The sequence below is a fragment of the Triticum aestivum genome, chromosome 6D (genome assembly GCF_018294505.1).
Source record: "Triticum aestivum cultivar Chinese Spring chromosome 6D, IWGSC CS RefSeq v2.1, whole genome shotgun sequence".
In the NCBI taxonomy this organism is placed as follows: domain Eukaryota; kingdom Viridiplantae; phylum Streptophyta; class Magnoliopsida; order Poales; family Poaceae; genus Triticum; species Triticum aestivum.
Genome location: NC_057811.1, coordinates 4271897 through 4343985, shown reverse-complemented (window position 1 = coordinate 4343985; position 72089 = coordinate 4271897). Strand labels below are relative to the sequence as shown.

The 72089-nt window shown below is 42.3% G+C and overlaps 2 protein-coding genes and 1 long non-coding RNA gene across 3 annotated transcripts; 2 read left to right on the top strand and 1 right to left on the bottom strand.

The window, feature by feature from the left end:
* Nucleotides 1-23140: 23140 nt before the first annotated feature.
* On the bottom strand, nucleotides 23141-23731 carry LOC123142253 (uncharacterized). Its single transcript, XR_006470564.1, has 2 exons — nucleotides 23624-23731; nucleotides 23141-23420 (listed from the first exon to the last, which is right to left on the bottom strand). It is a non-coding gene; the product is annotated as an uncharacterized lncRNA (long non-coding RNA).
* Nucleotides 23732-36343: 12612 nt separating this feature from the next.
* On the top strand, nucleotides 36344-39202 carry LOC123140855 (uncharacterized). The gene is made up of 6 exons (XM_044560126.1): nucleotides 36344-36487; nucleotides 36564-36650; nucleotides 36902-37054; nucleotides 37861-38073; nucleotides 38183-38329; nucleotides 38820-39202. The coding sequence occupies exons 1-6, from the start codon at nucleotides 36344-36346 to the stop codon at nucleotides 39195-39197; spliced, it is 1122 nt and encodes a 373-aa protein (XP_044416061.1). The 3' UTR covers nucleotides 39198-39202.
* A 23007-nt stretch (nucleotides 39203-62209) lies between these two features.
* Nucleotides 62210-68449, top strand: LOC123142144 (disease resistance protein Pik-2-like). Its single transcript, XM_044561156.1, has 6 exons — nucleotides 62210-63027; nucleotides 63981-64690; nucleotides 64895-65904; nucleotides 66133-66207; nucleotides 67853-67936; nucleotides 68024-68449. Exons 1-6 carry the CDS (start codon nucleotides 62210-62212, stop codon nucleotides 68447-68449), a joined length of 3123 nt encoding a protein of 1040 aa, XP_044417091.1.
* The last annotated feature ends 3640 nt before the right edge of the window (nucleotides 68450-72089 follow it).

The window sequence follows — 72089 nt, the reverse complement described above, 5'->3', positions numbered from 1 at the left end:
ACAAGCACTATCTCAAGGTACTGGCCTCTTGCAATAGTATATATCATGTATCATGTATGCAGTAACACATTGTAAACACCTCACTATTAGATCACTGGATTCATCCTAACATAACTTTAGCAACCGTTCTACTCACGCTTCTGCACACGATAGCAGGAAAAGTTAATGAATGACAAGTTAAAAACAATTATAACCTACAATGCATACAAAAACTTACTTCTTATTTAGTTTGCATTTCTTGCTGCGTTTAGTGTGCCCTAGCAATTTGCATGCGCCGCACCTGATTCTGATCTCGTCGTACGAAAGTGGCCTACCATTTTTCGACATAGGGCGGTTCTCATCTACCTTAGTTGCACCTTTCATTGATACTTTAATAGGATCATGAACTTCAACTATGTTGCCTTCACCATCGTCTACATATTCAATTGCACAAGTACTAAGATCAGCCGTTTTCTTACTCAAATTTTCCTTTAGCTGATCATACTCATGGCTCTTAGCTATCACGGTCTTCAAACTCTCCTGTAACTGATCCCACAAAGCTGGGTGTTTGCATGCTGCATGCATAGCTTCTGAAGCCAACACACTGACCTGGCTATATTTCATTCTTTCAGCTGCTCCAGTCCATCCAAATCCCAACAGATCGCTTGTGCGCCTGGCGGGCAGTCCCAACCTTGCGTCTTTCGTGAACCGCACAAGAACTAAACACTTTGGTATTTCAGATATATTCAAGTACTTCAGTACATGGAATATGTGCTTGCAAGGTAGACCCTTTCGAATCATTCTTCTGCAGCTGCACCTTATAGTTTATGCGGAATTTACTGGAGTGTACTCCACCCAAGAACGGCTCTTCTGGTTATTCTTCCAGGCCACGATGTACTGCTGTGATCCGTCTCCGAGCTTTATTTCTACAATCTCCATGCCACCAATTTTCCTAAGATCAGCTTGCAACATATAGAAGTTTGCTGGAGTGAAGACGTGAGAAGCAGCTATCTCAAGTTCCCTCGAGCTAGTAACTGGCACCGGTAAACTCTGTGAGGCCATGCAATCATCTCGTTCCTCATTCTCACGAATACGTACAACGGCGTTCTCATAGTGCAAAATCATATCCACCAGGGTCATTTCACCGTCTAGGTGGAGGTGAAGGCATGAGTTTAGACTTTCACTCCTCTGGTTGCTTTTCATGCCAAGCCAAAAACCCTCTGTCAGATAAGCCGCGGCCCACAGTCTCCTCTTCTTATACATCCGTCTCAACCATGTTACTGTTTTTTCTGACTGCCATCTTTTGGAAAACGCGTGCCATCTCTCCTCAAACGTGGCCGGGGACGTGTTGTAGTACAGAAGAGTTCGGAACTCCTTCAAGGACTTGTGACTGAGGTGAATCTTCATATTTTTTTCTATATGCCACGTACATATACGGTGCCACACGTCTGGCAAGACTTGGAGAATTGCCTTGATCATCGCAGCGTCGGCGTCCGTGATAACACTCTTCGGCATCTTTTGACACATGGACCTCAAAAAAGTCTCCAGCAGCCACACATATGTCTCTTCGGTCTCGTCAGAAACTATGGCACAAGCAAAAACAGTGGTCTTCCGGTGATTGCTAAGACCAACAAAGGGTATGAATGGCATACCATACCGGTTCATCTTGTACGTGCTATCAAATACAAGCACGTCGCCGAAGTCCTCATAGTCATGACGAGACTGGGAGTCACACCAGAACATCCTATTCATATGTCCTTCCTTGTCTAGCTTGTACTCGAAAAAGAAGCTAGGATCCCTCTGTTTCCTACTGACCATGATGCCTATGACTGTGGCAGCATCACCTTTTGAAAGCAGCTTCCTCTTCTCCCTGGCGCAAAGGTTGTATATTTCACGCCTGGTAAAACCAACACCGCCATACCATACATGTTTGCTGATGAAGGAATCCATCATGTCGTCAATTCTAATCCCTGCAGCTCCCATGGACAGTATCTCAGCTCTCTGGTACTCTTTGATTTTTCTGTGGGACCAAAGAAAAGGTACCTCGTCCGGTCCTGCCAAGATATGGCTATGCTTGTCCTCAAAACTATCAACATACCAAACCCACACTTTTGGTCAAGCTTCACGGTCAGGTGCGCTTCGCAGTGGCAGCGTGTCTCGGGTCTGAGCCTACGGCTGTGTCCTTCCTCGGTTAGCAACCTGCTGTCACGTTGTCCTTGTCTGGAACAAACAAACCGCCTATAACGCATATGACGTGACTCGGTTTTGCTATACCTGACCCTATTCTTTCTAATGCTGAAACCATTATCTCTAGCATAGCTGTTGTTGAAATCATACGCAGCCTCGTGAGACGTAAAAGTCATTTGTATTATCTGCATGAACATATCCCTCTTATCATCTGCACTAGCAGTATCTTGGACATTCTTTTTCCCCTCAACTTCTGTCACCTACACAATCATAACATAGCCATGAAAACAGTTTTCTATGGTATAACATTACTTCCATACAACATTGATTACATACATACCTCACTCATGATGACCGACGATTGCGACTCCCCAGAATCAGGTGCAGCTAATGATTCGACATCAAGGCCTATCTCCGCGTCGGATTCACCGTAATAGTCGTACGCATTATGACATTCGGAAATGAGCTAAAAAAATATAACACAAATACATAAGTACTTATCATATAATATTCCAGGATTAATTCAATTTGCATGCATGCCAACAAAAATTCCACTTCCATACCTGACTAATGTAATCTTCATTCGAGATCTCCGAGTTGTTTTCCTCACCATCATCATGCTCATTGTTTTCCTTACCATCATCATGTTCATCCATCTATAAATTTTCAAAATATAATATTGTCGGATGCCACCAAAATATTACAACATGATAATGCCACTCAAATTAAGATCTTCCAATACGTTCCCATTCTCTGACCTATCTCCACGATCTGGATTTTCATCATCTGACCAATCTTCTATCCAGTCTTTCATCAGTTCTCCAAACTCCATGTCATACATCATATCAGTTAACTCATCGTCCGCCATTTCCTACAACAATTAATATGTATCATCACATGTGCAAACATTATCAATGCTGACATATACAACACCTAGCGCACGATCACGGATGTTAAATAAACTACACCAACCGGAGAGCGCCCCAACCGAGGGCGTTCAGATCGTGCACACAACCGACGCCAACGACATCTGATCGCCCATGGATAATCCCCCCTCTCCACACCGAGCGACGTTAAGGTACGTCCCACGAATCCAGTACGTGATCACTTTGGATCGCGAGAAGCAGCGCTACCCGTGATAACATGCGCCACCGGATTCCTAGCCCACGGCACTAGTCGTGATTACTTTGGATCGCCGGATACCTAGGTAAGCCGCCGCATCAAATAACGGAGCCGTCGTGCACACAACCGACGGCAACCGACGCTAGGTTAACCCTAGAAAGAAGAAACCCACTTTAGCCCGCGTGATCACTGTGTATATCACGACGAGCAGCACTACCAGAACAAGATCTGTGATGGCCTGGACCACCCGAAAGCTAGGTTGCCCGCCCCGCTAGGTTAACCACTACGACGAAAACAGCGGCAGTTTGTTTGATGCTGCCGCGAGCGAGACAAACATGGGGAAACGGGATGCGGTACCTGCGAGCGCTGGAGGTTGACGACGGTGCCGCGCGCGCTCTCAGACGAGATCGCCGGCGATAAGATCGCTGCCGCCGATATTCCTACAGAACCTCACCAGAATGATGGAGGAGCTGCGTGAATGATGGAGCTGCGTGATTGATTGAGCTGCGTGATTGATGGATCGGCCGTCGGCAGGTCCTACCTGGTCGTGGGGTCATGTCATCCTTTTTTTTCGGGATGTCACCGTATACATACGTATGGGTCATACGGGTTATACGGGGCTTGGATATGGGCTACGGGGCTAGGATATGGGCAGCGGCGGGCCGGAGAAAAAATAGATGGCGGGGGTCAAGAATACCCCTAGGAAATTGAGTTAGGGGGTGCACCGGAGCAAGCCTCCAGTAGGAACATCTACAACAACTTCCCTAGCCACCCTACAAGTGTCAGCAGAGCATCTACAACCACAATGGACAAGGCTGGCCGTTTATATCTTGGCGGACACGTCCAGATACTGTTTGGCGTGTCCACTTTAAAGCCCCACTTTTTCTGGCACACAACCACAACACCTACTTTGAACCCCTACTTTTCCTCCATTTTTGATAAAGGGCATTTTTATTGACTCAAAATGTTGCATCAAGCAGATACAAAGAATGATGAGCAACATCCGGCCTCTGCATAACTAAGATGCACACTGCCAAACGTTGACAAACTGAAAGAGGATAAAAAAGAAGCCGACATATCGGCCACTGTAGATTCATATAGGACCGACACTATGCCTATGTCAAAGAAGGTGGTGGATCAATCCGGAGATTATGCTGCTACCCATGTCGGGTAAACACCTCCCTGGCCACCCGCTTCAACCGCATGCACACTGCCTTCAACAACGGTTGGTACTCCGTTCGGTGTAGCGTAGACCACGTACGAAGCGAGTGCGTACAGGGGAAAATATCCTCAAAGGGAGAGGTGTTTTTGCTCTCAAAAATCATATCATATTTCAACGTAGCCAAAGCGCCCATAATAAGGCATCCCCCCACCCGTATTAGCATTTCAAACCTACTTTTCCTCCATGCATGCGACATTTCATCCAACAGATTGTGTGCACCATCCAGCGACCGCGGCAACCTCCAGGGGCGCTTGTAGGCAGGCGTTACCGCGCTGTACCAGCTCCTCTGGTTGTTGCTGTTCATGGGGAAGCACCTCCCCGAGGCCTGCTAGGAGGAGTACCAGACCGGGGCGTGCGGGGAGCGACCCCTCAGGGAATCACATATATCAAGCATTTCTAGATAACATAAACAAAAAAACATTGTGAAATGTTAGAGAAGTTAGCAGAGAGTCATTTATAATTTTATATATCTATGTGAACCATGTCCATAACATGGGGGTGTATTTTGGTACCTACACAAAAATAATAATAATGGAATGCACGCGTCGAAGCATCGTTTTCCCTCATCAAAACAATAACATATGAAATCACAACACAAATAGCTCCCCCCCCCCCCCCCCAGCCCCACCCCCACAAAAAAGACACAAATAGCAGAGGGCATGACAAATTTCAGGAGGAACAAAACGTATGAAGGATTACAAAAGGGTCTGGGATGAATTTCTTCAAGCCTTCTTAATCACAATGGCAGCCTTGTGTAGGTTCTTACGAACAACGAGCAAAAGTTCAAACAGTTTCTTAACATCTTCATTCTTCTCTTTTTGTTGCAAAACCGTTGAGGCATCAATGTCCTATCATGACTTCTGTTTTGAGAATGTCCTTTTGTGGCTCCTGACTCAGACATATGACCTCGTGTTTTTTGTCGATGAGAAGGGGCTTACCAGTCCATGGCTAGTTCTTTGGTGATACTCGAGATCACAAGGATTGGAGTATCACCAAACAACTAGCCATGGACTGGGGTGCGTGGAAGCTTGCTATCCATGTGTTAGAACCATGAGTTGGTCGCAAGATCTTATGGGTTTCACCTCTAGCCTACCCGAACCTGTTGAGGACTAAAGACTTTGTTTGTTGTTGTTGTTGTTGTTGTTGTTGTTGTTGTTGATAAAAAAGGGGATTACCTTACTCCTTTTCATTTAAATGAAACCAGATACAAACCATTGGACAGGTACTAAAAATAAAACTAACAAGCCCTCCTCTCACCCTCTCATCTAAGCATCTCAGCTCAACTACAACTATAAACAAAAATTAAGCTCGTTTTCGACCACAAAAAAACCAAAGTCCTGGTGACAAACAAACATCAGGGCAACACCAGCCCTTAGATACTGATATCATGGATGCTATCGTCCTCCTGATCTGGATGCTTCATCAGGAACTCTATTGTTGCCACCGTTGGTAGAAGCACCAGCATCTCTCCAAGACAAGATGCCCTCACTTGGCGCTGAGTATATGCCTTTCTGTATGTCTAGCGGATGGAGATTGAGTCCCACAATACAAAACATCAGCAATGATTGGTAGTTGTTATCTGATGTGAGGGAATCAAATGAAACGATTCCGCAAAAAAAATAAAAAAAATCAAATGAGAAGGAGAGGCAGCAGCCATACATAAGACTTTATTGCTGCTTGTTTGAACTTTGACAAGTAGCAGGGCTCTTCTCACCTGTCAGATATTGACAAGTTGTTGGATACGTTCAATCTGACGTGACATGTTGTGCTCAAACTATTAGCTAGTAGGCAATAGTTAATGCTGCTGTAGCAGCGAGCGACCTGCCTAGTTGCAACTCTGAGCCTTAGAAAAACTGCTTTTTCCACGTGAGGTAGGTTGTCTGACGTGACGGAGGTCTTGTCCTGGAAGCAACCAATGTACCGACTAGAGTGAGGTCATGGAGGTGAGGTCAACTCATCGACTCGAAGTTTATGCCGACTGTTAATTACCCGAGCAATCTGGCCCCGGCTGAACAGACTACATAACTAAAACAAAATTATAATTTCACGACGGCATGAAAATGCGACCAAAAAACTAAAACTAAAAAATTGTAAGTGCACAAAGTGCATAATCATGTCCATCCATGATTTTTTTGCCGGTTTTTCATGAGAGTGGTATTTTGCCACAACGAGCTTGTGGGCGTGTATATAACAAGGGAGGGTGTGCTGATGCAGCCCATAGAGCACCATGAGCACCACCGCCAGCTCCCAGTTTCATTCCCAGCTGCAGCAACTGCTGCTGCTGCCAGTAATCCTACTAGTCATCCTCATAGTGCCCTTACTATTCTGTGATACACCTCCTCTTCCTAGCTCCCGTTCACTTTTGTAAGAGTTTTGGAAGCCTTCCTACTCCCTGATGGGAGCCGCGTGATCTGTATTTATGTGCGACAGGAAGAACCCCTGTCGTGGCGTACAAGTACAGACTGATCGCTAGGATGCAGCGTACATGAGAGAAGAGAATGAGATATCTACGAGAGGGAATAGAGATAAGAGATGGTTGAGATTACAACAGGTTTAAACTATATCATCTAACACCCTCCCTTAATCTCAACTATCCTACATTCAAATTTCTTTTGAATTCGTCAGATGGCTCACTGGCAAAGCTTTAGTAAAACCGTCTGCCACTTGATCCTTGGAAGGAATAAACCGTATGTCCAAACTTCTTTTCTGCAACTCTTTCTCGCATAAAGTGAAAATCAATTTCAATGTGTTTGGTTCTGCCATGAAACACTGGATTAGCAGAAAGATAGGTTGCTCCCAAGATGTCACACCACAGACAAGATGTACGATATTGCTTGATTCCTAACTGATGAAACAATGATTCCAACCAAACAATTTCAGCGGTAGCATTTGCTCGAGATTTGTACTGAACCTCTGTACTTGATCTTGACACTGTAGCATGTTTCTGGCACTCGAGGAAATGAGATTAATTAGAGCCAAAGAATACTGCAAATCCTTCGGTTGATTTTATATCATCACTACATCCTATCCAATCAGCACCAGAAAAAGCACTCACTAGAGTAGAGTTAGAGCGTCTAAATTGGAGATCCAGACTTGCAGTATGCTTTATGTATCTTACAATCCTTTTAACAGCTATCCAATGTGCAGTACTGGGAGCATGCAAATACTGACAAACCTTGTTAACAACAAAGGATATACCTGGCCTTGTCAATGTTAACTACTGCAAAGCTCCTGCAGGACTCCTGTATCTTGTGCTTTCTTCTTCCTTAAGTGGTTCACCTTCAAATGCTGAAAGTTTATCTGAAGAAGATAATGGTGTACGCGAAGTCCATCATCCTCATACGAGTTATAAGTTCAGTAGCATATTTTTCCTGATTCAGTACTATGCCATCTTGATTCTTCTTAACTTCAATGCCCAGGAAGAAGTGTAGATCACATAGACCTTTGAGAGCAAATTCTGAACTTAGATCATGCAGAAGAGCATTTGTGGCATTTTATGAAGAACTTGCAACTATAATATCATCAACATATATCAACACAAATATAATTGTGGTTGCCTTGTTATAGATGAAAAGTGATGTATCAGCCTTGGATGCAACAAAACCAAGGTGCCTCAACTGAGAGCTCGACCTTGAGTACCATGCTCTTGGTGCTTGTTTCAGACCATAAAAGAGCTTTGTCAAGGTTGCACACATAGTGAGGTGTTTTCTTATTTTCATACCCAGGTGGTTGTCTCATGTAAGCCTCCTCTTCTAGAATACCATGCAAAAACACATTCTGAACATCTAGCTGCCTCAAGCTCCATCCTCTGGACATAGCAATAGTTAGCACAGGTCTAATAGTTGCGGCTTTAACAACAGGACTAAAAGTATCCTCATAATCTAGACCATAACGTTGTTTGAAACCTTTTGCAACTATACGTGCTTTGTATCTATCAATAGAACCATCTACTCTTTTTTTGATTCCGTAGACCCACTTACAGTCAATGATATTTTTACCTCTCTGGTTTGGTACAAGATGCCATGTTTTGTTTCTCATAAGTGCAACATACTCTTCATTCATTGCCTTTTTGCATCTTGAATCTCCAAGTGCATCTTCTAGTTTGGTTGGTTCTCCTATAATACACAACAGACCACACTGTATAGTACCATTGGTACGGACTTTTGGATTCCTTATACCTTTTTACATTCGAGTCGTGACACGTGAGGTCACCACTGGTTGAGATCTGGTAGGCTGTAAAGGCTTTCGTACAGGAGATACTACAGGGAATGATGCCACGGACGATCCTGGAGAAAGATATGATCTGCTTTGCACAGCAGATCCTGATCCGGATGGAGTAGCCTACTGTGTGGCCGAAGTAGTACTCGCTTCTGATCCTTGGAGCGTAGAAGATCCCAAGCCAGACGTTGTCTCCTGCGCGCGCGTGGGCGTTGGGTATAACGAGCCGGTCGCTGCCTCTGGCCCGAGCGTGGGATGCGGGGTCCTTGTCCTGTGCGCTGACGTGTCGCGCTTCGGCTGGCTCGGCTGATTCCGCCAGCGCGCATGATCCGAAGTGGTTCTCTGGCGCGTCTGATCCGAGATCTGGTGAACAGGAGTTCCAGGCAGCTGCAGATCCTCGTCGTGTTCAGCGCCCAGCTCGTCTTCTTCTGCCACATCAAATATAGCACCATTTTCAGCAAGAATTTGATCATTTTCTTCACCGTTTTCCGCATAGTTTTCTTCTGTGTCTTCTTCATGAGCCTACACAGGTGTATACACAGTATGAGTACTAGTAGAATCATCATTTTGGTCAGTACAATTGTCGCCTCCATGATCAAAATCGCGAAGATTAAACGGAAGAAGAAGGATTCCCTTTTTAAGGAGAGCTCCAGCGTTTGGATGAAGACATGTAAAAGGAAAGATAGACTAGTTGAACACGACATCACGAGATATGTAGACCCTACCAGTAGAGATATCTAGACATTTGACTCCTTTCTGAATTGGACTATAACCAAGAAAGGCACATTGCTTTGAACGAAAAGCAAGTTTGCGTGCATTGTATGGTTTAAGGTTGGGCCAGCATGTACAACCAAATACACGAAGTGATTTGTAATCAGGAGTAATGCCATAGAGTCATGTAATAGGAGTTTCAAACTTGATGACTTGATCGCTCAAGCCACACACATGACGCCTGCTACCTATGCCACACACGCACATACACACGGTTTATCCTAACAGTAGTAAGCTACTCATACAAAGTATGGGGTGCACGTAGGATGGAGGAAATGACGCCGTCCACCAACATCGCTGTGATCTTTTTCGCGTGTGATTTGGGGGCGGAGTTTAGAATGGAAACGATCTGGGCAGCACGTACTATTGTAGATTTTTAACCTAGGTCGAGATCGAGAGGGCTCAGAGGGGTGGAGTGGTTGGGGCTCAGAGGTGGATATTAAGCGGAATCGCGATCGTTAATCTGGGATCGAATTGTAAGTTTGTAACCCATATAAATAAGGAAGACGCCTCCAAATTAGTGATGTACGAAAAAAGGCCGCAGCCATGGTGGTTAGGGGGTTGGTCGCGATTCAACAGTTGTAGTTGGCCTTGCTGACCTCGAGCACGTTGTGCGCCCCTGACTGGTGCTTTACATGAACTCGTCGCCCATGTGGAACTTCTTTGAGGATACCCAGCGGTGGTAATCGGTGCTGAGGTGCCACGCGCCGCCCAACTAGCAGACATGGTAGGTCGCCACTGACATGTTGCCCAAGATGGCGGCCGAGATTACGTGTTTGGAAAAAATGTCTTATATCGTCATTGACTTTTATTCCGACACTACCTTTCTGTATAAATGAATCCACCTAAGATCTCCAAGATTCATTGAACCCCTTCATACGTAAGGCTTGCTCCAGAAAGGGCCATTTGACCTTAACATACGCTTTTTCAAAATCCACTTTGAAGATAACACCATCTATTCTTTGTATGGATTTCATGCAGTGTTTCATGTAAGACCACAACCCCTTCAAGGATGTGTCGTCCTGGCATGAAAGCAGTTTGTGTTGGTTGCACAACAGAATGGGCTATCGATCTGTGTCAACCTGTTCGTGCCAACCTTTGTAAAAAATCTTAAAGCTTACATTGAGAAGACAGATCGGTTTGAATTGCTCAATGCGAATAGCCTCAACCCTCTTTGGCAACAACGTTATTGTTCCAAAATTGACGTGAAAGAGGTTTAAGTGGCCGTCGAACAAATCACGGAACATAGGCATCAGATCTTCCTTTATGATATGCCAGCATTTCTGGTAGAATTCCACCGGGAACCCATCCGGCCCAGGAGCTTTATTATGTTTCATTTGCATTATTGCATCAAACACCTCTTTCTCCATGAACCGAGAAGACAACAGATCATTCGCTTCTAAGTTAAGCTGAGGTATGTCCTTGGTCGCACTCTCATCTAGAGATACAAAGCTTTCTTCTGGTGCTCCGAAAAGTTTCTTATAATATTCAGAGATGTACAATTTTAGGTTCTCGTGTCCTACAATTGTACCCTCGTCTTGTTCGAGTTGTATTATCTTGTTCTTTCTATGTTTCCCATTAGCTATCATATGAAAAAACTGTGTATTATCATCTCCTTGGACTATCTTAGAAATCTTTGCTCTAAGCGCCCATTTCATCTCCTCCTCTCTCATAAGGGCTTGTAACTTTTTCTCGGCCTCATTCTTAATATCTCTCTCCGACATATTAAGAAGGGTGGATTCCACTTTCACATCAAGTTCATTAATAATTTGTTTTAGCCTCTCATTTTCAACTTTATAAATACCACTTTGGTTTTTGGCCCATACCCTCAAGAATTGGCGTAAATGTCTAATTTTATTTTGCCATATTTCCACATGAGAAGTCCCACCAGACTCCCTGGCCCATTCTGTCGCAATAAGATTTAGGAAGCCTCCCTCTCGAACCATCCTAGTTCGAAAGAGAACGTTTTTCTGTTGCCCACATGGGTCGATTCCCCAGAATCAACCAGGAATGGGGCATGGTCTGAAATGGCCCTCTGTAGAGCACGAACCATTACCAGTGGAAATTTTTGTTCCCACTCAACACGAGGACCCTATCCAATTTCTCATAAGTAGGAACTGGTAAGGAATTAGCCCACATGAATTGTCTACCAGAGAGGTCAATCTCCCTCAAGTCGGGACTTTCAATGATCATACTAAACATGAATGACCACCTTTCATCGAAGTTGTCATTTTTTTTTCATCTTGTCTTCTCATGATATTGAAATCTCCTCCAACCATGATAGGCAACCTTTCACCCCCACAAATTCTCACTAAATCTGCAAGGAAATCAGGCTTAAGTTCTGGCTGCGCCACACCATATACGGCCACCAAAGCCCACCTGAAGCCATCGATTTTCAATCTCACTCGAAATTTGACAGCAAATTCACCGTGAACCACATTTAGCACTTCTAAAGTTTCACACTTCACCCCAAGTAGGATCCCTCCAGATCACCCCCTTGGAGGTAGACAGTGCCAATCAAAATCAACCCCCCCCCCCCCTTGAAATGATGTTGAGAAACTGGGGAGTAAATTTATCTCTACCCGTCTCTAATTAAGCCATGAAATCCAATTTTTACTCTATCGGTGTATCACTAAGGAATCTTCTTTTAGCCAAGACCGCTAAACCTCTGCTATTCCAGAATATTCCTTTCTTATTTCATCATGGAATTTTTTCTTTTGTTTAACTCTCGCGCTACTACGCACCGCCGATGTGGGATAAACCTTCCTCTTCCAGGTTCTTTTGGGTTTATCTTTCATCGTCTCTATGTGAAGAGGGTCGGTGTCAGTAGAAACAAAGGCATCTGGTTGCAAAGGAGCCATACACCCCTCGGCAATCACATCCTCATCCTGGCGTTCTAAGCCCTCCGTGGGGACTAAATCCTCACAAAGACACTGAAGCGTTGTTACTCCTAGATCATTCATATCAGTGTCATTCATGGGTTTTACCGCCGCTAAATTTAGAATTAAATCCAGAGCTCTATCCGTTTCTAAATCTAGCAGATCATTGATGGATTTGGCGGTTTCTTTGCCATTACTACCAAGATATATCCCTAAGTTGCTGGCTTTATCAAGAATTTCATGTTCAGAAAAGTGCAGAATGGAACAACTTGTGTTAACCAACATACCTGTATGAGCTTCGATGTCTCGAAGCTTGGCGGCCCTCATAGCACGCCCCATCTGTATGTCATCCGCGTCCGGCTAGCCCTGGATCCGGTGACTCACTACTACAAAAACAGCTATAGCCAATATGGACACTAATGGCGCACTGTACATGTGGTGCGCCATTACTAAATACTAATGGCGCACCATGTGTTGGTGCGCCATTAGTGTGCAAATACTAATGGCGCACCACATCCACGGTGTGCCATTAGTAAAAAAAAATAATTTTTTCAAAACTACTAATGGCGCACCGTGGGATGGTGCGCGATTAGTAGTTCAACTAGTAATGGCGCACCACTCCCACGGTGCGCCATTAGTAATTATGTTTCAAAAAAAAAATTCAATTTTTTTTATTTTTATTTTTGAAACTACTAATGGCGCACCGTGGGATGGTGCGCCATTACTAGTTTAGTAACTTGGCCACCACTTCCACCGAATGCACCCCCTGGACCGCCTTTTCAGTTAAAAAAATAAAAAAATGATGGAAATGTCAACAAAATAATAGAAAATAAGTTTCCCATGTGATATGTGGTCTAGTTGTTGTGAAAATTTACAAACATGAATTTCGACTTTATTTGCAAAATCTCTCGAGAATTTGTAAAATGGGCATAACTTTTGCATATGAACTCGGATGAAAAAGTTTTTTATATGAAAAATCATCTACTCGAAAAGTTACATCCAAATTTAATCGGGGTAACCATGTTAAACATTTTCAAAATCCTCAAAAACCTAACAGAAAAAAGATACGGGGCTTTTAAGATCTGGAGAGGCAAAAAAATTCAAAAATATTCAAACATACTAATGGCGCACCTGCCCATGGTGCGTCATTACTATCTTCCCGCCTTCAAAATTCAAAATAAGTCAAAAAAATTAAAAAAAAAGAAGTTACTAATGGCGCACCTGCCCGTGGTGCGCCATTAGTATCTTCCCGCCTTCAAAATTCAAAATAAATCAAAAAAATAAAAAAAAGTTAGTAATGGCGCACCCGCCCACGGTGCGCCATTACTATGCTGTATATATGGCTGGGCGTGGTCCTCTCCTCCACCCTCGTGGATGGCTCGGGACTCTTCTGGCCCAACTATTTTACTCCGGGGGCTTCTTTTGGTCGATAAAAAATCATCAAAAATCCGCACGTCAATTGGACTTCGTTTGGTATTCCTTTTCTGTAAAACTCAAAAACAAGGAAAAAACAGAAACTGGCACTGGGCTCTAGGTTAATAGGTTAGTCCCAAAAATCATATAAAATAGCATATAAAACATCCAAGATTGATAATATAATAGTATGGAACAAACAAAAATTATAGATACATTGAAGACGTATCAACGGCCCCCACGCAATGGCGAAGCCCTATTTATACAAAAGTTTGGGATGCCTTCGTGTTGATAATGTGTAAGAATTGATAGAAACTTGTGTTTATTGATTGTGGGCAAAGCGCTATTTATACAAGAGTTTGGGACGCCTTCGTAGTGGCGCATGTTTACAAAAGATGAGACGGGAGGTTTTGAACTTGCGAGCTCATGAACTCTTGAACTGCACTAGCCACTACGCCAACTTGGCGTTTATGCACACCTTCTTCTTTTTTTACATTTCTATGTATAGGAAATGCCCACTTATGTTTTCTATGTTTTCTCTTTCTCTTTTATTTTTTTCTTGGTTTCATTTTTCTGTTCTTAAATACGTGAACTTTTTTCAAATCCGATGTGCTTTTTTCAATTTGTTTTAACCTTTTTCAAATCCGATGAACATCTTTTTAAAATAAATGAACTTATTTTAATTACTAGTGAACTTTTAAAAAAATGATGAACTTTTCTAGAAATCTAGTGAACATTTTTCAAATTTTGATGAAGTTTTTCAAATTCGCTGATTTTTTATAAAAGTTGATGAACTTTTTTCAAATTTGTGAACATTTTCAAAATCAATGAACTTTTTAAAAAAATCTCGAACTTTTCTGAAAAATTTGATGAACATTTTCATTTTTTTCGTGAATTGTTTTTAAAATCGATGAACTTTTTTCAAGTTTGTGTACTTGCATTAAAATGATGAGCATTTTCAAAATCGATGAAACTTTTGAAATTCACGATTTTTCCAAATAATTCAAAAATCTAAGTTTTACAGTAGACAGTATTGTGCAATAAATATCGTGGCTACACTGGTTCTCGTATCATCGGCACTATTCTCAGGCACACGAGTCAAATTGTTGTAGTGGTTAATCGATCTCGTATGGGAATGTGAGGGTGTTAGTTCGAATCCTGCTATGTGTTTTATTGGGCTGGCCCATGTGAACCCGCATGAGCACCAGCTTCGTGATTGGGCGCCAGATACTCTTGCTAAACTGAATGTTGTTGGGGCGGTGAACTCGCAAGGACAGAAAGGAGCGGTTGCAGCAGCATGCAGAGATCATAAGGGTATATATCTCGGCTCCTCAGTTGTGGTGTTTGAAAACTTGACTCGTCCTTCCACCCTTGAGGCCTATGCAGCACGGGAGGCATTGGAACTAGCAACAGACCTGAATTTACAAAGGACACACATTGCCTCAGAATGCGATGGGGTGATCAAAGATGTGCGAAATGAATCAGGAGGTGAACTGGCGCCATTATAAGGGAGATTAATCTCACCAAGAATAATTTTGCTTTTTGTAGTCTTAGCTATGAGTGTAGTTTGTTTAATTTCGAAGCTCATATTCTCGCCAAGTTTGGTTGTAATCTTGGGCCTAGCCGACACATTTGGCTGGGGTTACCCCATGACCAAAACCTTGTACCTATAAACATTGAGATGAATCAATAAAGTGGGCGAGTTTTTCTCAAAAAAAAAGCTTCGTGATTGGGCGCCTAAAGCACGGATTATGGGCTCCCTCTAACCGCGGCGACTATATCTGGCGAGATGGTAGGGAAGGAAAAGGGGAGAACTAGGGATCGATCATGGTCTCCTGAGAGATGGCGTAACTAGTAGGTAGTAGGTGTGCTACTTACTTGAGGCGAATCAAGCAGGTTTTTTCATTAGTTTTCAGAGGGTTTTTTTCCTGTTTTTTCTATTTGTTTTTTCACACGTTTTTGCTTTGTTTTTTGTTTGGTTTCCATATTTCTTTTATGTTTTTTGTTTTTCTTTCCTTTTTTTGTCTTTTCATATATGTCAAGAACATTTTACTAATACACGTTTAATCTTTTTCCAATAAATTAGCATTTTTATTACATGGTCAATATTTTTGTATACACATTTTCAACGTTTTTCAATTGCTTGATTAGCATTTTTCAAATAGAAGAATAAAAAATTCGAATACATAGTCAACATTCTTTCTATACACGCTTTTAAACATTTTAAAATTATTTATTAAATATTTTCCTAAAAAAGGCTAACATTTTTTCTATACACATTTACTCCCTCTGTCCCATAATATAAGAGCGCTTATATTATGGGATGTAGGGAGTAACTTCTTTAAATGCATAATTAGCATTTTTCAAATACCTGTTAAACATCTTTTTAAAATATTTGATTAATCGTTTTATATTATTAAACATTTTTTGTCATCAATTTTTATATATACATTTTACAGTTTTTTAAATGCTTGTGTAATATTTTTTCAAATACTTGTTAAACATTTTTTAAATGCTTGATTACATTTTTATCTACATGATCAAGGAAATTTATAATTTTTAATACATGGTCAACATTTTTCCTATACAAATTTAAATTTTTGTAAATGGTTGATTAACATTTTTGAATACTTGTTCAATATTTTTTCAAATTAATGATTAATATTATTTAAATACATGATCAAATTGTTTATACATTTTTTGTATACATGATAAACATTTTTTCTATACACATTTAACATTTTTCAAATGTTTGATCAACATTTTTCAAAACAAATAATGTAGAGTGATTTTTTTAATTTATTTATTTAAAATCCTCAAAAACCTAACAGAAAAAAAGATATGGGGCTTTTAAGATCTGGAGAGGCAAAAAAATTAAAACTTACTAATGGCGCACCTGCCCACGGTGCGCCATTACTATCTTCCCGCCTTCAAATTTCAAAATAAGTCAAAAAATAAAAAAAAATTACTAATGGCGCACCTGCCCGTGGTGCGCCATTAGTATCTTCCCGCCTTCAAAATTCAAAATAAATCAAAAAAATAAAAATAAAAGTTAGTAATGGCGCAGCCGCCCACGGTGCGCCATTACTATGTTGTATATATGGCTGGGCGTGGTCCTCTCCTCCACCCTCGTGGATGGCTCGGGACTCTTCTGGCCCAACTATTTTACTCCGGGGGCTTTTTTTGGTCCATAAAAAATCATCAAAAATTGGCACGTCAATTGGACTCCGTTTGGTATTCCTTTTCTGTAAAACTCAAAAACAAGGAAAAAACAGAAACTGGCACTGGGCTCTAGGTTAATAGGTTAGTCCCAAAAATCATATAAAATAGCATATAAAACATCTCAGATTGATAATATAATAGTACGGAACAAACAAAAATTATAGATACATTGAAGACGTATCAACGGCCCCCACCCAATGGCGAAGCCCTATTTATACAAAAGTTTGGGATGCCTTCGTGTTGATAATGTGTAAGAATTGAGAGAAACTTGTGTTTATTGATTGTGGGCAAAGCGCTATTTATACAAGAGTTTGGGACGCCTTCGTAGCGGCGCATGTTTACAAAAGATGAGACGGGGGGTTTTGAACTTGCGAGCTCATGAACTCTTGAACTGCACTAGCCACTACACTAACTTGGCGTTTATGCACACCTTCTTCTTTTTTTACATTTCTATGTATAGGAAATGCCCACTTATGTTTTCTATGTTTTCTCTTTCTCTTTTATTTTTTTCTTGGTTTCATTTTTTATTCTTAAATACGTGAACTTTTTTCAAATCCGATGTGCTCTTAAATAAATGAACTTATTTTAATTACTAGTGAACTTTTTAAAAAAATGATGAACTTTTCTAGAAATCTAGTGAACATTTTTCAAATTTTGATGAAGTTTTTCGAATTCGCTGATTTTTTTATAAAACTTGATGAACTTTTTTCAAATTTGTGAACATTTTCAAAATCAATGAACTTTTTAAAAAAATCTCGAACTTTTCTGAAAAATTTGATGAACATTTTCAATTTTTTCGTGAATTGTTTTTAAAATCAATGAACTTTTTTCAAGTTTGTGTACTTGCATTAAAATGATGAGCATTTTCAAAATCGATGAAACTTTTGAAATTCATGATTTTTCCAAATAATTCAAAAATCTAAGTTTTACAGTAGACAGTATTGTGCAATAAATATCGTGGCTACACTGGTTCTCGTATCATCGGCACTATTCTCAGGCACACGAGTCAAATTGTTGTAGTGGTTAATCGATCTCGTATGGGAATGTGAGGGTGTTAGTTCGAATCCTGCTATGTGTTTTACTGGGCCGGCCCATGTGAACCCGCGTGAGCACCAGCTTCGTGATTGGGCGCCAGATACTCTTGCTAAACTGAATGTTGTTGGGGCGGTGAACTCGCAAGGACAGAAAGGAGCGGCTGCAGCAGCATGCAGAGATCATAAGGGTATATATCTCGGCTCCTCAGTTGTGGTGTTTGAAAACTTGACTCGTCCTTCCACCCTTGAGGCCTATGCAGCACGGGAGGCATTGGAACTAGCAACAGACCTGAATTTACAAAGGACACACATTGCCTCAGAATGCGATGGGGTGATCAAAGATGTGCGAAATGAATCCGGAGGTGAACTGGGCGCCATTATAAGGGAGATTAATCTCACCAGGAATAATTTTGCTTTTTGTAGTCTTAGCTATGAGCGTAGTTTGTTTAATTTCGAAGCTCATATTCTCGCCAACTCACAAAGCGTAAAAGATTATGTCCTAGAAGCACCGCTAGGTGACGCACCCATCCCAGAGAACCAAGACGTTATGAACGCTTGGCAGCAGCGTGCTGATGATTACTCCCCCGTTCAGTGCGGCATGCTTTACAGCTTAGAACCGGGGCGTTGAGTTTGCCAATTCTTCTTGCCGCTACTAGTCTTTTCTTGTTTCAGCGGCATTGTAGGATGAAGCGGCCCGGACCGACCTTACACGTACGCTTACGTGAGACAGGTTCCACCGATTGACATGCACTAGTTGCATAAGGTGGCTAGCGGGTGTCTGTCTCTTCTACTTTAGTCGGAACGGATTCGATGAAAAGGGTCCTTATGAAGGGTAAATAGAAATTGGCAAATCACGTTGTGGTCATACGTAGGTAAGAAAACGTTCTTGCTAGAAACCTACAAACCACGTAAAAACTTGCAACAACAATTAGAGGACGTCTAACTTGTTTTTGCAGCAAGTGCTATGTGATGTGATATGGCCAGAAGATGTGATGAATGATATATGTGATGTATGAGATTGATCATATTCTTGTAATAGGAATCACGACTTGCATGTCGATGAGTATGACAACCGGCAGGAGCCATAGGAGTTGTCTTTATTATTTTGTATGACCTGCGTGTCATTGAATAACGCCATGTAAATTACTTTACTTTGTTGCTAAACGCGTTAGCCATAGAAGTAGAAGTAATCGTTGGCGTGACGACTTCATGAAGACACAATGATGGAGATCATGATGATGGAGATCATGGTGTCATGCCGGTGACGAAGATGATCATGGTGCCCCGAAGATGGAGATCAAAGGAGCATGATGATATTGGCCATATCATCTCACTATTTGATTGCATGTGATGTTTATCATGTTTTTGCATCTTATTTGCTTAGAACGACGGTAGTAAGTAAGATGATCCCTTATAATAATTTCAAGAAAGTGTTCACCCTAGGAGGAGACGTCCCCGCTCCGTACGTGTGTTGAACGCGGAGGTGCCGTCCGTTCGGCGCTAGGATCATCGGTGATTTGGATCACGACGAGTACGACTCCATCAACCCCGTTCTCTTGAACGCTTCCGCGCGCGATCTACAAGGGTATGTAGATGCACTCCCCTCTCTCTCGTTGCTAGATGACTCCATAGATTGATCTTGGTGATACGTAGAAAATTTTAAATTTCTGCTACGATCTTCAACAAAGACAGCGCGACCACAGCTGAAGAAGCTCGACGACAGGAGCACCCCGATGGTGTTCATGGGCTATTAGACGGGCTCTAAGGCGTAAAAGATGTACGACCCGTCTCAAAGTGTGTGCATGTCTCGCGCGACGTCATCTTCGACGAAGATGCGCGATGGACTTGGGAGACGTCGGGGGAGTCCCCGGCAAGCAGCTCCTTCACCGTAGAGTACCCGATATACTCTCCAACCCCGGGAAGCAAGACCTCGGGAATTGCCACGCCGGGAAGCCCGGGAGGTGTGGATCCGGGAACCGCAACCCCGAGAACACCGACCCCGGGTATTGTGTCCCCAGACACCCCGACATCAAGCAAGGTGGTTCCCAGGAGGCTGTTCGCGACCCCGCCAACAGCAAGGTCGGAGCTGTTTGACACCGACGACAGCGTTGGCGCCCCACAGGTTCCAACTCTTCGTTCCAACTCTCTTCTTTCTTCTGCTGTCCCACCACGTCGATGGCAACCATCCTGCCCCCCCCCCCCCCCCCCCACGTCTCCTCCGGTGACCGCGGTGGGCGTGCTTCCCTTGCCTCAGTTTGGGCAGCAGCAGCAGCAGCAGCTCCGCTGCACCTGCCACAGCAGGTTCACACCAACGTGCAGCTTCAGGACAGGGGATGGATCAGGCAACACAGCAGGGGCCGGCCAGCCCTGAATGATAGCGTTGCTGTGCTGAATGATCAGTTAAACTGTAGGACTACTTTTCTTAAGATTTGGTATTAAATTAAAACTGCTTGTTATTCCTAAATGATACTTGGTTTGTAATTATAATAGGATATAGTGAGCCAGGTTTTTTGCCCCGTAGTCTGTGTCATGACCAGGCATGGACAGCGGGTTTTCCTGGCTTTGCTAGAATCCATTTTCCTACTTCGTTAAGACTTGTTGTTTCTATTATCCTAAGTAGTGAAAAGTATCCTATTTTAGATTATCCTAAGAGCCATGTTCTTGTTGTTCAGAAGCCAGGCTAGTGTATTATAGGATTACTAATGTTTGCAAAGCAAAAAAATGCTTCTTAATCTACTATATATAAAAAGTTAATGATGGGTTAACCAGAAAAAAGAGAATTATGCTAGAAAATCTTACAAAAATTAGAAACATCTATCCATCAATTACATGGACCCGTATTATTAAACACACAATCGGCGGATTAGATGTAACGCTCAGCTGAGGAAAAAACTGCAATTACGTGGGCATCCATGGGAAGTCCTCTAACCATAATTTACCATATGTGCACACCCGAAACCCTTATATTTGGAGGTTGGAAGGCCGAACCTAAGGGGCCCCATATACCGGTCAAACCTTGTCGGAGCAAACACGCCAGCGCGGAGTTTGCCGGAATCCGTCCTAAACTCGCCGGAATTCATCACCGCACACCGGAAAAGGCCGCTAGACGCCGCAATCGATCGCCGCCGGTTCGAATTGGACGAGGTCGACATCGTCGTGGCCTCCCATGACCTCAGCCTGGCCGCCGGAATCCTCCCGGCGCGGCAGGCAAAGGGGCACGGCTCGGCCGGCGCGGCTGGCAATAGAGCAAGGCGGGGACGGCGGAGGTGACAGGGCGTGGCCGGCGAGGCTGGGCGCGGCCAGCGTGGTGACGGGGCGCGGCCGGCGGGCGACGGAGCGTGGCCGGCAGGGACGGGGCGCGACCGACGGGCGACGGGGCGCGGCCGGCGGTGTTGGGCTTAGCCGGCATGGCCGGCTGGGGGAAGGGGCGGCAGCGGCAGGACTTGAGGAAGGAGCTCTTTATCCCAGTTTTACAGTTTATTTTACGGTATCTGTTCGGCCGTAGCTAAAATGAACCCTTAAAATGCATTGTTTTTTGACCCGTATCTTAGTTTTACAGTTTGCGAATTTAAGGGGTCTGCTAGAGATGCTCTTAGGGACACGATTAGTTCACTGAAGAATAGATCTGCAAGACAGAAAGCCTCACATACGGGATGGGGCCGCCGCCGGCGACGAGGACGGCCCGCGCGGGATCAGCTCGGCGCGGCGTACGGGGAGGCAGCTGGAAACGGAGGCTCCGCCGGCGGGAACGCCCCCCGCTCGCCACGTGGGCCTCGACCCGAGCCAAATGAGGGGAGGAGCGCCTGGGCGGATGCGGTGTTTGCCGTAGGATGCGCACACGTGGTGGCAGATGCCATCCGGTCTATTTTTAATAGGGTTATTTGGGTAGATGCAACTCGAATTCTGACGATTCCGAGAAACACCACTGCAAATGTCACTGCATATTATGCAAACTTTGTAACACACGACTGCATACTTCCTCTTTCTCTCTGTCTTTTTTTAACAAGGTTACTTTTTGGAGGAAATAATTATCATGCACCTCCTGCCACTAATCCACCACCACTTTGTCCAGTTTTGAGCAGGAATACGGGACGCGAGACATGAAACGCCAAATTTGTAGTTGTTTAATGTTACATATAGCGAACTGTTGAAAATTATCCTTCATGTTGGGTAAGCGGAGGCACAGTTATGTGGACTCTTGTGCCCGTCGGATTCGGCATCCAGAATGGACATGAGAGACTATCATGCTGACACGCGAGGAAGCAGCCTCGCCGTCATATGGGCCGAAACACAACTGGCAGGGAACCAGATCCTGGAGGCACTGTGGGCCAAAGTTGTCTGCTAGGAAGTGCGGGCTCCCAAAAGAGAGCGTCGCGCCTTCAATGCCACACCAGGTCGGCGGCAATGAAGTTGAGCGTAAGATACTATTACATTTAAAGTTACTCATAGACTAAGGTGGTGTTTGGTTCTCTAGTCCTAAGACTTTTTCTAGTCCCAACTAAAAAGTCCCTATTCCCTAAAAAGTCCCTCCCTGTTTGTTTACAGAGACTAAAAAGTTCCTAGTCCCTTCCTAGAGGTTATTAAATGACCATGTTGCCCCTAGTATATAGAAAAATAACAATCAAACAACACCATGGGATTGCGGGCCAATGGGTGCATGGAGGGGCATTATTGGAAAAGTCCCAAAAAGTCCCAAAAAGACTCTCCTTGAGAGTCTTCTTCATTTAGTCCCAAATGCCTAGTTTAGTCCCTAAAAAGTCCCTCCCGTTTGGTAAAAAAGTCTCTAAGAGGGACTTTTTCTAGTCTCTACACAAAAAAGTCCCTGGAAACAAACACCCCCTAAGGCAAATAAATAGGCACAGATAGGAGGAAATTTACTGCACCGGTTCAAATATGTTAAAAAATAGTTCTATGAAGAACTTAGAGGTTTTAAGTAATCTATTAGAGTTACTCATAGACTAATGTAATCGATCTATATGTATGGTCCATGGATTTAGGTTTTAAGCAGTGATTCTAGTACAAATGAAAGCTTCGAGTGCACTTAGCATTCACTATATTTATTAATAACTCTATGAGTTTTGCCTTTAAGCAGATTTTTATGAGACTAGACATATTATTATCGCTTCCAAACATAACTCTGTTACTCCAGGATACAAAGTTCTCAATTGTTAAATGAAAGCTTCAAGTGCAGTTGACATAGTAAATATCCATTGAAGTTCTATGCGACGATGCAAATCTTGCAGTTGCAGAAGCCGAAGACCACACCATCGCACCAATACTGCGTGATTTTATAATACCAACGATGTTGGCAATGATAGAGGCATTCAGACTTTATACATAATGTCATCCTGTCGCGCTTAATCTCACAGTTCTCTGTGCATCTCAAATACATTAAGGGTTAGACCATAATAGTGAGACATCAATTGTGACAACATACCATGTCAAACTATTGCATAATTGGTAACAAGTATTATTCCTCCACGGCATAGAAACAATGTGCTTCAACATCATATTTAAGAAAACTTCTAGTTATCCCATAAGAAACCTACTTCAGAAGAACAAAAGCTAGAACATACCTGCAGTCATCCTGCTTCCTAACAACACAAGCATCACCATAAAACAAGCAATGGAAGACCGTTTGTCCATGCTTGAATTCCACACCCGACGAGGTCCAAGGAACGATATATAATGTCAAATGGATAAGGAACGAAGTATCTCATCTATAAGACTTAAAGGCAAATAAAGCTGCATCCAAAAGATATCATGACCACGGATCGGCAGGTGGTCCCCACTAAGGCTAAAGGGATAGATGATCACAAATGGATATGGTCCAGCAAGCCATCTATAGACCTCTAAAAAGGGACATAATGAAATGCATGCAAGAGATAACATGACCAAAGAAAAACCAATTGTCTTGACTTGCATTTAATCTATTATATTTGAAAAGTACTAATCACCAAGTGTACAAAAAAATTTATTTAGTGCTGGGCCAAATTGTTGTTGGGACCACATGCCATGCTGGAGAGGATACCGTGACCCCAGCGGCTACCTGTGAATGTCACCCTTTATTTATTTATTATCCAAAATTAGCCAAAAAGAATCCATGCACTTTCTGTCATGGGTGTTACTCAGTAAATTTCACATGTAAAATTCATCCTAGTTGTAGATATCTCTGGTCGGCTGATGAGTTGTTCCTTCCATGAATGCATCTACCTCTGATTGTTACTCCTAGAGGATTTATAGCATGATGATAGTAGTATGCCACACATATCCTGAATGTTTGTCGATAAAGCTTATTTTCCAAACTGGTTTCGATGAGGTGGTGTTGAGTATCGTGATTAGTTAGGAAATATGAGATGGATTAGAATTTGTTCTGACTTGTCTTGTACTCCAAATTGATCATGTACTCCTATATATACACGCCCACGAAGATCAAGCAATAAACAATCGATTCTCACAGGTTTTTTCTCTCTCGCCGGTCAATTGGTCGGTGATCTTTTTTTGTTCTTTGATCTAAGATCGAATTGAGTTGCCCGTCCGTCGCCGTCTCATCGCGCGTCACTACTCCAACATTGGCTCATGGCCTCCACAACTAGGGGTGGGCATTCAGTAGAAACTGAAAATTCAGTTTATATTGTTCGGTTAATTATCAAATTCGGTTTACAAAAGTAGAAAACAAAATTAACATCCAAAAACAGCTAACCGAATTTCGGTTAACCACAAATTCGGTTCGGTTTTCAGTTTAAACGGAAAATATACTTTGTTGCTTACAAGCTTACAACTCAGCTGTGATCAAACTCGTCTGTGCACCCCTACCCTCTTCTATAACTGAGCATGTTGTCCCTTGAGAGTACCTACGCGATGTGGGACTAAACAAAGTCGCTGCACACCACCGGCTCTCAGAAGTAGTGGTATTAGTTATTCCGTTTGAGGCTTTGGGCCATGCAATTGGTAAAAGGCCCATACCTAGAACGCAAAAGGTTGGCTTAGCTCACACTGGGCCGTCTGTATGCCCATTAATGTGTATTTTGCAAACGAGCGCCACGCACTGGGCTGACCCACTCTAATATTTTCTCTGTTTTTCGAAAACGTCAATAAATGCTGGCACTAGAGTTCGAACCCGCAGCCCCTCCATTGCAACCACTACGGTGTAACTACCAGGTCACCACCGCGCTAGTGCAAAGATAGTTCGTTTTTCTTCTTTTATTTGTCATTCAGTTCGGTTTATTCATTTTCTTTTTTCTTTTTTCACATTCTTTTTTTGTTTTCTTTAATGTACGGTTTTTTTAAAATTTGTGAACCTTTTTTCTAAATTTATGAAGTTTTTCTATCAATTTCTAAACTTTTTTTTCAAATTCTATGAACTTATTCAAATTTGATGATTTTTTAAAAATCGGTGAATTTGTTAAATTTCTCTGAACTTTTTCTTAATTTCGATATTTTTTTCCATTCCGATGAACTTTTTTGAAATTCGCTAAACTTTTTTTCATTTCCTATGAAATTTTTAAAACGTTTTACGAACTTTTTCAAATTGGTTGAACTTCTCGAATTCAATGAATTCTTTTCCCATAATCCACAAAACTTTTTTTCAATTTTTTAATGAACGGTGAACTTTTATTCAAAATAGATGAACGTTCTTCAGAACTGATGAATTTTTTTAAAAGAATATTTATTTTTCAAAATTGATGAAATTTTTCAAAGTTTTTGAACTTTTTTAAAATTGATGATTTTTTTCTAATTCATGAAAATTCTTCGAATTCATGAACCTTTTTTTTAGTTCATGGTTTGTTTTTACATCTATGAAGTTTCAGATTTTCTTCACATTTTTGTTCAAAAATCGCGTTTTTCTAATTTATATACGTAGTAAATAGCGTGGTTATACGTACTTCTTAAACAGATCGCGCCCTAATAATTCACTAGAGCCTGTGTGGTATAGTGGTTGGCAAGACGCGCGCCTAGCCGCGAGCGACCACGGCTAGCGCTTGGCCAGACGTGTGACATGCGGGAGGCTATTCGGTTTTTCTTTCGGTTATAGGTTTCATACCGAACCGAGCAATTTAATTTCGGTTATCATAAGTAAAAACCGAATTTCATTGGTTTTTTTGGTTTCCGTATTGGTTCAGCATTTGGTTGGTCGGTTTTTATGCCCACCCCTGTCCACAACTCTCCTCCATCCAGATCGGTTGCTGCACCCCGGCTTCACGCTTGCATCAGCGTGCCATTGTGCGAGGTCGATGCTTGGTCGTGTCGCGTCGCGTGGCCAAGGCACCCCGCGCGGTGTGGCCGGCCGCCTAAGCTGATACCTGGTGCACCTGCCTACGTTGCGTCATTCATGCACATACATCTAGCTACATGCACCCTTGCACCGTCCTGGATGAGGACGTATTGTACTTCGAGAGCTGGATTCGCTCTGCATCACCGCCGCCGCTCTTCTTCCGCCCGGATCGCTGATGCCGAAACACACAAGCCCGTCGCCAGTGACCGGAGAAGATTCCGCATGGATCGCTGCTCCAACATGTGCCAACTAAATTTTCACTTTCCATTTTCAGTTGAACTAATGATCTATATTTTTCCGCATCTTCTCTTTTGTAAATATATGAATGGATCTCGTAAATCATGTATTTACCACGAACCGTCCTAATTAACAGCATATACACATTGTTTTACTCCCTCCGTTCCAGAATATAAGGTGTATTGATATCCATGCAAGTCAACCATTTGAATGTTTCACCAAGACTATGGAATAAACTAACAACATTTGCAATACCTAATAGATAAAATATGAAACTACTTCTCATGATGGATCAAATGATATAAATTCCGTATTGTGGATATTGATATAGCTTTCCCAAATAATAAAGCATGGTCTGCTTCTAGTCGCCCGTCGTTGAAATTGCCCCCAAAACTGCTGTAAATTACCCACCATGCCACCCATAAGTAAAGAAAACGATTCATTTTTTTTTTCAAAGTCGTCGTCGTCGGAAACGGTTCTTATAAGGTCAAACCCTGATGTATCTCAAGGGACTCAAGTATTGCAGTGGCTAGAGCCTCTGTTTCTTGCGAGGGAGACCCGGGTTTGATTAGAATGTTCTGCCCTTTTACCTCATCTTTTTTCCTCTCTTAACAGCAAGCGCGCCTCCTCCACCCCACACTTGTTCATGGGCCGACCCACCATTCTTTTTTTCTTTTCTTATTTCTGTTTCTGTTTTCCTTCTTTAAATTAACTTGGAATTTCCAAAAAGGTGCGAGTTTTGGATTTTTTTGAGAAATCCAAAATGTTCATGAATTCAAAAAATGTTTGGAAAATTTTAAAATGTCCGGTATTTTAAAAAAACTTTTGCATACTATAATAAAAATCATGATTTCGAAAAAAATGCTCACGAAATAAAAAGTACTCATGATTTTATCGTGTATTGAAAACATATTTTGGAAACTAAAAAAATGTTCCAAAATTCAAACAGATCCGTAAATAACAAACAAAATTAACCCACTTACATAGAGGTCTCTTTTGGATCTATAGACGTCGTTTTATGAATTTATTTAGTACAGCGCATGTTTCCTAAAAAAATAGTTTATGTGTTTTGTTCAGCGTTGAGCCACACAAAATTGACACATGTTCCTATGTGTTAGTTTTTGTAAGCTATATGAAAATGACAAAATGTCTAATTTGCCCCATACACATCTATGTTTATTCTTTTTTTGGCGGCGGACATCTATATTTATTCTGACACCACGGTTTTGCTGGTCTTGGTAAAAATCGCGACGTTAGGTCAAATCGTGATGGGACCATCACATTTTTAGCTTTTGAAATGACTTTCTAAAAGTTCCTTATGTCATTGTGAGATGATTCAGACATAGTTTGTTAAATCACATTTTGAAAGTCCTTATCTCATTCTGGCATATGTTTCAGACTTTTTTTTTCTCAATCACATTTGCGTAATCTGATTGTTTTTCTCCCGTTGCAATGCGCGGGTATATTTTCTAGTTTTTCTAAAAGCTTGGTCAAACATGCACTCATTTGACTTTTGAAAAAACAAATACACCTTATATAAAGGAATGGAGGGAGTAGCTGATTAAAAACGTACATAGTGGAGGACCAAGTTAGAGCAGATACCAGAACTAAGCCAGTCTTCCCTGCAGATTGATAAAAAAAAAAGTAGAATCATGACCATAGATCATTTCATGCAAAGTTAACTTTAATGCACGGTAACTACTACTACTCCGTCGGAGGGAGTACAATTTTGTTGGACGAATGGATGGGTGCGGCAACGTAATCCATCATAGTCATGGTTATTTGAATAATGAAGGAGATAACCATAAGCTCCAAACAAATCTTCATAAATTACTTTATATTTCTTTTTTATTTATGAGAGAAAAGTGGGCCCCTCACCCCTCCGATTACATATATAGAAACTATGGTCTTGGATGCAAACTATATCTGCTAGATCCAGATAGAGGTCCAAAGACTAACGACTAGGACATATTTAGGTACACTTTGGCCAAACATTTACACACTGAAGCGAACTTGCAAACATCACAAAACACGGGAACTTCATTACAAACTAAGGGAGGAACAAAGCAAAGCAAAAGATCTTCAAAGCGAAGCTGGAGAAATGCCTTGGCAGCAGTGCTGCAACTGTCGCCGGGTTTTTCCTTGCCTACTTTGAGCACCTTGCCGTGCTCCTAACCCAGACGCCGCTACCACCACTCTTCTTTCCGGTCCACGGTGTCTACCTTGACACCGGCCAACCCGACTCGGCATCGACCATGGCGCCCCTCACACAGCTACACCACCCTACCCTCTTGGTTACCTCGACATCGGCACAAAGGGCTAACGCATTGCTTGAGCAACCTCGTCGGTTTCCACTCCAACCACGACTCCCGTGATGCATCGACCTTGTTATTCTTCAGTCTCACCGTCTGCGTCGCTACCGTTGTGACTGCGGGGATGTTGAATATCGTGATTATTAGAAAACATGGGATAGACTAGGAATAATTCTACATTATCTTGTAATCCAAGAAGATCATGTACTCCCGTATATATGTCCACGAGGCTCAGCAATACATCAACAATTCCACCAATTTCCCCTCTATTCCTTCTACATGGAGAAATGCCTTGGCAGCAGTGCTGCAACCTGAAGAACACCCTGATAAATTCTGAGCACACCAGGCCTCCAACCTAGTGAAGCTCAAAATATCCCACTTGCTGTTTGTTCTATCAGTCCTGTTTCCCACTTCAGCGCCTCTGAAGAATATCATCACGCGTGCTGCAGACAAGGATTAAAGTGGCACTCCACTCACCCAACCCAATCTAGTTGTGAGATCATATCGTCTTTAACTTGATACTCTATGGATGTCTTTTCTTTTCATCTATATATACGATTCAATCGGTAGGTTAGGTATAAAGTCATGCTACTGCCCAACTAGATGCAAGCATGCATATGTATATAGGAGTAGTTTTTTTTTCTTCTAGAGCATTGCATGTATACCAACAAGCAACTGATCGTGATTGGTGTATGAAATGTGAAAGTTACAGCTACAACCGAAATGAGTGCACTGTGCACGGTGTGCACTGATCGTGATTATTAGAAACCGCGTACTTAAAGGTGCATCCCTGTCCGATAGGAAAGCTACTAGCTTTGGTCACTTTCCGATATACTCAAGCTTTGGTGCTAGGCTTCTTGGATTCAAAGGGGTTTTAATGAAATTTTGGAGGACACTAATCCTTAGAAAATTTTCCTCTATGTGTTGTTTGAGTCGTAGAATAGCAATGCATAGAGAGAATGTTAAAATAAATCCAAGGCACGTAGTCGATCATCCGAGGAACAAGCAATCACATGAGCACGGCACCGAGATTTGTTAACGAGGTTCACCGATATGACTACATCCCCGAGGCCTGACTACGGATGCTCCTCCCCATGACACCGCTACAATACCGCACCCGGTCGCCCTGGACGTCGGCACATGCCGCTGGCTTCCTCAGCGTTCATGTGCTATTATGTTGGCATAGGTTACATCGTGTGTCTACCCTCGCTATATATGAGAGGCCTAGGATAAAAGTGTCCTACTAGGACACGACTCCATATCCTATCTAAACACGATACTACTCAGAGTCCAACTGTAACCTACCTTGTACCCTATATTTGACACAACTCTAACAGAGAAAAATCATAGGACTCATTTTAACTAGATTCCGTAAAAAATAAATCCATCCACGCAAACCTCAAGTTAGAATCCTACGACTTTCTTGTGTACAACAATACATCCTACGGGCTTCTTTATTCTTACACCTCAAAATTTTCTATAAAAAAGGTGTAGTGTGTTTATACAAAATTTCAACAAAATATATTTCAAAAAAATATATTTTCATATATAGTCTACACAAAGGGGAAAACGACAAATACATAATTTAAAATAGGCTTATTTCAATTGCACTTGGGCTTTTTTTTGTAGCCTACAAATATGTGTATGGCTTAATTAAACTTCTTGGGTACGCAGATAACATGTATATGTTTTTACATGAATTTTCTTATTTAAAAAAAATAGCTTTCTACATGATTTATAAATTCCATGCTGACAGCCATCTGCTACCCTGCTATCGGTTCAACAGAATTACTGAAAGTGATCAGGTTGTTCACAACTTGGGCAACTGTATGCTTCTGCATGTTGCTCTCCTACAATCAACTGAAAACTGCCACATCTATCCGGACGAAAACTACTCAAACTTTTTTTCCTGAGTATTACTCAATCAAACATTTCTAAAGGACTTTTTATTGTGGTTGGCTGCTGGTTGGAGCACTAAGCGGAGGCGTGCAGTTCCGCGTCTTGAAAAAGGTAAAAGCTAACAAGCCCAATCAGAGTTGGAGTAAACAACGTACATGCTTGTCCAGCCTTGATTGGCTGAATTCGCTTATAAATAGGAAGATCGAGGAGCACGCACTTGCAAGTACGTAGCAACACAAGCTTAGCCATGACGATGAGGAAGCACCCCTCCGCGTCCTCTCTTCTTGTAGCACCGCTGCTGCTTATGCTTCTTCCAGCGTTTGCTCTTGCTGCGGGGAGGCACAACTTAATCACTAGAGACCCTCAGTACAGCCCACAGGCGAACCCAAATCCAGAACCACTACCAGGAAAACAGCCAGATCCAAACCCTCAACCATTACCAGACCCACAACCACTGCCGGGACCATGACCAGACCCAAACCCGCAACCACTACCCGAGCCTAAACCCAACCCACAACCACTGCCAGAGCCACAACCTGATCCGAACGCTCAACCATTACCAGGACCGCATCCTGACCCAAATCCACAACCATTGTCAGGCCAAATCCCGCAACCGTTGATGGGCCCACAGTCAAGCCCGAACCGGCAGCCACGACCAGACCCACGGTCAAATGAATACCCTCATCCATTAGCAGGATCACAGCCTGATCCCAATCCACAACCATTACCAGACCCAAACCCGAAACCATATTGCCGAACCAACAGCCAAACCCAAACCCTCAGCCATTACCAGGACTGCAGCCTGATCCAAACCCACAACCATTACCAAACCCAAACCCAAAACCATTGCCGAACCCACAACCAAACCCAAATCCCCAGCCATTACCAGGACCGCAGCCTGATCCAAACCCACAACCATTACCAGACCCAAACCCGAAACCATTGCCGAACCCACAGCCAAACCCAAACCCTCAACCATTACCAAGACCACAGCCTGATCCAAACCCGAAACCATTGCCGGACCCACAGCCAAACCCAAACCCTCAGCCATTACCAGGACCGCAGCCTGATCCAAACCCACAACCATTACCAGACCCAAACCCACAACCACTGCCAGGCCCACAGCCGGACCCGAATGCACAACCAAAACCACCACTTGGGACACAAGCAGAAAAGGAAAATGTGGAAGCAAACATCATCCTAGAGGAGCCGCTAGGATGAGATGTTCGTGTACTACAACCGCGCCAGATATAGTACACTCTCATGACTTATATTGCCAGCTGGATTAAATAAGTGGTGTGTTGTACCCACCACCATCAAGTCATTCCATGCTATATAATGTCAAGATCAATCAAGATTAGGGTATGATGCCCATGTAAATCTTGTGGTTGTCCTGACTTACTTTTCTAGCTTCTATGGAGGATAAGTATGTGTGTGCTGGTTGTACTATGATTGTGTAATGATATATATTAAAATTTCTACTTTGTACCTTTAGTTTTATCATTTTTTACATGAATTGTGTGGAAAGGATTTACCACGAGCTTCAAGTTTGTGCTAGTAAGAAAGGTGGAAACTTATTTGAAGCGTAAATCCTAGCGCAAGTTTAAACTTAAGAGTGAACAAATCATGGCGCAAATTTGTAACATGAAGGGAAACATTTCATAAAATGAAAGTTTGAGGTATAAAGTGGCTAGGATTCTAGTTTGGGTCAAATGTTGATTAGCTACGTATATTACACTTAGATTTTTTAATTTACAGAGAATATTGGCACAGATTACTTTGGGCTTATCTCGCCCAAAAAAGAACTATTTTCTCTATAGGTAAGGCGGTATTTGGTCTAGTGGGGGTGTGCACGCTTGTTGCTACGGGGCAAAGGCTTGCCTGGATTATGCCATCAACGATGATGTGGCGGTTGCTAGTGTCGTTATTCCTTCTTGGAGGATCGTCGTGCAGCTCTTCGATCTTGCCCACCCTCGGGGTGTCTTTGAGTGATAGCCTAAGGCCCCTGTTGTGGGGTCAGGCAACATTGTCGTTTCTGCATCGCTCCCCACTTAGGGCGCCGTCTTGAAGATTTATTCCCCTCCGCACTTTTCCTGGGTTGGATGTGCATATCATCACGGTTGGATGGTGCCCAGCCGATGATGCGAGTGGTTGGTGTTGGGACTCGGTGGCGACGACGATGGTGGCGAGCGGAGCTGGGTCGTGCCTGTACCTTCTGAAGTTGACAGTTGGGTGCGCCAATGGGTACGCCTATGCTTGTTTCAACAAAGAAGGTGGAGCTGCGTACGGAGGGGAGGGGGGCTGCGACAACAATGACTCCATGAAACTGGTTTCAGTGGACGGTGCCCTCCAGAGGTTGTGCTGGACTAGCTAGGTCGGTGGGAGTCTTGCAATTTTCTCGAGTGAAGTTCATCAGCAAAATCCGAGCTGCCAAGTTGTCGACATTTGTGGCCGATTGTTTGGCAGTGGCCGAGACGGTTCTCGTGTATCGTTCGGAGGGAACTTGACATGTCACCCATGTCGCAGTCAAAGTCAGCTTGCTTGATCAGAGGTGACTCTTGTGCGAAATGAATCCGGCGGAACTGCTGCCAAGCGTTCTTTTACGCTTTGTGAGTTGATCAACTTGATTCACTCTTGACTTAGTCTTGATCAACCTTGAATCTTTCCAACTCTCTTCAGTTGGATGATGTCTTGAAGATAAACATGAATGACACACAATCTTCTTCTTCAAGACATGCTTGCAATAAGCTCAACACTCACATGACCAATCTTTGGATAATTCCTTAATAGCACCTTGGTCAACTCAGAAACTCCTTGAAACCAACACATGGACTTCAAGAAAAGCCTATGGACAAATCCTTCAAATATAAATCAATGCAACCATTAATCCATAGAGAATGTCATCAATTCCCAAAACCACACATGGGGGCACCACATGTCCTTTCAAAGTTCATATCCATAGTTGTGTGCTCCTGTCTGATCTCATAACAAGAGTATACAAAAGATGAATGGTTAGCATATAATCATAACAAGAGTATACAAAAGATGAATGGTTAGCATATAATCATAAAAATAAAAACCATGAAGAATCCTAGACAAAAGGCAAAGAAATCAATAAAGGGATAAGTAAAGATTAAAAGTACCCCTTGTTCAATTTGGTAAGTAGAGGAACACGATGGCCCTCCTATTCAATTAAAGCAAGAAGAATCTAACTTAATTCAAATAATTCCAACTTAATTCCTATTGCCATTTATTTTTTTATTATATGTTTTTCCTTTTTTAAGTATAGTAGTTGATTGCTTAGTGAAGTGTTCTAGACATCAGAGCAGTCATATTTTCAGTGAAGTTTCATGTTCCGTGAACTTTTATGAAATTAGTGAAAGTGTTCATTGAGCAATCCAGTGCTAGCACACAGATAATTTGTCTTCATTTGGTTCATCTCACGACAACAGACAAAATTGTGTGCAATTCAGTGCTAGAAAAACAAAATTGTCAGGGTAGGAGTTAACTGAAGTTACACTACTGATAACCAAATGTAGAAGAAGAATGTGCTAACTGAATTTACACTAAAGGAAGCAATCCAGTGCTAGAAAACAAAAAAAATATTTACACTTGACTGAATTTACAGTATAGTGAATTTGAGTACTTACAGAAAATTGTTGCTGTTGTCAGATTACTCTACACTCCACAGTAGAAAAAATAAGTTAATTGTTGAATTTTTTAAACTACACATCACTTGATGATTTTTTACGTGGCACATCAGGGGCAAGCAGCAGACCATGATTAGCTGAATTACTAATCTGCAACACAATGACAAATTGTTCCATGCTTTCTCTTTGTCATGAAATGAAATATGATCACTGTTTTGACTTGGAATGACCATTGCAAACTGCTCTATGAATTTGTACTCCTCCCTGAATTTTGGACAAATTCAAAGTAGCAATGTCTATTTCTGCTACCCCTGGTCTTGATCCAACCATTGCAAACTCAGGTAAAGTACCCTGCTCCTGGTCCTTCACAATTCTGCGAGTCCTTCAGTCTAAGCCTATGAGTAACCCTGCTTGTTCACTAATTCAGTTTACTGTACAATTTTTTGTATCTACAGTTTACTCTTACAGACTGAATATTGTGTGTGTATGTGTACACAGTCATCAAATTACAGACTGGATGATCTGGTGATGCTCTAATTCACCTCAACTTGATCTATAGAAAAAAGCATCAATTTAACACTGATTTCAGGGCGCTGGCTACCTTTCACTTCAGTAGCAGCAGAGGCGGCGAGGAGGAGCTGGGTTGCTTGGACGAAGAAGACGAAGAAGAAGAAATGGGCGAGGAGGCAAAGGTGGGTGGTGGTGATCGCCTCTGTAGCAGGTGGGCGGCGGTGCTGGGCCCAACGGTGGATGCACTGGTCACCTCGGTGGACGACTGCAGTGGAACAGCGGCGGCCGGGGTCTTTCCCAACTCCCGTAGCGGAGTGGCTGGCCTTGGTAGGCCGGGCTTGCGGCCGGGGATGCGAACAGGATGGCGAGGAGGAGCCATCCATGAGCCGTGCAGTCGCCACCTGTCGAGGTGTCGCCACGGAGGAGCAGGTGGGCGGCGGCGAAGCATGCCTCCGCAGCGCAGGTAAGCAGGGGTGGCGCAAGATAGAAGCCGCGGGGTAGGTGGGAGGCGGCGCAAGTGGGACTTTGTTGCCGGCTGATCCCTACGGCGACCAGGGCACGCGGTTCTCGCCGGCGACGGGGGGAGACGGAGGCTGGGGCGTGCGGTGCCCGCAGGTGTCAGGGGAGGAAGAAGGGTTGATTAGCATGAGATTTAAAATGATAAGTTTTTTTTGTAAAATTACAGTTGAACTAAGCTGGTGACATGTTTTCCCGGACAAAGGGAGTACTGTTTAATTATGTTGCAGTGAGCTGAAATAATAGTTTTTTTTGCCGAGGACACATAAATGCATATTTTTAGAATCACACTGTTGGATCATCTTTGTTACATTTTAGTGGTGCTCCACTATTTATTTCAAAAAAATATTATAACATTTACACCGTAAGAAGCTTAGCGAGTGTTAACAAGTTCTATGGCAAGCTATGATAGACGCACTTTTACTATATATATATACACATATATATGGGTAGAGAGGCAAGGTTGTAAACAGGAGCAGACCCAGAAAGATTGCCTTAGAATAGATTGGAGATTACAATTTAAGGCAACAAATCAATTATACTAATACTTTCCTATAAAACTTGGCACTTGTGAAGATTTTTCTATGCATTAAACACATCACATCCTTTATATCGCACTAACACAATAGATTTTGTACAAAAGATAAGGATGATCATATCTTTGGGCATTTGATGCCATATTCTCAAACACATCTTATCATATATAGTGCAATTAATGATATATTTTCTAGTGGTCATATATCTTAGTGCAATTAATATATGCTATCTTTTGTACGCATACAATAATCATTAGGTTATACATTATAATTATAAGCAACATTAAATGTGAGGTGCACTCTGATGCATATAAATATGGTGGTCTAAGAACTCCAAAACTAACAATTCCCTATTTTCACAATGAAAGGAATGCAAGCCATTAGTGCGACAATTTTCATGTCATTTCTAGTTCTGGTGACCAGAGGAAAAGATGTGCAATACAGAAGGCAACAGGAAGACAATACCCAGATTCTCACTTATCACCGAGTTAATAAAACCATTGTGGTATGAATAATTAACCTTCTTATGTATACTTAGCATTTGTTTGGGGGGCTAACAAGTAGAGGAAACATCAAAACAGATGAAAGATGGAGATGTCTATGACTGCATTGATGTGAATGAGCAACCGGCTTTCAGGCACCCATTATTGAAAGACCACAAAGTCCAGGTAAATTAATTTCATAACAATATGATGTACCTCCATGAATTGTCTAGTATATTATTGATTCATGATTAATTGCATAAATGTTGATTCAGCGTGTTCTACTCCCTTCATGTTTCATTAATCTTTTTGGATATGTTTTTTATGCTAGAAAATTAGGGTTATTGGAAGTGTACTGAACTAAGAACCTTTTTGTGTATTGTCTTATACATTTGTAATACTTTGTTTATAAGGTGGTTCATTCTATTTTCAAACAGATGCAACCAAATCATTTCCCTATTTGGATGGATATCCAAACATTGCCTTCAGATGAACCATCTATCATTGAGTGCCCAACGGGAACAATTCCAATACTGCGTACTAATGGAAGTGGCACCATAGCAGCACATAGTTACGATGGGCAATTGGAGGTGAGTTTTTGTATAAGTTACAAAATAAATTTGTTATCACAATTTGACAGGATTTTTTGTAGGGTTGATTATGGATATTAGCGTATAATTGTTGCATTTGATATGCATGTCAAATTTACAATGTTGAGTTAAAGAAGCAGCATAGACACCATAATAATCTAATTAAATTACAATAAGGTATTTTAAGAAAAAAAATCACCTTCCAATGGTAATGGTTAATTTTTCATCAAGGGTAGTAATAATGAATGGTCTAGGTTCGTCAAGTATGATGGAAAATGATTTATAGAAAAGAATGCAATTTATAGTGAATGAGTATATACTCTACAATATTTGAGTAGTTGGTAATGATTTTTCTACCCTCAAATCTTTATTTGTACTAAAAAAGTTATGTATGAACATTATGTCTGCATGAAGGAATTCCAATTTCATTACCAGGTTTTAGCAACACTCTCTTGGACAGTTTCATACTATATACTAATCACAAATTCTTAGTTGTCAGAACTACATCCCGAAATGTGAATGAACACACATCTTAAGATTTAAGTTATACTGACAACATGGCAAAACAATGTAAGTAATATGAACCAAAAGTGATACATTTGAAATGCTTTCGAATATGAATCATATAATTTTATGTGTCACATAACCCATAACTTAATAGCTTAATTATTGGTCAAATTAAAAATTATAATGGGGTTTGTGCCTTACATTTTGGAGAAGATGAATTACATGTGATATCCTATCAGGCTTATCTACACATACTATTCATTATTCTCACTTAAAGGTGTTACTTTTAATTCTTGCAGTCAGCGGGACTCATATACCAGGGTGATGTAGATGGGGTGCGTGGTGTATTAAATGTTTGGGAGCCAAAGGTGAATAAATATAGTAAGGATTCAAGTGCAATGTGTGTAGAAATGAAAAGTGGAGGAGAACAACACACTGACAGGATTGGTGCTGGTGTTCGGGTCTTTCCAACATTGAGTGGCGACACTTTTGTTAGATTTCATATTTCTTGGGTAATGCTTAATTTTATTCATACACATGCTATTATGTTATATATTTTTATGATAATAAATCAATAATATAAGTTCATATTTTCCTTTCACCTTGGAACAAACCTCACAGTATGATGGCCTATACAAAAAGTCATGCATTGACTTCAATTGCCCTGGTTTTGTGCAAGTTAGCCACAAAGTTGGTCTTGGAGCAAGAGTGCGACCACCCTCTGTTTATCATGGAAAGCAGACAGTAATACACATTCAAATTTTCAAGGTATTATCGTATTCTTAAAGTATAAGATTTCCAAAGTGTCATGTACAAATTATATGTACGGAAATTAGTAGTATCTGATTTTATTTCGTGTGCATAACCACTATATATACCTTACTGAACGTGACCACAACTTGATATGCTTGTTTACCATCTTACACCCACATACTATCTTTTTGCACATATATGACACTATTCTAATAATATAGATTCAAAAGGCAAGTTCAATTAATCATGACAATACTTTGAACATGAAGGAATACATATATATCATTCTGATTCATATCCCTTGCTATGCAAAAAGGATTAGGTGAGGACATGCATGCCTACTATATCTCATCAAAAGGATTATAAAATAATTCACCGCTAAAAAATACTAGAAAGAATAAGATCATGATTGTAAATAATCATAGTTATTTAATAGCCTATTTATCTCACACAATATTGATTTAAGGACGGCATCTAACCTGCAATAAATATTGATTTATTTTAGGACCCTGTGTCAAAGAACTGGTGGTTGACTTATGAGCATGTAGCAATTGGATATTGGCCAAGTGCATTATTCGAATTCCTTAGGAACAAAGGTGACGCAGCATTCTGGGGTGGGATTGTTGAGGGGCCGACTGCCTCGTCAAACTCTCTGCAAATGGGCAGTGGACATTTTGCTTCCGAGGGATATGGACGAGCGGCTTTCGTAAAAAATATCCAGATTGCGAATAATGAGAAGGGCTATTTTGACACTCCAGATAAGTCTCAAGTGCGGCCTGAATCAAGCGATAAATCCAAATATACCGTGGAAAGATTTGAATATAGTAAATATGTAGGTATGCGAATCTTCTATGGTGGATTAGGGTCTTATAAGGCCTACTGACATGAACTCAACAAATATATTAAAACAATCACTATGATCAAATAAGTGATGGTGAATTATGTATTATCGAGTTCCGTTCATGATAGAAGTTGGGGCCTAGCAGTAGTGTTGGGGCCCGCGCTACTGCCGGAACGCTGAACCTAACATTTAGCAGTAGTGCGGGCCTCGCCTAATCTTACTACTACATTTATTAGCAGTAGCGTGAGGTAGGACCCACACTACTACTAAATAGCAGCAGTGTTGGCTACTGCCCCGCACCACTACTATGCATGCGTATTTCATTTCAGCATATTTATACTGCATTTATACACCCCTATAGAATTGTTATATACCGCAGCAATGATATAACAACTCATCATCATCGTAGCGATATAACAACTCATCATTATCATCACCATCATCATCGTAGTGATATAACAATGTCTCACCATAAGGATCATCATAAGTTCACCAGTACTAGCTAATTGTTAGCATTTAGATAAATAATTTCTTAACACATGACAAGTACTAGGACCTACTCTTTCTCTCTCTCTGGTAAAATAGCATAAAATAGAAAAACCTGTCCAGCTCCAATACGGAGCATAGAGATCCACCGGTCTCCAATTTGTTGCCTTCGCCCCACTATTTTTCGCCATCCTTTTATTTAAGGCCTCCATCTGTTTGAGTAGTCAAGTATGGATATTTGAGACCCTCTGACCATGGCCGTACGCCAATTGCCATCTCACCTTCGACATACATCAGTGGATGCACAACATCATACAGGAGCTTCTGTTGAAGAACATAATAGTAACATAGTTAGCAATGTAGTTTACTTAAGAAAAATCTATGAAAAAGATGGACTAGTGACATAATAGTAAAAAATCTTACCATGATATTTGCATGTATGTTACCATCGCTCAACTCCTGGACTAGTGGTACGTATCAACTATAATTTTGCCAGCTCCAAAGATGATCTTAAAAGTCAGAACTTCATTAACAAAGGTGACAAGAGAAACCTTATCCTCCCAAGTTAGATCTAAGCCATAATTGTAGTAGGTATTGTGTACAATGTTCTGTGTATCTCTTGAAGAAAGGAAATAAGCTGTCAACTATAAATAAAAAAAATTTAGTAAGGGTTTAATAACAACTATTTTAAATAAGCAATAGATTATTTAACAAATTAGTATAACAAACTCATATGGAGGTACAATAGGAATCATGTCCAGATCCACCCAAGTGCCTTTATCATGTTCAGAATCACCTTGAGGAATGCCAATATCGAAGGTTAATTTCATATCCTCTTGCATAATGCTTTCCAATTTGAACAACCAAAATGTGTGTGACCAACTTCATTTACGATCTTAACCTCAAAAATGAATCCATGTTTTGTTTTAAGGTGAGCTTTCTTCGTGTCCACCTTTTCCCTCTCTTCAAAAGAGAGATTCTCTAAGACATAAGGTCTTGCATAGCAAGGGATGCACTAGTCGAATTGTAAGAAATGGAAAGTATACGGTAAGTAAAAAATCTTAAGTCATGCTTAATTAAGAAGAAATACTTGCCGCTGAAGTTACATACCGTAAAAATAATCGAAGCCCTCCTTAAGCACAAGGGAGAAGCATATACTGTTTTCCAAGATGATCCCTGTCGCACATACCCACATCGTTAATACAGTCATGACACTCGAGGATCCTATCATCGACATCCATTTGATGTGTTCATAATCGAAAGATTAAATGCCGATGGCAAATACCAGGAATTCAACACTCCAATCACTATTCAACACGAGTTGACTTTTGGTCTGTCGAGTCTCTCTTGAAAAACACTCATCTCTAATGGTGTATATTGTGGGCACTCCGTCTCTGATATATCAACCATAGATGATAGTCGCTCCTCCCTTCTTTCCCAAGTGCATTACCAAAATGTCTAGTAGATGGGAACGAAGGAGAAGCGACCCCCACGACAACAGTCGGGATTCTTCCTCTATGATATTTTGACTGTAGATGGTGGACACTCCCTCACTAATATTTCGACCGTTGGTGATGGTCGCATCCCCCCTTCCCTCGTGCATTACCAAGGTCTATCACGATGAGAAGAGGAGGAAGCGACCCCCCGTGACAACAGTCAAGATTCTTTCTGTATGATATTTAGATTGTATATGGTGGTGTATATGGTGGACACTCCCTCACTTTGATTTCGACCGTTGGTGATAGTCGCTCCTCCCTTCTCTCATGCATTACCGAGATATATCATGAGAAGAAGAGGAGCAAATGGCCCCCACGACAACAGTTGGGATCATTCCTTCAAGAACAAACTGAAAGTCACACAAGGAGCCCCAATAGACTGAAAGTCAATCCTAAGCATCATTCAGTTAACATTACATATATTGAGTAATGACATAAACAAAATGGCCTATGTTTTGCCGGAATGTCGTTTAATTCCTATTCCGGCAAATCCCGGGCACTGGATATATACTACTTTCTAACAGAATTCATGCCGAAATTCACGCAAATTTTGGAGTAACCTTTGCTAAAAATAGGCATATCGAGCGCCTAAAATTTGCCGAAATGTATATGAAGCAACATTTCGGCAAAACATAGGCCACTCAGGGGTGTTCCCTGCAAAATCATGTATCATGTGCATCTGTCTTTCTTTGAACATCAACATAGCATATCATAGATCCCTCAAATCAAACATCACCTAAATACAAAACAAAAATCACTTCATCTTGATCCAATACTTGCAGTTCTAGTTCTGTTGAACTATTATACCTACACGGAAATGTACTATTACACAAAAATGCTCACTAGATGGTTGTCGAGGATGCGCGTGTCGTCGGCGATATTCTGGGCGATGTGGAGCGGCACGTCGGTGATCTACCTGCTTCACCCTAGTTTCTCTGGTTCAAAACAACATGACCAATCAGTTCAGTTTATAGTCTGTCCACATCTTGCTTACAAGTATAAACTATAGTGAATTCAGTTAACACATTCAAATATGAGATTCAGTTAGCATGTTCATAATAAGGGAAAAGGACTTAGTATTTTTTTGTCCTACTTCTCACAGCAAGCTATATTAGATCCTAATGATCATTTGACTCCAAGAAATCCAACACCGAAACTTATTGATTCACAAACAAGGGAGTCCAGTACAATTTATATTCTAAAATTATCAAATCAATTATAATTTCTAACTTTGTGTTGTCCTATGTATCAGAATAAACAATCATGTTTCTGATCTCTGACCTGCTTTATTTCTCATTTTCTTCATTGATCCAAAGTATACTAGGCACTTGATTAAAGAAGCCATGACTTTGACATGAGAGATGCAAAATCATTCTATAAACCCTAGAGAGATAGCACATCATTATCCATCATACATCATCAACCAATGTAGTGGAGTACATTACTACACTTGAGTATTTAAACCAGAATACTTGCTCATCTGAAATCAAATTCAAAATGCAATTTGTACGCATTTTCCCTTGCAAGCATTATCACGATATCTGATCTACAATATGTGCTCATCCAATGAAGAAACCAGGGAAATCTTTTTGAGCAGACAGAGGATGCAAGAGGAGGGAGGGAGGGGGACGAAGGAGTGGCGGCTACCTACTGCCTGTGGTGTTGCTGGGTGGAGCGTCTGCTCCAAGGAGGCACCAGCGGAGGGGAGGCAAAGGGCTCGGCCGGCATGGCGCCCCATGATAACTTGGACACCTAGCCGTCAAGCGGGGCAAAGTGCCATCGAGGCCAAAGCACTGCAGGGCAGGGGCGGGCCGACGTGCGTGGGGGAGGGCCGGCAGTGGGGGAGAGATAGTGGAGGGGAGAGTGAGGGTCGACGTGCGCGACAGAGAGAGGATAAGGGTGGTTTAGCAGCAGCGCGGGGAAAGGGCGCGTGCTACTTTTGCGCCCATTAGCTGTAGAGCGAGCTAAATAACACAAGATGCTGCTAGGCAGGGCCGGATAGCTGGGCCCATGTATCCACAATAGCAGCGCGGGTATAGGAGGCTACGCTACAGCTAACAGGCGTAGCACTAGCGCGGGCCCGTGACTCGGCTCTAATACTATGGCCAGCCCCTGGGGCATGGTGGGGACCACTTAGTAGTACCGCGGGGCTGGCAAACCCACACTACTAGTAATATTCACCGGCAGTGCTAGGCTTTGCCACACGCTACAGTAGCACGACCCACATACCCCGAGCCACTGTTAAGTGTCTACCTATAGGGTTTTTTCCCAGTAGTGAAGCAAGAATATGTAATCGCACTAAGAGCCTGATGATTTCGTTGTTTCTTTTGTTGAGATTCATTCATTCTTGTGCAAAGTACGCTGCGAGGGTGTACAAATTCAGGACCGGCTATACATAAATCACACAATTTACTTTTGTAAATAATTTTTTTGGGCCATTAGATTAAGATCCAACGAACATCCTTCTTCTTCCTCCAGATTTCTTGGTCCTTCGAGCGTTCCTTCTCTCATATTTGTTTTGTGACTCTATATGGCTATTGCGAGAAAAGCAATAACATGACGATGGTTGGGACGGAGCGAAACCACCGAGGGACCACATACGCGTATATCCGTCGTCGGTTGTTTGGTTCTAACGAAACCGCGGCTCATCTTTCTGGTGGGAGACGGTTTGGCGGTGTCGAACCACCACGACACCTCCCGCTCCTTCTCTTAGAACTTCCTTGCGTGCGCTGCAGCTCGGTCTCTAGCTTCGCGATGACCCACAAGTATACGGGATCGCAACTGTCTTAAAGGGTAATATTTTACCCAAATTTATCGACTCAGCACAAGGGGAGACAAAAGAATATTTATAAACCTTAGCAATTGAGTTGTGAATTCAACGACACCTGAGAAACACTTCCTTGCAGCAATTTATTAGTAGCACAATAATATGATAGTAGTTATAGCAGAACAACTACTCACTTCGACGGAGGCCAGGGAGCGTTTGGTTACCGCGTCTACCCGATGGGAGATGGTAGCTCGATACTTTTAGAGCCATACACATTCTAATGTTGCTCTTTATAACCTGTCTGCATCTGCGTAATACAAACAACATTATCTTCATAGATAATGGTGGGTGGTTCCTACCAACCAATTCCATTTGAACTTTTAACAAAGTTCATCATTCTGTGAAGTCACATATATTCATGTGATGCTTCATACAAATCAACGATTTCAGAATTGTTAGTGGATGCAACCACTAAAATTTGTCTTCTTGAAAGACTGTAGCTCCATTCGAGAAGACAAAATCAGTCAGTGATCTGGGATTATGGGGGTATGGTACATGCCCAGCATCACGATATCCAACCATGGTCATATCTTGATTTTTTTCTCATAAAACAAACCAAGATCTATGGTGTCCAGAAGATATCTAAAAAATATTCTTCACACCAACCCAACGCCTTTTAATCAGTGATGCATTGTATCTAGCTAATAAATTTACTGCTAATGAAATACCAAGCCTGGTGCAGTTTGCTAGATACACATGTGCTCTCATTGCATCGCGATATGGAAACTCAAGTCTAAATATCTCTTCATCACTGCCATTAGGCCTTAATGGGTCCTTATCTCTAGTAATCCAGAGATCTCAAATCCATAGTTCTTGAATGGATATGACTTATCCATGTTGAATGTAAACTGATGAATAAGTATTCCCGAAGGAATACGCTCAAGTTCCAAACTCAAGCAAAGTTTGGTCTCAACCAAATCTTACATCTTACACTCCGTCTTAAGATGAGATGATTGTATCCTGTATCTCTTGTGTAGCTCCAATGATACTCAGATCATGAACATACACAGAAATTGTACAAAATCCCTCTTTGGATTTCTTGATGAACATACATGAACAATCATCAACGTTTGAGTAACCTTCTAATAAAGGAACTCACTCAGTCGGTTATACCACATCATTGCCGACTACTTCATGTGATAATGACTTCTGAAGCTTTACATAACACATGTTGTGATTAAATTCAGAATTTTCATTCCTTCGGAATTATCATAGAGATATCCGAATCAAGTGACTTATACAATTATTCAGTCACAACATCCATCAGTTGGATATACAAATTCATTATTCACTGCCAGTGATACGGAATGTCGGAACGTTATTCCACTCATAATAGGATAACATATTTCATCATAAACGATGACGGGTCTCTGCGTGAACCCCTGTGCTACAAGCCTCGCTTCATGTCTCACCACCTCATTGTTTTCATTCCTCACATGAACAAAAACCCATTTGCTCCCCTACGGAACAAATTCAGAGGAGTGGGTATTACTGATCAGGTTAATACCCCCTCTTCTTGAGAGCGAGCGCATCCTCAGTTGTTGCCTTCCTTTGGATCAACTAGAGTAGTGTTTTAGATACTCAGCCATGCATGGACTTAGCTTCTAGATCCAATCCAAGGTCTTTTGCAATTCACGAGGATAAATAAATGTCGACATAATGTAGTCTTTATTATATGATTCTCCTGAATCCATATCCATAGTGGAGATTTCATCATTACCTTTTGACTCTTTGTGATTTCCCACAACAGTTGAGTCAAGGTCTTTCGATGTCCCAGCACAAAAAATTGTGTGCACACTCATGCTGGGTCCTGGATGTGTCCAACATCCTTCAGGTGTCCTTCAACCCTAGGTTGAATATCAACATGAAGTTGACCTGCATTTACTGTTTGAGGATTCCTCATTCCCCTTGGACGCTTCTACGAAGCCTTCTCCTCTTGTGTCTAGATTCCTCCCCCTCATCGGTGGCCGAGTGGACCTATGGGTCACATCCACTCTCTCTGACACATTCACTATGGGAACATTTTACTTTGTGACACCTATATACTTAGTAAATGCAACTGGCAGATTATTTGCAATACTTTGCAAATTTACAAACTTCTGAACCTCTAGTTCAGATTCATTCGTACGTGGATCTAAGGACTAGATGTCTCTTCACATCTCATTCTATTTCCCGGCATTCAATGTGGTTCTTATCTCCCCCTAATGCTGGGAAAATGTCCTCATCAAAATACAACCAGTGTACCGGGCCATAAACAAGTCCCCTTCTACGGACTTCAAGTACTTTATGATTAACGGAGAATTGCACCTCACATAGATCCCCATTTCTCTACGAGGGCCCATATATGTACACTGCGGTGGTGAAATCGGTATGTATCCAACACAACTGAATTATCGCAGATGGGAAATACTTACTCATTTCCACGTACTAACTACAACGGGGAGACCATATAATATGCAGTTCATCGAATTTGTATATGCAGTACATAAACTGCAATGTCCCCAACAAGATGTTGGGAGATTACAATTCTGTAGGAGCAATCTTGCTATCAACTTATCGTCTTGACAAGTGATTCCACAAAACCAATCTGGGTATGTACACAAAGTACCAATATGCTCCACAGTTATGCCTCAGTCTAGGCAATAATCATGAAATGCTCACAAAATAAATTTCGCAGCACTATCCATTCTGATGGATTTTATCCCGTGCTCAGGATGATTTGCTCTCAAATTAATGATTTGAGCAATACGCTTTGAAAAAGCATGGTTCCTTATGGAAGTAAGACACACATTGGACCATCTCACTGATGCATACAAAAGCACTATGAAATATGTAAATATTCCATATAACGGTTGAATTGGATCACATATATATCTCCTATCCAAGGAAATCTAGTGGCTCATCCTCTTTCATGAGATAAGATGGCCTCACGATCAGTTTCCCATTTTGCACACATCGTGCATACATAATTCAATGAATTTGGAAAATTCACACCGTTAGATTGTGTCCAATTGAACCATCAATCATTTTCTCATCCTCCCAATACCAGGATGACCAAGGCAATCATGCCATATCTTGAACTTCTCAAGATTCTAGAAAATTATCTTATACGCCAATGCGTATCCAATTTAATGTATGTATAGTATATTAATCCAAAAGATAGAGAAGACCTTTACTCTAGGATTTCATTCAAATCCTTTTTGTTGAGTCATGAGTAGGCTTCCAGCCACACTCACTATACGAGTTTCAACATAGAAACCATTGCGGATATCTTTATAACTCAGCAAGGTACGAGTAGAATCTTGATGCATGAATGCATTCATGATTATCATATAGTACCCCTAGGGAGTGCAATTATGACTTGACCAGAACCAACAATTACCCCATCATGACCAACAATTGTCATGATGTTTCCACTACTCTTCTCAAGAGTCTGGAAATACTTAATCTCCCTTAGTATAATGTTAGTAGACCCAGTTTCTACTAACACATTTTCTTCTCAATTGGATTGTTCCAATAGGTTTCTACAGAGAAAGAAACCAATTTGAAAATATGACTGAACTCATATAGAAATAATACATACATTATAAACTATACATGTCAAAAGACATAGCGCAAGCATCATGTCTAATGACATAGTTATCATATTATGTCGATAGACATAATTTGTTTTACACTATGTAATATGTCTGTGGACATAATTCCAATGTCTGACAAATCCAAGAGACTAAATCTCGTCTCCATATATGTCACTAGAAGTTAAGTCCACTAACATGTCATCAATATTTAGTAGCGGACCTTCCTTTCGCCAAGAATACTCCTGGTTGCCCATGTTCCGAGGAACATTTAGGAAACTTTCAACCATCGGGAAATCATTCTTATGCCCTTGGCTTTTGCCCACTTTTGCCCACTTTTGCCCTTGGCAATTGATTGCATGCACAGATCCACCAGATGCTTGGAAATATCACATGTCCTTGCATTTCGTTATACAACCACTCGTATAGCAACCACCAGAGTTGCTAGCATTGTCATTTTTCTTGAAACAACTTTTGCTCTCTTCAACTCCATTCTTACTCTGCTTCTCATCATGTCTCCACTTCCTTTCACAAATGACGAAATTGTTAAGTCAAAATCCTCATACAAGGATTGAAAGTGGAGATCATTTCTTCGACGAGATCGACATCTAAAACTACACTATTGTAGAATAAAACTTTCAGTTGTTTTGATGCATATCAGAGTTGTATGTTGCCACTGACTCGAAGTCATGAAATCAGACGAGCGTCCATTCCATATGCACTAGGTATCATCACCGCTCTCTATTGATCCCAACAGATCAACGTGTACGTGATGTGAGACGAAGTCCAATTCAACATACTACGCTATATCAGCTACAGCAGGAGCCCCTGAGCAGGTGCGATTATGGTGGAACTGAGATTCAGGGTATGTCCAACATATCTTGCATGAAATATTCATGCTCATTAATTTACTCTCTAGTAAATTAATTTTCAATAATCAACATGTAGCAACCAAAAATTGCCTGATCAAATATGTTGATACACTAGTGTGCTTCACAATACAGTAATATACATTAAATTACTGTAAATACACATACATGCGAAAACTGCATAGCCAAATGCTAAAACAGAAAAGGAAAACATAAAAAAAATGGTCCTGGGCCGAATCTGCACAACCCTAACCAGTGGGCACAACCCACATGTTTTTTTTGTTCTCGCTTCCTTTTTTTTTCTGGACAGAGATGGGCCTTTGGCCGTTCGTCCTTACGTTCAGCCCATGGTCCCGCACCGCCCCCAGATCGGATAAGGCCCCCAATCCCGATCCAAACGGCGGCCAGTCTTCTGCCTCCACTGCGACCGTGCACGGGGCACGCAGCCGTTAGCCGCCAAAGACGCCGGATGTTGCACCGCCGTGCAATCGGTTGCCGACGCCACGCCGCGTTAAACGCCAGGACCAGGAGCCAGACCGCGCGCCAAGCGCCTGGACACCTCCGCGCCGGAGTGCCTCGACCGAAGTCGTCGGCTGGTCGTGCGTGGAGCCGCGCGATAGAGCGCCGCGGACGACGGTGAGTACAAGGACGAGCGACGATGTGTTCTTGTACTCTGTTCTGCTTTCCTGTTAACGCAGTGTTGTTGGCAGACTTGCAGTAGCAAAATAAGAAAATAGCACCTTGTTTCTTGTTCATCTTTGACTCTGATCTCGCTCTTTCTCAAGGCCAATCGCTCCACTACAGCGCTGTATGTGGTGGCCGGAGTTGGATATCACCAGTTTCTACCTTCGTCCTTTCAATGATGTTGCCATCTAGATCTCGCTGCTGATAACGTGTAAAATAACGAAGTACGAGTAAATGACTGGAACAGTTATCCTTTCATTGATGGTGATAGTACATTATATAGTCCCGAGGGGACACAAACCAACGGACATATCCATTCGGGAGGGTGCGACCAGAAGACACGACGGTTAGCAAATACTTACTAACCGCATGTCGATTTACAAGCAGGAGGTTATCCTCAATTAATTATATCTAATTAATTCCTTGCTAGGGTAGGACTCTTCCCAAGAAAGTTGGCGTGACTATTCATGCATTCTTTGTTTGCTAGGTCTCTTCCAAATAAAGCCTGATGCCTTTTTTATATGCATGCATGCATTCTTTGTTTGATATATGGATGCATGCAAAAACAACATTCATGGTTTTATTCTCCAAAAAATGGTCATGCAATGCAACATCCCAAAACATGTCCTCCGTCTCTGCCGCCGCCGTGTTTGTTGCTCTGTGACGACTGACAAGGTGTGAGTATATATGCGTACAGTACAAGGACATCCAGTTTTTTTTTAGAAAATTTCCAATCTATTCATCTTCAATCATGGCAACAGAACAAACATCAGAAATAAAAATTACATCTAGATCCATAAACCACCTAGCGACGATTACAAGCACCGAAGCGAGCCGAAGGCGCGCCGCCGTCATCGTCCCTCCATCGCCGGAGCCGGACACAACTTGTTGTAGTAGACAGTCGGGAAGTCGTCGTGCTAAGGCCCCATAGGACTAGCACCCCAGAACAGCAACCGCCGCCGATGAAAAATAACGTACATCGGAAGGATCCAAACCGAAGACACACGAACGTAGACGAACAACGACGAGATCCGAGCAAATCCACCAAAGATAGATCTGCCAGAGACACACCTCCACACGCCCACCAACAATGCTAAACGCACCGCCGGAACGGGGGCTAGGCGGGGAGACCTTTATTCCATCTTCAGGGTGCCGCCGCCGTCTCGCCTTAACACATGGCATCCTTCTTCGCTTCTCTTGTCCCTACACTTCTCCTCAAAACGGTAAAGCCAAGCGTTCTCTTCGCATCATCAATGACATTGTCTGTACACTTCTGGTTCAGTCCTCCATGCCATCAAATTCTGGGCAGAAGCACTCTACACAGCAACCTCTCTTCTCAATATTCGCCCCTATTACTCTCTTTTCCTTTGCCATCCCAATTACTCCGAGGTTCGTGTTTTTGCTGTCTTTGCTTTCCAAATGCCTATGCCACCTCTGAATACAAACTTTCTCCACGATTCCATGTGTCCTTCTTGGTTTTTCCGCCGTTGTCTTGATTTACACACTGGACAGGTACACGTTTCTTGCCACGTTACATTCGCCGAACATATTTTTCCTTTTGCTCAACGCACCGACACACCATCAATCATCCCTACCACCACTGCCACCTCTTCTCCCCGTCCATTCTGATGGGGAACGCAGCAGAAAACAAAAAATTTCTGACCTACGCACCAGCCCAGGACCACTATGGAGACTGCATACAAGGTTTGATCTTTTTCGTTACCGACTCGTAGCGCAGCGGGAAGTAGAGTCGATGACAATCGGCGGTGCAGATCCCCGCAGCTAGGATTTACAACCTCCCAACCGCGAGGATGTATACCCTCATCTGCTCCTCAGACAGCCCTCCGGGAGGCGGTCGAACAGTCCCCCGGACGGTGTCGCGGACAGCCCTTCGGGAGGACCTTCGAAACTCGAACGGTCACTCGGACAGCCCTTCGGGAGGACCTTCGAAACTCGGACGGTCACACGGACAGCCCTTCGGGAGGTACTCACGAACTAAGACCGAAACTACGATCTCTCTACAGAGTTGCACACATACGGTGTCATCTATCCGGCAGGGCTTCGCCGTCCAGAACTAGTTCCCACCGGAACCCAGACAGCCTTTCGGCTCTACGAAACTATTTCGCTGGGAGGGAGAGAGAAGCCAGATCATGCATGGCACTTGTATGTGAGAAGGGATGAGTGTGGAGGCTGCCCCTCCACCTCTATTTATAGGAAATCCCAAGGGGTAGGGTAGTTTCACACAAAAACCCAAAATGCACATGAAAGAAGTCCTTCCACAAGGACCTAGGAGTTGAACAAGAGGGTCCCCAAGGGGGATACCCCATGTGGCCGGCCACACCCCCATGAGGGGCCCAAAAAATGGCTCCTATCCATCCATGTCATCCCCAAGATCTTTTGGAGCAAAGCCTCAAAAGGTGGCTTTCCATAAAGTAACCATAAAGCTGATTTTTACTATTCACGACGACATTTTTCAGCGTCCGTTCGAACTGAAAATATTTGTGTGGGCTTAGAACATTTCCAGTACCCACCAAAATAATTTTCAACGCGTTCCGAAACAATTCCGGTTTAGTGATTTTCATCTGCGAAAAGCATCTGAAGTGGTTCCGGCAGCTCCGGAGCATATCCGGTTATTATCCCAGAAAATTCCAGAAAGCTTCCAGAATTATTCTGGCATCCTCCAAGAATTATCAGGCATGTGCCGAAACCAATTTGACTTTATGGTATCCCCTGAAACAACTTTTTAGTTTCACCGGAACTCATCCGGTGACCTCTCTCTGCAGAACTTTTCCGCTATCCGAAACTTTTCCGGTGTCCGAAACTTCTTCGGTGATTTTCTCTCAGACTCCCTGTCTAGTATTCAGTAGATAGATGACCCTTAAGCGTGTGACCCTATAGGTTCGGTGAAGTATAGACATGACCTGGAACCCCTTCCGATCAATGATCAACATCGGAGCCGTGGACACCCATATTGACCCCTATACCCACACGAATGAATATTCGAGTGAACCTCCAGTTGCGGTGAGCTATTCCTGTTGCTTCACGATATATCACAAACACCTGAGGTGAGATTTATTGCATCCCCGTGGGCCAACACTTTGTCCACTATGCAAGTTACCTCGTTACCGGTTTTGTTCTCTTTTCTCGTTTCGTGTTCCGGCATCCCCGTGATCAAATCACAAAGTGTCTGGCCAGACGATGATGGACACCGTAACACCAAGAGGGCCCGAGTATATCTCTCCATCGTCGGAGGAGCAAATCCCAATCTCGAGCTATCAAGTTACTTAACATACTTTCCCATGAACCCGTAAGCCGCCGTAATAGCCATCCAGTTACGGATGACGTTTAACAAACCCCAAAGTTCATGAAGCAAGCATGAAGAAACTCGATACTCTCATGGTCTAAGGAATTATGCAAACATTAACTATCTCTGTGTTATAAACCATTAACTTGTGACGAATGTATCTCATAGCATAACATCAATTCGGGTCGATTCAACACAAATGTCCTTCCTGACATTGTGCCCTCAAAGTTGCTTGGCATAGACATGCCCATGATTGGGAAAACATAATCATCATGCAACACTTGAGCTAGTCTTAGAGGCACGACTAGGAATACATTTTACCGTTTATTATTCCACACATGCATATGGGTTCTCCCAGAGCCTTTATGGATATACGGGCTCGGGAACCACAGCAGTTATAGCATGGAACATAAACATAATTATGAACAGGGAGATAATCAATAACATTTATTATTGCCTCTAGGGCATATCTCCTACAGACTCCCACTTGCACTAGAGACAATAATCTAGCTTATGCTAATGCACTTCACACCTGTGGCACACTGGTGTAAATATGCTTCGCTTGTGGTATAGCCTGATGTCCAACGGATCTGGCGACTTCAGCTCCTTGTGTATCTTTGCATGTCCTCGCGTTTTCACGTTTTCACAAAATTCATATTTTGTGTGGACTTGGCTTTGTATGTATGTGAATCACAGGTCGAACCTGGATTCCTCAGACTGAGTTATGGAGCAACTATCTGCAGTAGTGTCCCATTGTCAAAAGCCATCTTGGAACCATACTAAGTTCATGAATGAACTATATGATTCAACATCTTCTTTGTCGCTTCTAAAGCGTCAACATATTTAGCCCTTGTTATAGAATTCGCCACAGTAACTAGTTTGAACAAATTCCAACTAACTGTGCCACCACATTGTGTGTTACACAAAACCCTTAATTTAAATCGAAAATCGCATGGAGAAAAGATGAAGACTGTATCGATGTAACATTTTACAACGAACTCTTCATGATCTTTGCTTGCGAGAAAACCATGTCATCAGTACTTACTCTAGTACTCTGTGACATCTTTCACTGTTGTCCCATGATCAGTAATTTGATCACTTTGGTATCCATACTCGCAACACCTTGGGAGTATCGGACATATCTGGTTGTTTTACATACCATGGAATACATGATTAATCCAAACACAAGAGTGTGTGGAATCTCCATCATGTATTTTACTCATCAGTGTTTTGGGACACCGAGTCTTGCAAAAACTCTTTCCATGTGACTTCGGCAAGAATCACTCCTTGGCGTTTTAAATGCTAAAAGGTTTTAGCATCTTGTCAATATGTATTCATTGCTTAGCCCCATTAGGTAAATCTATCTCCATAGATCATCATGCCTAATATTGAGGCTATTTAGCCTAAGCACTTCATCGAAAAACTATTTTCAAATGAAGTCCTAATTCGTGTCAAGAAATTTATTTCCAATTACCAATGTGCCAAGCACATAAGGTTTTTAGAAATATTATTACGCTCCCACTTACTTTCTTGAATTACAAGCATCTTCGTTACCCATTGATGAAGTCAAACCCCTTTGACCATTTCATCAAAGCACGAAGATTCCAACTCCATTTTGCTCTCTTCTGTCCATAGCTGGAACTCTGAAGTTTGCACCCTTACTAGCATCCTCTGGATAGACAAAATGCCTTGGACTGTAACACATGCAAGTCCTTGGTTTCATTTCCATCAGATGGAAATCCTATTGTCATCCATGTTTCATATCTCATGATTGAAATATGTATTAATTGCTAGTTCAACCCGAACCGACTTTAAGCATCGCTACGATGAAAACAACCTCATCGTAGTCAACTCTTGAACTTGTTATTTCAACAAGTCGAGCTTTATGGATAAAACATTTTTATCCGTATCAGTTTTAAGTTCCATAAATATTCGTTAGACTCTAAGTCTTCCGAAAGGTGTATCAAGGTTTTAATCTTGAATCACTTATATGGAAACTAACTCGGGTTGTATTGGCATTTAGCCAATTCTGGAGTCAGGGCCCATCAACGCTTCCTTGTGTATCGTAGGTAATGTTGTCTAACAACAATATCTCGTTTGCGCACCTGAGAGGTTTGCACGAGCCTTGCCTACGTGGTTCAGCTGCAAGTTCTACCGAAGTTCATACGTTTTATTGTAGAGACTTCCGTATCAGTCGCAGTAGGAACTCTGGAATTACTTCCAAGGTCTCTTTCCTTTGATCTGATGACGAAGATACTGTTTATCTCGTCAAGTTGCACTATTCTCCCACTCACCTTTTTGAAAGAACCATTCTCTTTAAAAGCACACCGTTTCGCGGCAAAACTATTTGCCTCGGTATAGTGAGGGAGGAATACCCAACATTTTGGTATAACCTACAAAGTAGCACTTGTCTGATTTGGAATAGGTTTGTAACCTTTTACACAAGCCCCATATTCCAAATGTTAAGAAAAGATATAACATGGTTGGGCGTACCATACCATGGCTTCATTTCAACAGACCCGATGTAGCTCTTTTCAGTGTAAAAGCCGCAGTCTCTAAAGCATCACTTTAAAAAGGATAATGGCAAATTTATTTATGTCATCTTTGACCTTACCATGTCATAAATGGTTAGATTACATCTCCACGGACTTTTCACTTGCAGTGGTGTTCCGGGAGGTGCAAGTTATGAAACCCCTTTCACAACTCATCAGACATTCGCTAAACATGTAACTCAAATATTCCTTTGTGCAATCAAATTGCAGAAACATAATTTTCTTGTTACAATAACTTCTACTTCATTTTTGAAAACCTTTCGAATGATTTCAAAAGATCCAGACTTACGTCTCATCAAGCAAATATCCATATATCTACTTGAGTCATTTCTGAAGATATATAAATCCACTACTTGCAACAACATTTATTGAACTACACACATCAAAATGTATGATCACCAATAAGTTTGTTGCTCGTTCCTTATGGCCTGTGAACGGTATTTCAGTCACTTCACTTTTCGGAGAAAAGTTGCAAGTGTCAGATGATTCAAAATCAAACGACTTCAAAATCCATCATAATGGAATTTTTCCATGCGGGTTTCTCCAATGTGACCAAATACAGTGCCACACATGTGTGGTATTCTCATAGTCTTGCGACATTTAGCGTCAGTGTTATGGATGTATTATATTACCATCAATATTCATAACATACATCCATCTTGGATGGAAGCATGGCCCTTCATGTTATTCATAATACTTAACAACAATTGTTGTTTTTATGAACAACTCTTTTGCAACAAACATTGTGCAATGGGCTAGAGTTTATGAAACTCTAAAATGAATTATGAAAGTAAACCCAGAGGTATTGTATTATTATCAATATTCATAACATACATCTCATTCATAATGAAAGTATGGCCCTTGTGTTATTCATAACATCGAACATAAAAGGTTCTCTTATGAACAACCTTCTTGCAAGATACCTTATGCAATGGGATAGAGTTTGTAAAACTCTAAATGAATTATGAAAATAAATACAGACGGCAATACACCGATGGAAGGTATAGTAACATTTACTATGTTCCCTGTGTATACCTTAACCTCATTTCTGGCTAGCCTTTTAGGCCATAGTAGCTCTTACATTGATTCGTAACAGAATGCAATCGAGTGGGTATCTTTGTGATTAACTCACAATACCCAAGAATTAGTGATTAACATGTTTAACCATAATTCCCAAGAACTATATCTTTGACCAGCCTACTATACATCAAAAACTTGTATGACATTCATACATGAGCTGGATATTCCAGTCATCTTTCTTTCTGCCTTTATACTTCTAACAGTTTAACTTTTAGTATTTCTCCTACTCGCAAAAGAAGCACCCAACTTAAGAGTGGCGTTAGCCCCGGACTTCCTAGGCGTGTAAGTCATACTAACACCCTTTGGACACTTCCTTTCTCTTTAAGTTGTTTGTTTTATTCACCTTTCATTATATGACAGGCGTTCTTCTGGATCCCTCTCTTATCAGTCTAATGCATAGTAAACACTTTACTAATAATTTGCAATCAAACATTGCTTTGGATATTTCATATCTTTCAGCCTTTGTTTGTATCTGAAAATTAATTTCCAGTTCCATGAATATCACATAACTATCCCAAACTTTCGAAGTTCGAGTTTCATGGAAGCAAACATATTTCACTTGACCGTAACAGAATTCTAGCTTTTGGATCGAAGGACGAGAGTCACATGATCCATAGCATTAGCGGGAGGATACGGAAAGCATGCGATAGGACAAAGTCCTTCTCGGCACTTTTGAGGACAATCCTCATATTACGTTACCAATCGTAAAGTTTTAACCAGATATTTAACAGCTATTCAATTTTAATAGGGAAGGTGGAAACGCGAGCCATTATTCTACAACTATTTTGCATATAACACTTAGACAATGTTCATAATTAATTGCACTAAGAATTAAACATGTTAATTCAACAGTGCGCTCCCACTCAAATCAATATCTCTCAAAATTGATTGTGAGTGATACAAGACCCACATTTCAATTGTTCGCCATTGGTGTAACACCACTGATGACGAAAAATCTCAACCGGTAGGCCAACTTGCCAATCACATCTCTATGTGACTCTTGTTCATCTTTCGATGCGTGTGTTCCGAGCTCATGACGGTCATGCCTGAACGTCAAGACAACCAAGTGATCTCGCTGCGAGGTCTCAACTCACCCGCCTCACACTTCTCTAATCGTTCGTACCCGTGTGACACGGCGCACCCCGAAAAGATAGGTGCCGTGACGGTGCTACACTTGGGAGAACACTAACTACTTGGTATTTTAAGTGAGAGATCACCCTAATAAAAGCGACTACCGCGCAATCAAGAAGGGTGCATCATAAGGGATAAACATCTCAGGCAATTCATAATAGCATGATATGGTATAGCCCTTTCTGACGGAGAAGTCTTTCATTTCTTCGTCTTCGGCATTCGCGTCGGTGTTCACCTTCGCGAAGATTGCCACCACCTTGTCGATGCACCAGATAATATTGCTATCTCTATAGCTAACAAAATAATGCATTACAACAAGGTTGACACGCAGGTCATTAAAGTGCAATCATATGGCTCCAGCCATCATGCCGAATCATGACACGCAGGTCATGTTAATCAAATTACATCATATAGTCATCTCATACATAATCGAATTAGTATGAGCACTGCTATACCACATCACATGCACATCCTGCAAAACCAAGTTAGACGCCTCTAATCGGTTTATGCAAAATTTATTTTACGTGGCTTCTAAGGTTTTGACTTAAACCGCAGCGACCAACGTTCATCATCAAGTATGATAGTTCATGTCGCTAGATTAACTTTGCAGGGTGTATGAAGCACGAGACAATAAAATCTCGAACCCCATACTAAACTTCGTCATACGCATGACCCCCGTGCAGATCATATCTGCATTGCCCTGTCGTCTGCGAATTTCATCTTTCTTTTGACTACGGCAGAACCCAAAGAACTGATAGCACTTCCATGATCAATCAGGATCACGGATTGCCAGAACTTTGTCAAATTCCACCATGCTGTCTCGAGATTGAGCAAACGCAAATTCTAGGGAAGCAACAAGAACATCGGGTAACAGATTTCATCTGTCACCCGCATAAATAATTTTCAGCAATAGATCTCATCTACTACCTAATTATATTATGCAATACCCATACATCTCTATGTATTCTAGATCGCAACCTGCATCTACGCATAGCACGGCTCATGATGCCACTGATGGGTAACGCAGCAGAAAACAAAAAATTCTGACCTACGCACCAGCCCAGGACCACTATGGAGACTGCATACAAGGTTTGATCTTTTTCGTTACCGACTCGTAGCGCAGCGGGAAGTAGAGTCGATGACGATCGGCGGTGCAGATCCCCGCAGCTAGGATTTACAACCTCCCAACCGCGAGGATGTATACCCTCATCTGCTCCTCAGACAGCCCTCCGGGAGGCGGTCGAACAGTCCCCCGGACGGTGTCGCGGACAGCCCTTCGGGAGGACCTTCGAAACTCGAACGGTCACTCGGACAGCCCTTCGGGAGGACCTTCGAAACTCGGACGGTCACACGGACAGCCCTTCGGGAGGCACTCACGAACTAAGACCGAAACTACGATCTCTCTACAGAGTTGCACACATACGGTGTCATCTATTCGGCAGGGCTTCGCCGTCCAGAACTAGTTCCCACCGGAACCCAGACAGCCTTTCGGCTCTACGAAACTATTTCGCTGGGAGGGAGAGAGAAGCCAGATCATGCATGGCACTTGTATGTGAGAAGGGATGAGCGTGGAGGGCTGCCCCTCCACCTCTATTTATAGAAAATCCCAAGGGGTAGGGTAGTTTCACACAAAAACCCAAAATGCACATGAAAGAAGTCCTTCCACAAGGACCTAGGAGTGAAACCAATGAACAAGAGGGTCCCCAAGGGGGATACCCCATGTGGCCCGCCACACCCCCATGAGGGGCCCAAAAAATGGCTCCTATCCATCCATGTCATCCCCAAGATCTTTTGGAGTAAAGCCCCAAAAGGTGGCTTTCCATAAAGTAACCATAAAGCTGATTTTCACTATTCACGACGACATTTTTCAGCGTCCGTTCGAACTGAAAATATTTGTGTGGGCTTAGAACATTTCCAGTACCCACCAAAATTATTTTCAACGCGTTCCGAAACAATTCCGGTTTAGTGATTTTCATCTGCGAAAAGCATCTGAAGTGGTTCCGGCAGCTCCGGAGCATATCCGGTTATTATCCCGGAAAATTCCAGAAAGCTTCCAGAATGATTCTGGCATCCTCCAAGAATTATCAGGCATGTGCCGAAACCAATTTGACTTTATGGTATCCCCTGAAACAACTTTTCAGTTTCACCGGAACTCATCCGGTGACCTCTCTCTGCGGAACTTTTCCGCTGTCCGAAACTTTTCCGGTGTCCGAAACTTTTTCGGTGATTTTCTCTCAGACTCCCTGTCTAGTATTCAGCAGATAGATGACCCTTAAGCGTGTGACCCTATAGGTTCGGTGAAGTATAGACATGACCTGGAACCCCTTCCGATCAATGATCAACATCGGAGCCGTGGACACCCATATTGACCCCTATACCCACACGAATGAATATTCGAGTGAACCTCCAGTTGCGGTGAGCTATTCCTGTTGCTTCACGATATATCACAAACACCTGAGGTGAGATTTATTGCATCCCCGTGGGCCAACACTTTGTCCACTATGCAAGTTACCTCGTTACCGGTTTTGTTCTCTTTTCTCGTTTCGTGTTCCGGCATCCCCGTGATCAAATCACAAAGTGTCTGGCCAGACGATGATGGACACCGTAACACCGAGAGGGCCCGAGTATATCTCTCCATCGTCGGAGGAGCAAATCCCAATCTCGAGCTATCAAGTTACTTAACATACTTTCCCATGAACCCGTAAGCCGCCGTAATAGCCATCCAGTTACGGATGACGTTTAACAAACCCCAAAGTTCATGAAGCAAGCATGAAGAAACTCGATACTCTCATGGTCTAAGGAATTATGCAAACATTAACTATCTCTGTGTTATAAACCATTAACTTGTGACGAATGTATCTCATAGCATAACATCAATTCGGGTCGATTCAACACAAATGTCCTTCCTGACATTGTGCCCTCAAAGTTGCTTGGCATAGACATGCCCATGATTGGGAAAACATAATCATCATGCAACACTTGAGCTAGTCTTAGAGGCACGACTAGGAATACATTTTACCGTTTATTATTCCACACGTGCATATGGGTTCTCCCCAGAGCCTTTATGGATATACGGGCTCGGGAACCACAGCAGTTATAGCATGGAACATAAACATAATTATAAACAGGGAGATAATCAATAACATTTATTATTGCCTCTAGGGCATATCTCCTACACATTCCACCTCTATACTCCTATCACAGCAGCCCAACCTACCGCACCTACTGTCACGGCAGCACCATCCAACACGCAGACACCACCCAACCCACCATCAAACACCCAGTCACCACCCAACCCGTAACCAAACAACTCGCCACCACCCAACCCGCCATCAGCCAACCCGCCAACACCCAACCCGTAACCACAAAACCCAACACCACCCCACCCATTGTCCGCATCTTCTCCTACACCATACACCCCTGTTTCCATCCTACCAGCTAAAGTTGTTCCTACCGTCGCCCCTGTCAATGATCATGGCATGCGTACTCGCGTCAAATCAGGTTTTCGCCAGCCCACAGATCGCCTCAACCTACATGCTACCACATCTCTCTCTTCCATCCCCAGAACTTACAAAACTGCGCTTCTTGATCCAAACTGGGCTGCTACCATGCAAGAAGAATACGATGCTTTAATTCAAAACAATACTTGGAAGTTAGTTCCTCTTCCTTCCAATACAAATATCGTTTCTGGAAAATGGGTCTTCCGCCAAAAATTCCACTCTGACGGGAGCCTCTCCCGCTATAAAGCCTGCTGGGTCTTTCGTGGTAGGCCTTTTCCTAGTAGTGTACTGAACCGTCTGTCACCGGACATAGGATCCGGAATACCTCCAAAAGCGATCACGTCCTCCAAAGCGACTCCATCCGGGCTATGACCGCCTGTCATATGCCCGAATGAGTCCGAAGAAGTGGGAGGGATGGACCTCCCAGCCTGATCCACCGCGGTACCGTTAACCGCGACGGCCGAAGCACTGATCACCGCCAATCGGCTATCATCACTGACCGGCCTGGACACCACCTGTGTCGAGCTGGTCGAACGTCGCGACGGAGAGCGAGATGGAGGCCTAGAACCCAACACTTTAGGGGGGGGGGGGGGGAGAAGTCGCCGCTGGTCATCCCTCCACCGCAACCACCACCATAGACACATCCGTCTCCACCGGGGTGTCTGGGCGCATATGCGGCGTCGGCTGCAATGAAACCTCATCCACCATCTGTCGGTGGTGCTCCTCCACCACCTGTGATGGAAGATCATCATCAGAGTCCTCCATCTCCACGCGGTCACCCCAAAGAAGGCTCGGTGTGGACACTGCCTGAAACGAACCGAACCGGAGAGATGCCGCCGGAGTGGAGAGGGGCGCCGCCCCTTTCTCAGTCCTTGGCTCAGTCGACTGTGTGGATTTTCTGGCCGGTTTGTCCTAACAAACTTGTGCGTGCAAACTGACTGCCTGACACGGAAACAATCATCAGGGCCAAACAAACAGGCTGTGCTAGCTGTGAGGGAGAGGAAAACGATTCCCTCTCTATCCTCTCAATTAATCTACAAGCTTTGGTCTCATCGACATAATTTTTCCTTGAGATCTAGCGCTCACCTCTTTTGACTCGGTCACTACCATTCGAATGCATGCTGACTGGGTTAATATATGAACTCTGGTTTCATCTACAATTTTGGTTTAAATCTGGCTAGCAGCCATGTCCTTGGTAATATCGTACTACACGGCCGGCTAGCCTCCTTTGACTCGGTCATCACCATTCTAATACATGTTGATTGGATTAATACGATTGGACCTAGTTAGCTGAGCTGTGCATAATATTCCTAGTAGCCAGACATTGGGGACCTTAACTCTTCTCTATCCAGCCTCAGTAACAACGTCCTCGCAAGTAGTCTATATATGAAGACGAACCACGGTGGCAATTTAGTTATAGCTAGCAAGCTGAAGTGTTAGCTTCTCATACATGAAGAAAAGAAATTAAGGGAGAAACAAAGAGGATTTAAGAAGCTGTATAGCAGCGAGAGATAAGAGGCCGGGAGTGGCCAAGAGGGTGAGAGTTGAGCATGGAGTTCGCAACGGGGGCGATGGGGGCCGTCCTCCCTAAGCTAGGGGAGCTACTCCAGGAGGAGTACAACCTACAGACTAGTGTGAAGCAGGGTATCATGGAACTCATGTCTGAGCTCGAGCACATGCAAGCTGCCCTTGAAAAGGTTTCCAATGTGCCACTAGACCAGCTTGACGGACAGGTCCACATTTGGGCTTGTGAGGTCAGAGAAATGTCCTACGCCATAGAGGACACCCTTGACTCCTCTATGGTGTGCATCAAGGGTTTTCAGCCATGCATGCCCCACACCTTCATGGGCTTCATCAACAAGACCAAGAATGAGATCATCATGCTCAAGGCTCGCCGTGAAATGGCTAACGACATCAAGCATATCAAGAGCCAAGTTAGCAAGGTGAAAGAACGCTATGATAGGTACAAAATCGATGATGTTGTTGCAAATCCCACGACTGCGATAGACCCTCGTCTCTCGGCTCTGTACAACAAGGTCTCTGACCTTGTTGGTATTGATAAGGCAATGGACGAGCTAGCAAAGCTATCTGAGTGTCTTGACGTGTCTGAAAAAGAGTTGAAGGCAATCTCGGTTGTTGGATTCGGAGGATGGGGTAAGACAACTCTTGCTAAAGCTTTTTATGACAAACTTAAGAAGAGATTCGACTGTTGGGGTTTTGTTCCAGTGGGTCAAAATCCTGACCAAAGGAAAGTTCTTCGGGATATTCTCCATGAACTTGACAAGAACAAGTATAAAAACATTACCTCGTCACAAATGGATATAAGGCAGCTTATTGATGAACTAAAAAGATTCCTCATGAACAAAAGGTACGCACATCCCCCTCCCCCCCCCCCCCCCCCACCCGCCCAACTTATCAATGTCATCCTTACGTATGCCCACTTGTACTTTGTACCAAGTATTTTGCTACTCGGTCACATTTAATGCTTACATGAGCTGCTTGTCATTACATGTTCTCCCATTTTGCTTCTAATACATACTCCCTCTGTCCGAAAAAGCTTGTCCCAAGCTTGTTCCTCAAATGGATGTATCTAGCACTAACTTGGTGCTAGATACATCCATTTTAGAGACAAGCTTTTTCGGACGGAGGGAGTACATGGGAAAGTAGTTGCTGCACCCCACCACACTACACCCCCGCAAGAAAACATAGAAAAATATTTCAAAAAGTTCTGAAACTTTCTGGGAAAGATTATGAATAGATGTTACGGGAGCTTGCAAAGTTTGGTGGTCAAATAACATTTAAGGAGATCTGTACAAAAAAACAAAATTACTCAAAATTACTCAAAAATGTATGTGCATTGTTTGAGCAAATTTTGTAAAAACATGTACAGAGCTCCTCGAATGTTATTTGACCATCAAGCTTTTTCAAGCGCCTATATCATTTGTTAATAATCATTCCCACAACGTTTCAGATTTTTTTGAAATGTTTTGCTATGTTTTCTTGCGGAGGTGTAGTGTGGTGGGATGTATAAAAACTACTCTCATACATACATATATGTAGAATTCTAGACTACTAGCCATGTGAAAAAGATGACAAGAGATTCACTATAGTAATAGATGGCTTTATTACTCAGTACATGAACAGAACACTCAATACCTTTCAACCCTGCAACTGAGAAATAATATGAATTCGATGAAAATATTTGACAACCACCTCAAATTAATGCATGTATGGATCTGGATGGACGGAGAGGATCCTTGTTTGAATTGATACTACTCTAGATAATTTACCTTTTTAAAGCTTTCCTTTTTTTGCAAATAGGTACTTGATAGTTATTGATGACATATGGGATATGTCAACATGGGAAATTGTCAAGTGTGCATTGGAGGAGAGTAATCCTGAACTGGGGGAGAGTAAGGTTGAAAGTAGAATAATTGTAACTACTCGTATTTGTGAAGTTGCTGAAAAAGTAGGTGGTGTTTACAACATAAAACTACTTTCAGATGATATGTCCAAACAATTATTCTGCAGAAGACTGTGGGGTGCTAAAGGCACGATTCATGATGATGAGACTTCTGAAGTGTCCACCAAAATTTTAAGGAAGTGTGGTGGTGTCCCACTATCTATAATTACAATAGCTAGCTTGCTTGTTGATAAAGGCCGGGAGGACTGGCCAAAGGTATATGATGCTATTGGATTTGGGCATGAGGACAACGAAGCTATTACAAACACAAGAAAGATATTGTCTTTTAGCTATTATGATCTTCCTCCTTACCTAAAGAATTGCTTATTGCACCTAAGCATCTTTCCAGAAGATCACTTGATTAAGAAAAGGGAGTTGATATGGATCTGTATTGCAGAAGGTTTTATCCAGTGTAAACAAGGGTTAAGATTATTTGACATTGGTGAGAGCTATTTTAACCAGCTTGCAAATAGAAGTATGATCCGGCTGACGGAGGGCAATAGCAGCACTAACTATGATGGTTGTCGTGTTCATGATATGGTGCTGGATTTAATACGCAACTTGTCTAGTAAGTTAAACTTTGTTACAATTTGTGATAATGACAAGGACCTCCACACATATTTACCTAGTAAAAGCAGCACTGTTCATAGATTAGCCATCCACCGATGGTGTGCAGGGCGCAACCCTGTTATCATGGAAATGGGACATGTGAGGTCATTTAGTGCAACCTTGTCTAGTGATAGTAGATTGCTCCAACTGTTGAAATTTACAGTGTTACGAGTATTGGTCCTGGATAACTGTGATTTTTCTGCGGGAGCATGTCGCCTTGAGCATCTTGGCAGGTTGGTTCATCTGAGGTACCTAGGGCTGGTTAAGACACCGGTTGTGGAGCTTCCAGTGAAGATAGGACATGATCTCAAGTTTCTGCAAACCTTAGACATAAGGGGGAGTGACATAGAGGAATTGCCAGCCTCTGTCGCTGAGATGAGCAAACTGATGTGCCTGCGTGCCTACAGGATCACAACTATAATGGCTAAGATAGGGAAGTTGACATCTCTGGAAGATCTTGAGCTCTGCGTGGACGAGTGCCCAAACTTTGTCACGCAGCTGAGAAAGCTGACAGAGATGAGGAATCTAAATATTCGTATCCCTGAGTTAGACGAGAGCATGAGTAAGGCTTTGGTTGAGTCGCTATGCAATTTGCGCAGAATCCAAATTCTGATGGTCATGACTGAGGAATATAATGATGATGGCGCCTGGGAAGCCTGGGCACCGCCATTAGAGCTCCGCGAGGTGTTACTGATTGGCATATGTTTACCAAGGCGTCCATCGTGGATGGATTCCACGTGTTGTCCGCATCTGTCCTACCTGAACTTCTATGTCAAAGAGGTGAGAGAACAGGATCTGCGTATCCTCGGGAGGCTACCAGTGCTCCGCTGCCTCGACATGTCGATAGATAACACTCCCTTAGCATATACTATTGGTAGCGATGAGTTCCGAAACTTGAGAAATATCGACCCGACTATAGAGATCATATTTGGTAGAGAGGGGGGAGCGCTCCCAATGCTTGAAGATTTGAAATGCTGTATCAGCGTAGGAAATCAGGACGTCCGCGGCTTAGTACCGGGGAACATGCCTTTGCTCCAACATGTCTATTATGAACTTCACGGGAAGGGGTTCACTAGGGAAGAGGTGGAGCTGACCGAGGTAGCGCTGCGGCACGCGGCCACGAAAGTCCACCCCAACCGTCCTGGATTGGCTATAGATAGATGCTACTGCGAGGTACATTTGTACATTTATGGGTTACATCAACTCAAGCATCTATTTTATGCCATTCCCATGAAATCCTAGCCTCACACAGATTTTGCATATATCCAGTTCAGAAGTACACTTCACATATATACCTCACCTGCTGTATTCACATATAATACCATCTGGTACCACATATCGATGTACTATATGTATATTCCTCTAATTGGATGCATGCTTCCGTTTCTTTCTTTCTTGCAGTATGATTCCGACCAAGATGATGATTCCGACCTAGATGATGATTCCGACGAGGAGGTTTTGTCTACTAGCCATGAGGTATAAGGCTGCATACTAGCTCACACTCTATTGAGCATAATAACCAAATTAGCTGCAGGTTACACGAAAGTCCTCCTCTGCTCATGAGCACATATGCAGTGGGTTTTTTATTTCAGAAACAAAATAATTTTGGACCTCACTGAAATATGCAAAATTTCAGAAATTTCACATCAGAAATTATTTCAGCTTTTAAATTTCACTTAATTTTAATTAATTTTAACATAATTTAAATTTATTTTGAAATCGGTTTGAATCTGCATTGAAATTTTGGGGTTAAAAATATTTCGGACCCCACTGAAATATGCGAAATTTCAGAAATTTCATTGAAATTTTTAACCCCTATTTGAATAACAAATTCAATAAAAATTTGTAAAAAGTAAAAAAAACATTGAGGAAAATATTGTTGAATATTTCAATTGTATGCAAAGTTTCATCATGGAATGACATTCACGGAAGCCTTGACGAAAAGAAGAAAATCAGTGCTCAAAAATGCTTTCGGAAATAGCTTTTTTTGGAAAACTGAATTTATTTTGCCACGACATCCAAGAATTTCATTCCATGATGAAACTTTGTGAGCTTTCAAAACATTCAACAATGCTTTCCACAAAATTATTTAGTTTTCTTTTAATTTGCTTACCATTTTTCTGAATTTATTGTTCATCCGAATCCATTTATACTCAGGAGCAGATAATCCATGGCCCTGGTTACGTATCTTACATTATGTATGTGGCTGGGTAATTTAAAAAATATATGAGACATATGCTAATCATCTAAAGAACGAGCAATAACACAAACACTGCACTAAGATTTGTTGACAGAGTTTGGCATGAACGTCTATATCCTTACAATATGACCACAAGAAATCTGCACATAAGTGATGAAACCAAGAGATGACACGAAACATCACCACACATGTACCCACATCCCTAATCAAATTTGATTTCATAAACAATGACCCCATGAGCCGAGCCGAGTACCTGAAACCAAGCGTGGCTCTGGCTCGGTCCGGACCGAGCCGGCTCATGACGTGTGCGTAGGCGTGCACGTGCGTGGACGTGAGTGGGAGTGTACCACTGTTTTGAGTGCATTGGATATGGTCACAACCATACCGGTTTCTCCTAGTTATATGAGGTCATGATGATAATCAAGGGAGTGTAAGCAATTCAGCCCTCGGTAAAAGGAACCACTCCTATCAATGTGTCGTCGGCAAGATGGGTTCCGCTTGTCAGTTTGATAACACCAGCATGTGAGCCTCTCAAGCGAGGGCCACATGTTGGGCCACTTTTAGGGCATTGATGTAGACCGACATGTCAGTTTGTTTTGTGGGAAGTAATATATGAATTTATTTGGGGACTTTGGTGCCAACCAGGTTTAGAAAGCACCTCTACGCTCTACCGCTTCTCGTTGTTGATTGATTGACCCTGGCATCAATAGCTTTTGGTGCTGTCCATCTATTTCATTACATACTGTGTATTATGAGTAGTACATCATTTTTGCTCTAAGGCTTGCATCTCGGTCCATGTGTGCCAAGTAATGAGTTGTTGCAAACCTTTTTGACATCGTTAGTTAAGTGTTATGAAAGTAATTTCAAGTGTGCATGGGGCTAACTATTAGTATGAGTAACTCTCTAACTCTGTATATGTAGATGGATAAAAGTGAATGGTCAAGGAAGCGCTCATTGTTTGAAGAGGGTTCTACTTCTAGGACTGCTCCGAGTTCAGATGATAAGGTAATTATCAACTATTTTTGAGTCACTTTAGATAATTTAGTGCGTGCCTTTGTTAGATTGGTTGTAATATGATTTTGCTCCTTGCAGAAACAAAAAACTGTGCAAGAATCAAGGGGTGATGATGATCCACCATCATCACCCCATCATGATTTAAAATCAGCCAAGGTAGTGAGAGTATCCAGTGCTATTGCCGCTCAGCTCGGAATCAAATTTGGTGTTCACCAAACTATGGTTCTTGAAGCCATTGTTAAACCAAACCAACAAGCAACTTGTTTTATTGTTGGTTGCATAATATATGATAAGCTCAAGCACTACAACTGGCGCATTGTGCAGTCCCAACATAATGAAAGCAGTGGATATGTTTATGTGAAGATGCGACATGATGATTTGAAGAAATTTCATGGAAAGTCATATGGGTGGGCTGGAGAACAAGCCACTTTTTGTATGGTTAAAACCATCCTGCCGATTAGTCCGGATCCTGTAGATGAGCATCAGGTGGTGAAGATTGCATGAGTATTGTCACGATTAGTATGTAGTTCATGTCGTATAGATTTATGTGAGCGGTTTTCTAGGCATTGTTTATTTTAAGGTTTACTATAATCATATTTGAAACTTATGTAATGAATCTATCGTATGGATAACTGCTAGTGTAGCCACAGTGCTCTCCAAAGAGTATTACATGTAATGATTCATGGGCATGGATATAGAAGCAAAGAGTTTTAATATGCAATTTTTATGTTTTTACTACATTATGTGGCCAGACTTTAATCATTCTTTTTCAGCATTACAATATAGCACATGAAAATTTGATAATATTTCAATATCCTACACAAGCAAACGCAGAACCTGCATCCATCATCAATTTATAGCATCCACATACACAACATTTTCAATCCATGGGAGTCATTGACCCATTTATCACGAACGGTCACCAAAGTGTCAGGTAACAAACTCGCACCGAGAATGTATCATGTGCAATGGCCTGGCTCGTGCACCAGATGCTCCGAGCAATTGTGCGCCACTGGATGGAAAATGGATGGGCGGGATGTCATCATCAGGTGGCCGCCGGTACATTTTACATAATGTACCTTACAAATTAATTTAACTGCGCAAACAGTCCCTCTGAACCCATCATCTCCTTCCTGTCCTCTGTTCCCTTTCTGTACCTCTACCAGGCGATCTGTGAGCTAGGGTTAGGAAAAATCTGCTCCATCGGCACTCTCTCTCCATCTGTCGGACCATCGCACCTAGTTCTAGCACCGGTGACCCTCCTATCCTCTGAAACGACCTCACCCAGCAGCCACCGTCATCGCCGCGGGAAGCATGTAAATGTAGTGCCGCCGTGCTGCAGGTCCGGTCAACGTCGACGCAGCCGTTGCCAAGGAGCCGCCCATCCTCTGCAACTTAAAGGATCCAGGGTATTATCTCCTATTCAATTATCCATGTATTATGTAAGAGATGTGTTCGTTGTTCCCATCCCTAATCTGTAAAGAGTATCCATATGTCTTGAAGTTGTAAAGCAAGATTTGTGCATGAATGTTATGGCTATGTGCAAAATTGTTACTAGGAAGTTAGCATGCATGCGTGGAGTAGATTATATTTGATGTGCTTTTCTTCTGGTTCACTTTGGTCCAATTGAAATTTCTGAATGCATTTCTAGTTCTATCTTATTCATGATTTTTTTTGTTGCAATCCACTTTCTAACAATTGTTTAATATCAACAGTACTGATCTAGCGTGCATGCCTGGAGTGATCTTACCAATTCCTGAATCCGATACATGTAACTGTAGTACATGTATACACTTTGTTTTGATTTGATGATTCTTAACAGGTTGTGCAAGCGTATTTGAGGTCTTGCATCACTGCTAGTGACTTTCTATCTTCATTGATGCTCTAGCTTGAAGCACTCCTGTTTGGTGGCATTTTTCTGGCTGATGGATGATTCTGCTTGCACTCTGGCCAACCTGTGGCTATTGCTACTTTTTTTAACTGTTTGTGAACTAAGTCTGGTGCTTGCGCTTATGCTCACATTTGTGAAATCACACTGTTTGTGCACTTGTGATTTCATTATAATAAAATGAAAGAAAGGGGTGTGCCCCTTTTCTCTAAAAACAATATGATTCGTCAGTTGATCCATATCTCTAAAATGAGTTTGTGCATGGAGGGTATGTGAAAAATGGTGACCTGGGAGTCCGCATACATGAATGGATTACATTATATTGGTCGTGTATTGTTTTCATTCACTCTGTTGATGTTACAATGGAAAGTGCACTTATGATGTCCAATTGGACATGCTAAAAGCATTACTAGTTGTTTATATGCATGAAATATGTCCAAATACATTATATTCACACACACAAAAATGTTGTTCCGATCCACATTCTAGTAATGCACAAGAAGTAACAATACAAACCTGTGCCACTTGTTAGTAAGTTAGTCATCTTACCAAATCATGATGCATCTAATGTTCAGTCAATATATTTACATAAATAGGCATCATAGGATCTTTGGCAAGGGTTGCTCTAACCGTTGGTTCAACTACATCAATAGGAGTTGAAGACGCCAATAGCTTTTCTATGGTGATTCCTTTGTTGTATTCATCACGTATGTCGCACCATTCTTATCATTTGACTGACAAAAAATTGATGGCTTGACTGCAATTCAGATGGTCACAAAACTCAGAGTGGTAAGAGATTGAAGATGTGGTCAGAGCATACCGTAAACCAAAATAAAAAGATGTGTTATAACAAGCGATGTAAAAATATGGATGTCCTTTCTAAGGTTTTACTAATGTGGTTTTGTTATTTGTAATAGGGCGAATAGCATCCAAAAGGCCCAAATAGTTTAAAATATTTGCTCCTCTTTTATTACAGAATTATTACCATGAGCCATTTCACATTATATTTTGATCCCTTAGTTTATTGTTGCAGCACAAGCCTGTGGGATTATTTCGACATGCATTATGTATTCCAACATCTTGAAGCCTGTGGCACCAGATAACTATCAAAATGACTTTGTGCGGTCTTGCTAGTTGGACCAATGACTGTTTGTACTCTTGTAACGCCCGGATAATTAAGCTAAAGTAAGTCCCTGTTAATGATGCCACGTCACCAGGATTACTGTTATCAGTCTCGCGATGGTTCAAACACGACTCAAATTCAAATTTAAAATAAAGTCAAACGGTAAAAGTTTTCAAACTTTAAAACTAAAATTCGCATTATTCAGTAATTCCCCTGATCATTTGTCATGTTGAACCCAACCTTATTTGGACCACCAATTAACCCCTAGGAATTTATAAAGTGGTCCAACAGCAAATAAAATAGCCTTTTCAAAATAAGCAAATATTTATACAATTCCAATTGACCTCAAACTTTGTATGTCAATCCAAAATATTGTGAAGTATTTAAGTGACAAGTTTCATGATGAATAAAATTCAATTGGTATTTAAAAGAAGTGCAAAACTATGGTGAATAAAAGAAATCAAAGAATAAATAGAGGCAGAAAAATAAAGAAATGGGGGGAAACCTAACTACTGTACACTTAAAACCCAAAGGGCCAGTAGCTAGCCTAGCCCACCAGGAGGTTTCCTCCTACCTCCTGTTCACAGGAGAGGCGCTGGACGCGCCCGCGACGTCCATGGCCGGATCCGACACGTGCCGGCCATCGAGCGACGCGCCGGCGTCCAATAAGGTCGTCTCGACCCCCCTGCAAACCCTAGCACGCCAGAACCCACCTCTCTTGCCCCTCTTCTTGATCTCGACGAACCCGAACCACCCGTAGCCATGGCCTCGCCGTCCGCGTAGCCACCGGCCACCCCGTGCTACACCATCGCGTTCCGGACGTCCAGCACCTTCGTCTTCGTCGCCCAAGCCACCAGAGCAAAGCCCTGGAGCTTTTCCCCGTCGCACGCATCTTCTTCCTCCCCGCGGTCGGCGCGCATCGCCGCTCGGTCCTCCACCACCGCAGCGTCTCCGTCTCCGTCAAGCTCTTCACTGCACCCGATGTAAGCTGCCGCCCCTTCCCCCCTTTCCTTCGCTTGATTCCATAGCCGTAGCCACCCACATCCAGCAAGGCCGCCATGGCTGTACCTCGTGCCTGCGTCGCACACGTCCTACCGCGCCTGCCGTGGACCTCTCGCTGCGTCCGATCGCGC

Bases quoted from the DNA above. Each gene is read 5' to 3' on its own strand.
- LOC123142144 (XM_044561156.1), top strand. From the start codon at position 62,210: ATGGAGTTCGCAACGGGGGCGATGGGGGCCGTCCTCCCTAAGCTAGGG. The intron at 65,905-66,132 runs GTACATTTGTAC...TCTTTCTTGCAG, and splicing joins TAGATAGATGCTACTGCGAG to TATGATTCCGACCAAGATGA. The intron at 66,208-67,852 runs GTATAAGGCTGC...CTGTATATGTAG, and splicing joins TTTTGTCTACTAGCCATGAG to ATGGATAAAAGTGAATGGTC.
- LOC123140855 (XM_044560126.1), top strand. From the start codon at position 36,344: ATGAAAGGAATGCAAGCCATTAGTGCGACAATTTTCATGTCATTTCTA. The intron at 36,488-36,563 runs GTATGAATAATT...ACATCAAAACAG, and splicing joins GAGTTAATAAAACCATTGTG to ATGAAAGATGGAGATGTCTA. The intron at 38,074-38,182 runs GTAATGCTTAAT...CAAACCTCACAG, and splicing joins TTAGATTTCATATTTCTTGG to TATGATGGCCTATACAAAAA.